This window comes from Anomaloglossus baeobatrachus, chromosome 9 (assembly GCF_048569485.1).
Source record: "Anomaloglossus baeobatrachus isolate aAnoBae1 chromosome 9, aAnoBae1.hap1, whole genome shotgun sequence".
Classification (NCBI taxonomy): Eukaryota; Metazoa; Chordata; class Amphibia; order Anura; family Aromobatidae; genus Anomaloglossus; species Anomaloglossus baeobatrachus.
The window spans coordinates 36,323,672-36,395,760 of record NC_134361.1 but is presented as its reverse complement, the minus strand read 5'-3'; the positions used below and the strand labels follow the sequence as shown (position 1 = coordinate 36,395,760).

Below are 72,089 nucleotides of genomic sequence, written 5' to 3'. Positions count from 1 at the left end.
GGGTAGGTGATAGACAGAGATGAGGGAGGAGATGTAGGGCGGTGCATAACTGTGAAGAGGACGGGTAGGTGATAGACAGAGATGAGGGAGGAGATGTAAGGTGGTGCAGAACTGTGGAGAGGATGGGTAGGTGATAGACAGAGATGAGGGAGAAGATGTAAGGTGGTGCAGAACTGTAGAGAGCTTTATGGGTGATAGAGATGAGGGTGGAGATGTAAGGCGGTGCAAAACTGTGGAGAGGATGGGTAGGTGATAGACAGATGAGGGAGGAGATGTAAGGCGGTGCAGAACTGTGGAGAGGACAGGTGGGATGATAGACAGAGATGAGGGTGGAGATGTAAGGCGGTGTATAACTGTGGAGAGGACGGGTAGGTGATAGACAGAGATGAGGGAGGAGATGTAAGGCGGTGCATAACTGTAGAGAGCTTTGTGGGTGATAGACAGAGATGAGGGAGAAGATGTAAGGCGGTGTATAACTGTGGAGAGGACGGGTAGGTGATAGACAGAGATGAGGGAGGAGATGTAAGGCGGTGCAGAACTGTGGAGAGGACAGGTGGGATGATAGACAGAGATGAGGGTGGAGATGTAAGGCGGTGTGGAAATGTGGAGAGCTTTGTGGGTGAGAAAGATAAGTTTACTGTATATTGGACTCTGTAGCGGATAGGCAACCAGTGTAATGACTGGCACAGAGCAGAGGCATCAGTGAAGCGGTTGGAGAGGAATATGATCTTGGCTGCAGCATTCAGGGTGGATTGGAGAGGGGACAGTTTAGTAACAGGGAGACCAATTAGTAAAGAATTACAGTAATCCAGACGAGAATGAATGAGAGTGACAGTAATGCCGGCGTCACACGGTACGATATATCGGGCAATATGTCGTCAGGGTCACGTCGTAAGTGACGCACATCCAGCATCGTTTGATATATCGTAGCGTGTGACAGCTACGAGCGATGGTGAACGAGCAAAAATACTCACCTTATCGTTGCTCGTTGACACGTTGCTCATTTTCAAAAAGTCGTTTCTTCTTCTCTGCGCCGCTTGTTCATCGTACCCGGGGCAGCACACATCGCTCCGTGTGACACCCCGGGAACGATGAACTCAGCTTACCTGCCTCCCACCGGCATTGTGGAAGGAAGGAGGTGGGCGGGATGTTTATGTCCCGCTCATCTCCGCCCCTCTGCTTCTGTTGGCCGGCCGCTGTGTGATGTCGCTGTGACGCCGAACGTCCCTCCCCCTTCAGGAACTGGATGTTCGACGCCCACAGTGAGGTCATCTGGGAGGTAAGTGCATGTGACAGGGGGATAACGACTTTGTGCGACACGGGCAACTAATTGCCCGTGACGCACAAACGACGGGGACGGGTACGATCGCTCGTGCAATCGCACAATAGATCGTACCATGTGATGCCGGCATTAGAGTTTTTGCAGAGTCAACGGTAAGAAAAGGTCGAATTCTAGAGATGATTTTGAGGCGGAATTGACAGGAACGAGCGAGTGAACGAATGTGGGGAGCAAAGGGAGATCAGAGTCAAATATAACCCCAAGGCAGCGGGCGTGCTGCTGGGGCGTAATGGTAGAACCACACACTGAAATGGTAATATTGGGTTTGGGAACGTTGGGAGAGGGAGGAAACAGGAGAAGTTCAGATTTTGACAGGTTCAGTTTTAGATAGAGGGAGGACATGATGTTAGAGATGGCGGACAGACAATCACTGGTATTTTGTAGTAATCCAGGGGTGATGTCAGGAGTTTACACTTGGGTGTCGTCAGCATAGAGATGGTACTGGAAACCTAATCTGCTCATGTTTTGTCCAATAGGGGCTGTGTATAGAGAGAAGAGGAGGGGACCCAAAACTGAGCCTTGAGGAACCCTGACCATAAGCGGAAGAGGAGAGGAACCATTGGAATCATTTGCATTTATTAATAACTACATCTCACTGTGTATAGGTGGCCCCTACACTTAGGACAGCAGTACGTATAAGTCTGCCAGTGTAAGGAAAGGATGGTCAGCCTTCGATCTTCGAATGGAAGAAAAACAGCAATCGGTTTCCGCATCCGTTCTCCATAGACTCCAACGTTGAAAAAAATTGGATCCAGCTGAAATCAGTTTTTTAAAAATGGACAAAAAGTTGTGTCTGCGCAAAAGATTGGGGCTGGGTCTGTTCTAAAGGCCCCGTCACACGCAGCGACGTATCTGACAATATATCGCCGGGGTCACGGATTCCGGGAAGCACATCTGGCATCGTTAGCGACGTCATTGCGTGTGACACCAACGAACGACCGTTAACGATGGAAAATACTCACCAAATCGTCCATCGTTGACACGTTGTTTATTTTCAAAAAATCATTGATTGTTGCAGGACGCAGGTTGTTCGTCGTTCCCGAGGCAGCACACATCGCTACGTGTGACACCCCGGGAACGACGAAGTACAGCTTACCTGCGGCCGCCGGCAATGAGGAAGGAAGGAGGTGGGCAGGATGTTACGACCGCTCATCTCCTCCCCTCCGCTTCTATTGGGCGGCCGCTTAGTGACGCCGCACGAACCACCCCCTTAGAAAGGAGGTGGTTCGCTGCCCACAGCGACGTCGCTAGGCAGGTAAGTCCGTGTGACGGCTCTGAACGATATTGTGCACCACGGGCAGCTATTTGCCCGTGACGCACAAAACGACAGGGGCGGGTACGCTCACAAGCGAAATCACTGCGTGTGACGGGGCCTTTACGGATGATTACTGGACATGTGTGGGAAGTGTGTGTATTGGGCATGTGTGATAGGGACGTGGGAGCAGGACCTCCACCTGGGGGAGGTGAGAAGACGGAGGGGTCATTGTGTATTTGGCTCATCCAGAGTAATGTACTTTATCAATTGTAGGACATTCTGTCTGGTCTGTTTCGGGGTCTCCGGAACCAGTATCCCCTTTACGCATCTAAACTCTTGAACAATGGCTATAACACAACAAGAAGTTTTCCTAAAGTTGACTTACCCAATCTCAAAGTTGCCATAAACTCGCGATGGCTTTTTTTCCCCCTAAACTTCAATCCGGCCATGACGTTTGCCATTGGGGAACATTCGGGAGGCACTTATTAATTGTTCGGCCAATCCCCATTAGCTGTTCGACAAAATATCACAATGAGAGGGGTTTGTGACCCATATTCTCTATACTCAAAAAAAACATTTGAGGCCACACTGTCACCCATACTGTACACAATTAAGAAAACTAAACGCACAACCCCCCCCCCCACCCCCCCCCCCCACCCGGCACCCCGGGGCGTCCCTCCAAGGTAGAATTAAATTTAATTATGCAGGATCCATTAATGTGGACAATGGGGAACACTGACCTTCTTATCATATCAATGCTTCTTATCTGTAGACACAAATAGTCAGCTAATTACCCCTTGAATTGGGAGCTGGGTGTTATCATTGCATTTAAATTAGTGTTTCTGGGTGCTGGGGTGGGGGAGGGGAATGCTGGTGGCTGAAATCTATAAGTTTTATTGTCTAATTCTGGGTATTTTACTTGTGCTCAAAACTGAATAAGACTGGCATGAGGGCAAATTGACCAAGATGGCACCCGGCCATGCCCACCCATGTGATGGCAAGCTGAGTGCACACCGTGTCTGTACTGAGGGTTTAGCATATATCACAGAGGTGGCGTATTCATGGTGATGTGTATTGGCATGCCGTATGTTAATTCTGCAGTATAGGGTTTATTTTTATAATGGGAACCTATGGGCAGTGTTGTGCGGCCGAATGCTGATGTAAGCTGACGCTGTGTGCACAGGGATCAATATGGATGTTACATGTCATCTGCATTAGGGTAGGTTCAGACGACCATAAAAGAAAAGGGGCCAGTCACATCCGCAAATTGGAAACCACTGACTCCCTGTGCCTTTACATTGCACACATTATTCTGGTCCATAAAACAGATCAAAATGGTGCAATCTGTGATTTTATGTCCAAGTGGATTTCCAGCATAGAAAATTGTCCTTGTTCATTGGCACAACGGCTCTAGTGGCACAGCGGCTCTACTGGCACAGCGGCTCTAGTGGCACAGCGGCTCTAGTGGCACAGCGGCTCTACTGGCACAGTGGCTCTAAAGACACAGCGGCTCTAGTGGCACAGCGACTCTAATAGCACAGCGGCTCTACTGGCACAATGGCTGTACTGGCACAGTGGCTCTAGTGGCACAGCGGCTCTAATAGCACAGCGGCTCTAGTGGCACAGCGGCTCTAATAGCACAGCGGCTCTAATAGCACAGCGGCTCTAGTGGCACAGCGGCTCTAATAGCACAGCGGCTCTAATAGCACAGCGGCTCTAGTGGCACAGCGACTCTAATCGCACAGCGGCTCTACTGGCACAATGGCTCTACTGGCACAGCGGCTCTAGTGGTACAATGGTTCTAGTGGCACAGCGGCTCTAGTGGTACAATGGCTCTAGTGGCACAGTGGCTCTAGTGGCACAGCGGCTCTAATAGCACAGCGGCTCTAGTGGCACAGGGGCTCTAATAGCACAGCGGCTCTAATAGCACAGCGGCTCTAGTGGCACAGCGGCTCTAATAGCACAGCGTCTCTACTGGCACAATGGCTCTACTGGCACAGCGGCTCTAGTGGTACAATGGCTCTAGTGGCACAGCGGCTCTAGTGGTACAATGGCTCTAGTGGCACAGCGGCTCTAATAGCACAGCGGCTCTAGTGGCACAATGGCTCTAATAGCACAGCGGCTCTACTGGCACAATGGCTCTACTGGCACAGCGGCTCTAGTGGTACAATGGCTCTAGTGGCACAGCGGCCCAAGTGCCACAATGGCTCTAATAGCACAGCGGCTCTAGTGGCACAATGGCTCTACTGGCACAATGACTCTACTGGCACAGCGGCTCTAGTGGCACAATGACTCTACTGGCACAGCGGCTCTAGTGGCACAATGGCTCTAATGGCACAATGACTCTACTGGCACAGCGGCTCTAGTGGCACAATGGCTCTACTGGCACAGCGGCTCTAGTGGTACAATGGCTCTAGTGGCACAGCGGCTCTAGTGGTACAATGGCTCTAGTGGCACAGCGGCTCTAGTGGTACAATGGCTCTAGTGGCACAGCGGCTCTAATAGCACAGCGGCTCTAGTGGCACAGCGGCTCTAATAGCACAGCGGCTCTAATAGCACAGCGGCTCTAGTGGCACAGCGGCTCTAATAGCACAGCGTCTCTACTGGCACAATGGCTCTACTGGCACAGCGGCTCTAGTGGTACAATGGCTCTAGTGGCACAGCGGCTCTAGTGGTACAATGGCTCTAGTGGCACAGCGGCTCTAATAGCACAGCGGCTCTAGTGGCACAATGGCTCTAATAGCACAGCGGCTCTACTGGCACAATGGCTCTACTGGCACAGCGGCTCTAGTGGTACAATGGCTCTAGTGGCACAGCGGCCCAAGTGCCACAATGGCTCTAATAGCACAGCGGCTCTAGTGGCACAATGGCTCTACTGGCACAATGACTCTACTGGCACAGCGGCTCTAGTGGCACAATGACTCTACTGGCACAGCGGCTCTAGTGGCACAATGGCTCTAATGGCACAATGACTCTACTGGCACAGCGGCTCTAGTGGCACAATGGCTCTACTGGCACAGCGGCTCTAGTGGTACAATGGCTCTAGTGGCACAGCGGCTCTAGTGGTACAATGGCTCTAGTGGCACAGTGGCTCTAGTGGCACAGCGGCTCTAATAGCACAGCGGCTCTAGTGGCACAGCGGCTCTAATAGCACAGCGGCTCTAGTGGCACAGCGGCTCTAATAGCACAGCGTCTCTACTGGCACAATGGCTCTACTGGCACAGCGGCTCTAGTGGTACAATGGCTCTAGTGGCACAGCGGCTCTAGTGGTACAATGGCTCTAGTGGCACAGCGGCTCTAATAGCACAGCGGCTCTAGTGGCACAATGGCTCTAATAGCACAGCGGCTCTACTGGCACAATGGCTCTACTGGCACAGCGGCTCTAGTGGTACAATGGCTCTAGTGGCACAGCGGCCCAAGTGCCACAATGGCTCTAATAGCACAGCGGCTCTAGTGGCACAATGGCTCTACTGGCACAGCGGCTCTAGTGGTACAATGGCTCTAGTGGCACAGCGGCTCTAGTGGTACAATGGCTCTAGTGGCACAGCGGCTCTAGTGGTACAATGGCTCTAGTGGCACAGCGGCTCTAGTGGTACAATGGCTCTAGTGGCACAGCGGCTCTAGTGGTACAATGGCTCTAAAGGCACAGCGGCTCTAGTGGCACAATGGCTCTACTAGCACAGCGGCTCTAGTGGCACAATGGCTCTAGTGGCACAATGACTCTACTGGCACAGCGGCTCTAGTGGCACAATGACTCTACTGGCACAGCGGCTCTAGTGGCACAATGGTTCTAATGGCACAATGACTCTACTGGCACAGCGGCTCTAGTGGCACAATGACTCTACTGGCACAGCGGCTCTAGTGGCACAATGGCTCTAGTGGCACAATGACTCTACTGGCACAGCGGCTCTAGTGGCACAATGGCTCTAATGGCACAGCGGCTCTAGTTGCACAGCAGCTCTAATCGCACAGCAGCTCTAATGGCTCTGCGGCTCTAATGGCACAGTGGCAATAGTGGCACACCAGGTGCAATGGCATAGTGGCGCCACTGGCACACTGGCTATAATGGCATATCGGCTATAATGGCATAGCGGCTCTAATGGTACAGTGGCTATAGTGGCACAGTGGCTGTAATGGCATAGCGGTAATAGTGGCATAGCAGCTATAGTGGCACAATAGCTCCAAAGGCACAGCAGCTCTAATGGCACAGGGGCTATAGTGAAACAGCAGCTATAATGGCACAGCGGCAACAGTGGCTCTAATGGCACACACAATATAAAGTCATCTGAATGAGCCCCTATACAGTGCATATAATCCACACTGCTAGAAGTATATTTGTCCCTGACCCCCTAATCTTCCAGCCCAATCACACCCCATGTGTCCTGAGCTCTATAATAATCCCTAATTTATTTTTTTGGGCTTTTTTTGGTGGGGGGTTTGCACCGTATGACAGTGGTGTTCAGACACTGGCATTGGTGCTTTTTTTTTTTTAACCAATAGCGCCACTCCTGATTAATGGCTATGTCTGGTATTACATCTCATGCCATTCACGTTAATGTAACGTAGGAAAAGGGGCAGTTTCTTCAAAACCTCCATTGTCTGTAGCAGTGCACGGAGGTCATCAGATGAAATTAGGTTATATCTAGTGTGAAAGGGACCATGACCTCTGATCGATTTCCTCCAGGGCTCAGGAGCAGACACCCTGGGACATTAAGGACCCCCTGTATGAGTAGTTATGCTTTGCAGCAGGGCCTGGGCGTAGCCTACATGTCTGTGCCCGTTGCCAGCACCGGCGGTGAGTGGTACCAGGACACCGGTGACACGGCTTCCTTATTATACTGGAACTGCAGGAAATCTCCTCTGGAATGATAATCGGCCCGAGGTCACACACAACCCTACAGGAATGGGTGACGCGCTCAGTTACTCAGGTTCTGTCTGGATTATTTGGAACCGGGAAAAGAGAGAGGTCAAGACCCCAATTCTGTCCACTTCAATGGGCGAAACATTCACGATCCATCTACCGTGAAATAACATGAACCAGCCCCTGATATCTGCCGTTCATGGGGAGTCTGGAGGGTGTCCAAATACAGAAGGGTCGTCTACGTCTCAACCCTAATTCCCATCTGTCCTGATTGTGCAGATCAGCCTGAAAAACAATCTGGGCTCATATAAAAACCTATCCCAAAAGTGGGCATTTCTGTTGCTCCTCGGGGGAGGAGTTAACTATGATTAATGGATCTAAACCAAACCCGCCCATGAGGAACGACATGCCCTCTTAGAGTGGATCCCACCACCACCTATGAGCCAGAACTGAGAGCTGCTCTGAACAGATGGAGCCCATTATATCAGGCTTTCATAATGGACACCCCATAAAATTAAATTTCCTCTGTACTGCCAAGAAAAATGGCCGTCTGGCCCGCAGCGCTCACTAATCAACAGCAGGACCTGGGGAGATCAACTCGTCACTCCCAACCACCCTATTCTTAAAGGGGCTATGTCTAATAAAACAACCCCTTTAAAAGGTAAATACATCCTATAAATGGTCATGTACCAGACAAATGAAGGGGTTCAGAGAGCGGACTCCAATAGTATACTGGCCATAGGGTGCCACTAAATTAATGAATCCCACTAAATTTTGTATATGAGTGTGAACTCGCACTAATATTTGCTTGCACTTGTACGCCCCCTAGTGGACTGGGGTGATATTACATCCCATTTATACCAGTCTATATCATGTGCTGTTCCTCTGTTATTCCTCTTGAAAATCCAGGGATACACTGGCAACTGGGTGTTAAAATTCATTTGGCCAGTGGGGATGGGGGTGTGGGGTCCTGACCCTGACCTATTCTGACAGTCATCATTGATTGGACAATGTCAGAGTGTGACTGGAAACCGCTTCAATTGGTAATTTATTCATAAATTTCCAGGAGGAATAACAGAGGAACGGAATAACACAGAGTTCTAACAAGAGGTGCTGCAGAATGATTATTTCATGGAGAATAAAAGTCGAGACGTCAAACGAGAAAACGGATCCTCTTTAATATCAGTCCTTGAAAATATTGTTAGTTTCTCCATCTGGATTTATTCCGGTTTATTTGCCATTATTATAATATAGTGCTACAATATGTTGCAGGTGTCCCATGCACTGGTTACAGCTTTTTCAGCAGATTGTCTTCAGCGCCATCATCAGTGGAAAAATAGAATGACAACAGTAAAAGGGGAATGTATAACGGTAAGGTCATAGCTCCCCCTGGTGGTAAATAGTTATATGACTACATTGTATTTTTCTTAGTTCTATTATTAAAAGGGAAGTTATTATCTAGAAATGATCTATTGTTTAATTTAGGCTTTTGTGTAACATGTTTTTTTTTTAAAGGTTTGCCCATTTCTTTATTTTTTTTATATCTTAATTGTTATTAAAAAAAAAAAAAAAACATACTGGCCACTGAGGCTATTTTAGACTATATACTTCACAAAAGGTGATGTCACAGCTCACCTCCTCCTCATTTTGTACAATGACTGATAACTCAATGTACAGCAGTTACCACAGGATCCATCATTCACAATAGGTGATATCACAGCTCACCTCCTCCTGTACAATGATTGGTTATACAGCTGATAACACAGGACCCACCATTCACAATAGATGATGTCCCAGCTCACCTCCTCCTCCTGTACAATGATTGATAACACCACTATATACAGTAGATAACACAGGATCCATCATTCACAATAGGTGATGTCACAGCTCACCTCCTCCTCCTGTACAATGATTGATAACACCACTATATACAGTAGATAACACAGGATCCACCATTCACAATAGATGATGTCCCAGCTCACCTCCTCCTCCTGTACAATGATTGATACGACCACTATATACAGTAGATAACACAGGATCCACCATTCACAATAGGTGATGTCCCAGCTCACCTCCTCCTCCTGTACAATGATTGATAACACCACTATATACAGTAGATAACACAGGATCCATCATTCACAATAGGTGATGTCACAGCTCACCTCCTCCTCCTGTACAATGATTGATAAGACCACTATATACAGTAGATAACACAGGATCCACCATTCACAATAGATGATGTCCCAGCTCACCTCCTCCTCCTGTACAATGATTGATACGACCACTATATACAGTAGATAACACAGGATCCACCATTCACAATAGGTGATGTCCCAGCTCACCTCCTCCTCCTGTACAATGACTGATAACACCTCTATATACAACTGATAACAAGGAGCCACCATTCACAATAGATGATGTCCCAGCTCACCTCCTCCTCCTGTACAATGATTGATAACACCACTATATACAGTAGATAACACAGGATCCACCATTCACAATAGGTGATGTCCCAGCTCACCTCCTCCTCCTGTACAATGATTGATACGACCACTATATACAGTAGATAACACAGGCTCCATCATTCACAATAAGTGATGTCCCAGCTCCCCCTCCCTTCATAATGGCCTTTTACTCTAGCTCCTATATAGAGGCATCTAATGAGCGTGTGCAGTCTGTTAATTGCTGGTAATATATGGGTAATATATTCCAAACCTACAGAAAGTGTTTAAACAAAGCCCCAGTGGACAGTGTGAAAATTGCAAGATTTCTATTTATTTTTTTGAATAGATTGTGATATGGAAAAATAAATTGCCAAAGATTTCTTTTATGAATTTCCCTTCTCAGTAACCAATTCTGCCTTGTTACAAGGGATTCCTAGAGGGGACCAGTCTATTAAAACATGGCTCATAATTTTGAAAGAGAACAAGAGCTAGTACTCTACATCTGACCCCTGCTCAGCTAGGACCCCCTGGTGTGGACAGGTAATTGAACTGGTACATGTGCTGCAAAAGACAAAAGGTTTTGGGGTCTGTATGTATCAAAAGCCGAAGAAGTGACAAATGTATCTGTGGCGCCCTGGACAAGCCAGGACGTCACAGGTACTGCAACAACACACCCCACACCCCGGCTAGGCACATCAAAGTCAGACAAAAATCCTTGTTGCCTCCCTCCAGGGGCTGATGTCCACACCAGGGGGTGGAGCCAGGTGGTTGGCCCCACCCACCGAGGAGTACACAGTCCTGGAGGCGGGAAAAGGAAGTCAGAGTAGTGGAGAGGAGTTGAAGAGTGAAGTGGTAGTGGAGCAGACTGACCGTGTCCGGGTGCGTGGCCCGGGCACATACAGCAAGGTTGGCAGACGGTGGTGACCGTCTGCAGGAGGGGCTGATTGACGTGAACCGTAGGGACCGGGGACGGGCGGTGGCCCACCGGTACCGGATCGGGGAGCGAAGAGAAGCCAGCACCATTCGGCAGGGCCTACGGACCCCGACCAGGCTTGGAGTCGCCGTAAAAGCGGTCAAATCCGTTAGCGAAGGGAACCTCCGGGGTTTCCCAGCAGTCAAGACCCGATTGAAGGCAACCGCTCAAACCGTGAAGGGAAATACAGTCACGGCCAAGGCTACAGTTCCCAGGGCCAGAGCCTGCAGGCAAAAGGGGCTCCCTCAGCATCCATCCAAACTGGGGAGCGGGTTACTGGTGGGAAGCCATCGGAACCGAGAACATAACACAGGTGCAGGGAAAGGCAGTCACCGCCAACCTACCGGGAGAAGAACCACCGCAGCAGTCTGTGGGACCCGTCCATCCAGCCGTTTGTTTTACCGGAGACTTTGCATTCATCATTGGCTGAGTGAGTACCACCGTGCCGTGCGGCACCGCGCTGCCCCCGCGACCCTGCACCTCACCAGGCCCTGTAACCCGCCTGCTATTCCTCCCTCACCGGGCCCCGGGACAACCAACCCCCCTACCCACGGAGGGGAAAAACAACATCTAAGCTGCTCCCTGTCATCGCTCCCGGGATCCCCGTCCAGAGCAGCGGTGGTGTCACAACCTCACCACAACCATGGGTGGCGTCACGGACAATAAGTCCCCAAAACCATTCCCCTTTTCACTCACTGGCGAGGAGCGCCGCTCGAGTCCCCGGATCCGGCCCACCGCTCGAGCCACCGAGCAGCAAGCAAAGCAGCAGCAGTGCCGGACCCGAGCGTGGTGAGCGCAGCGTCCCCTCCCCGCCCGCAACATATCACCTCCAATGCAACGTCAGCTTTGCCTGCCTTCGAAAAACTGCAACCAGTCACGCCGGAGTTGATGTTCAGTTATGAATATTGGGGTTGTTGTAGCAGACAGTTATAGAAGATATATTTTCAGTTGGCGAATGTAATGCACCTACTCCCATCCCTTTGAGGCTGGCCTATGAGCTCCAAATTAAAATTGGGCACATGGATGACAATATGTATATTTCCTATTTATGGAAAGGTTAAATCATGACAGGAAATATGCCATTAAAATCTTCCACCTGGGACCTCCAGGGGCAGAGACATTCTGAACGTTATCATTTTCTAAAGACCGTAGTCACATCCCATGACCAACCCAATCTGAGGTCACTAAGGGGAGGTATGAGAGAGTGACTGTTTAATAATTAAGAGATTCTGAGTTGAAGCCTTTGTCCAATGCTGAAAGTTCTAGGTCGCTATAGGATTGTTTTATGTTTTCGAAAAGGAGTTCTTCCCTCCACTAAGCTCCGAGCCATTTCCATGATACAGGTTTAGTACTTTTCTTTTAGCTTTTTATTTTGTACAGCTGTATATAATGTATTGTTTAGTCCCCTTTGTAACATCTTTTGTATGTTTTTATAAATATTGCCTACTTTTTGGATGAAATATATAAAATGTAATAGCTTCATTCCACTTGCTCTATAAACTGCATCCCAGAAGCCTCAGGAGGCCAAATGTTACCAGTAACGGGTGTTCAATCAGGCTGTATAAGTGAACGTTGGGGGCAGCATTGAGTTATTGTGGAGCTTGTCAGTGACGTGTGTGTGTGTGTGTGTGTGTGTGTGTGTGTGTGTGGGTGGACGTGTGTGTGTGTGTTGCATTCACTCTGAAAGCACCCAATAATCAGCTTAGTGGTGAGTCCAGCCTTCACCTCATCCATCAATTGTCAGTCAATTTGTGTATCGTGCTCACAATTGGAGGCAGCGGAGTGCTCGTTACAAATTAGTGGCAGCTCTTGGGCTATCCTCCTTGGCATGTGATGGCAGTGGTGGGAGATCTGCATGATCGTCTGTGCTATCCTCCTTGGCATTTGACGGCAGTGGTGGGAGATCTGCATGATCGTCTGTGCTATCCTCCTTGGCATTTGATGGCAGTGGTGGGAGATCTGCATGATCGTCTGTGCTATCCTCCTTGACATTTGATGGCAGTGGTGGGAGATCTGCATGATCCTCTGGGCTATCCTCCTTGACATTTGATGGCAGTGGTGGGAGATCTGCATGATCGTCTGTGCTATCCTCCTTGGCATTTGATGGCAGTGGTGGGAGCTCTGCATGATCGTCTGGGCTATCCTCCTTGGCATTTGATGGCAGTGGTGGGAGATCTGCATGATCGTCTGGGCTATCCTCCTTGACATTTGATGGCAGTGGTGGGAGATCTGCATGATCGTCTGTGCTATCCTCCTTGGCATTTGATGGCAGTGGTGGGAGATCTGCATGATCGTCTGTGCTATCCTCCTTGGCATTTGATGGCAGTGGTGGGAGATCTGCATGATAGTCTGTGCTATCCTCCTTGGCATTTGACGGCAGTGGTGGGAGATCTGCATGATCGTCTGTGCTATCCTCCTTGACATTTGATGGCAGTGGTGGGAGATCTGCATGATCGTCTGGGCCATCCTCCTTGGCATTTGATGGCAGTGGTGGGAGATCTACATGATCGTCTGTGCTATCCTCCTTGGCATTTGATGGCAGTGGTGGGAGATCTGCATGATCGTCTGTGCTATCCTCCTTGGCATTTGATGGCAGTGGTGGGAGATCTGCATGATCGTCTGTGCTATCCTCCTTGGCATTTGATGGCAGTGGTGGGAGATCTGCATGATCGTCTGTGCTATCCTCCTTGGCATTTGATGGCAGTGGTGGGAGATCTGCATGATCGTCTGTGCTATCCTCCTTGGCATTTGATGGCAGTGGTGGGAGATCTGCATGATCGTCTGGGCTATCCTCCTTGGCATTTGATGGCAGTGGTGGGAGCTCTGCATGATCGTCTGTGCTATCCTCCTTGACATTTGATGGCAGCGGTGGGATATCTGCGTGAGCTCCCAGGCTATCCTCCATGACACCCATGGCATTCCTCCTCTTTGGACTAATTTGGCAGCCTTCATATTATATGTTTACGAGTAACCTACCGTAATAGCATGACAATACAAGTGAGTCACTTTGCTACCCCCTGCGACTGCAGCCAAGGGATATTTCTGCAATTCATTTTATTTTTACATTCTGAAAAGTTACCAATTTTCCAAGACCTCTGCTTGCTTGTTATTCAATAGAAATATTTATTATTTATTCTCAATTTCACAGAGTCTTCAAGGGAAAGAACATGTAACAATTGCCATGAAGAAAAAACGATTGAGAGCATCGCAAAAGAAAAGATATGGGGGAGAAATGAAGAACAGCAAGTGACAAGGATGAGAAAACAATGAAAAAAAGGATATACAGGATTCCAGCAGTTGACTATGAGACCCTCACTGGAGAGAGCCACGTGTAGGAGCTGGAACGCAGGAGGTTAAAGTGGAAAATGCCTAAAACATTAAAGCGTTATAGATATTGTTAAATAGAATAGTTTTGAAATTTACTGTTTATTAAAAATTTCAACCATTCTTGAGATATTAAGATTTTTCTTCTGTTTACGGTTTGTTGCCTAGGAGACCGACCACTTCTGCAATCAACTTTGTAATTACTACAGTGATAGTAGTTGGGATAGCGGTAATTACAAACTCACCAAAATGATTCTAAGGGGCCCTTTGCTCACTACGACATCGCAAGCCGATGCTGCGATGCCACGCGATAGTCCCCACCCCCGTCGCGGCTGCAATATCATGGTGATTAATGTTCGCTACAGCAGCTTCACATGCACTCACCTGCCCTGCGACCCACCTCTTTCCTAAGGGGGCGGGTCGTGTGGCGTCACACAGCAGGCGGCCAATAGAAGCGGAGGGGCGGAGATGAGCGGGACGTAAACATCCCACCCACCTCTCTCCTTCCGCATTGCAGAGGGGACGCAGGTAGGAGATGTTCCTCGCTCCTGTGACTTCACACACAGCGATGTATGCTGCCGCAGGAACTAGGAACAACAGCGTACCGTCGCAGCAGCCAAAATAATGAAAATGACCAATACTACACCGATCATACAATACCGACGCTTTCACGCTCGGTAAGCGTAGTTAAAACGATTTACACACTACGATGTCGAGAGCGACGCCGGATGTGCGTCACTTTCGATTTGACCCCACCGACATCGCACCTGCGATGTCGTAGTGTTCAAAGGGCCCCTAAGTATTGTGCATATTGAGCCACAGATCCTGGACAACCATGGTGGTCTGTTACCTAGGCAACAAGCTGTATACATGAGCAAACCAAAAGAAGAGAACAGCAAAAGGCACACATGCATTTTCTATATAGGAAGCCAATATAAATAACAGATTATGTACAATGACGTATTCTTGTGCCATAAAGCCAGGACTAATCAGTGACTGTGGAAAAAGACTTATCGTGAGCAGACAAAAGGCCCCGTTACACGCAACGCCGCCGCTAACGAGATGATGTTGGAGGGTCACGGAAATTGTGACACACATCCAGCCTAGTTAGCGACGTCGTTGCATGTAACACGTACGAGCGACCACTAACAATCAAAAATACTCATCTTATCGTTGATACATCGTTCATTTCCCAAATATCGTTGCTGGACGCAGGTTGTTAGTCATTCCTGAGGCAGCACACATCGCTACGTGTGACACCCCAGGAACGGGGAACATCACCTTACCTGTGTCCTCCGGCAACAAGGTGGGTGTGACCTTCATGCGCCTGCTCTCCACTTCTATTGGACACCTGCTGTGTGACGCCGCACGAACCGCCCCCTTAGAAAAGAGGCGGCTCGCCGGCCACAGCGACATCACAGGAAAGGTAAGTCTGTGTGACGGGTTCTAGTGATATTGTGCGCCACGGGCAGCGATTAGCCCGTGACGCACAAACGACGGGGGCGATTGCTAGTGGTGTCGCTGCGTGTAAAGCAGCCTAAAGAAACACACAAATATAATTTATATATATATATATATATATATATATATATATATATATAAACACACAAACACACACACACACACACACGTGTAGGAGAATGTTAAGATAAAACAATATAAAAGTGCAATGCGCAAAACAAAGTGGAAGTAAGTCAAAGCTATCAATGATTTACATGAATAAAAGCATTATTTATTCACTTAATAATCAATTTAACATCTCATTCCACTTTGTGTTTTGCACTTTGGTTCTTTATATGGTTTTATCTTATTGTCATTCACACCCTGCACATCTGACTATATACTTCCCTTATTTATCATCGCCCTTGTACATATTGTCAGCAGTTGGTGTTCTTGTTTTGTCCATTTGTATATAATCCACACTTACCCGGTAATACCTTCTACTTTTGTAGAACATCACACACCTACCTCGCAGATTATCCCGCCTTTTGTTTGTGTGAGTTAACTTTTGTCTTTTACCTGTCTTTATTCCATTGCTAATAAAAGATTGTTTTTATACTTACCGTATTTTTCACTTTATAGGATGCACCAGATTATAAGACGCACCCCAAATTTAGAGAGATTGTTAGATATCTAACAAAAAGTAAAGAAAAATGGAGTCCATCTTATACTTCAATGTTCTCTTATCGGAGGTTGGCAGCAGTGGTGGTGAAGTTGCCGGTTCACAGGAGGCAGAGGTTGTGCTGGCAGGCGCGGTGGGTCAGTGGCAGCGGGGTCCGTGGAGGCAGGCGCGGTGGCGTCCATGGTGGCAGGCGGTGAGTCGTGCAGGGAGTGTCCGCAGTCCCAATGATTGAGCTCTCATCCAAAGGCTCCATCTGCGCATGCGCAGACTCCCAGCACGGCGTGTGCAGATGGAGCTCTCATCCAAGAGCTGCATCTGCGCACACGCCCACTCCCAGCGCCATCATTTGAAACTGGGTAACCTGCACTGCCGCCCGTCCCGCACACACAGAGTGGCAGCCAGCCCGCCCTGCGTGTAAGCGGCTGGGTACCTGTGCCTGCGTGTGGGTGGCAACCGGGTGCTTGTGTGTGGGCTGCCTCCCGCACACAGGCACCCAGCTACCACCCGTACGCAGCCACAGGCACCCGATCACTGCACAGACAGGAAGCCCAGGTAAAGCTACATTCGGCTTTTAAGGTGCACCCCCCCCTTCCCCATTTTCCTCCCAAATTTTTGGGAGGAAAAGTGTGTCTAATAATCTGAAAAATACGGTATTTCTCATTAAAAACTTCTTTGGTCGTTTAAGTTGTATACAAAAAAAAAAAAATTGTTACCATCAATGAAAAAAAAAACAAAAAAAAAAACCAAACCACCAAATACTGTCAGACAGTGTTAAAAACACTTTAGTAATTTACTAAATTATGAAGATGGGAATAAAGCTATAAAGTGAGATGTTAGACCGGATGATGCCAGTGTTCTTCCTTTGGTTGTCTAGATCTTCAAATTGTCTTAGAATCATAAGGGAAGAGTTTCATTTAAAAAAAAAAAAAAAAAAAAAAAAAAAAAAAAAAAAAAAAGGACTGCATCATCCATTATCAAAATAAGTACTCCAGCCTCATCAGGTCTAAGATCTATATAGTAACGTTAGTAACGTGTGCAGTTTATATTGTTAAATTTGTTAGTATAAAAAAATAAATCATATAGTATATGAATAAAGAAAGCTCTCCCCCCCCCCCGCCAAATTAGATCCCCTATGGTTTCAAAGCTACTGTCCATGCAAAGTACAACATCACTACAGAATGGCCCCGGTGTACGCAACTGCTAATGCCTTGTACCACACTATTCTCATGGCCATAATAAAACACTAGATCAAAAAGTAACAATGGCCTGTAACATCGTGCTGCCATGTGTAATGAAGTCCACGTGTGCTGGTCAGGCCCTGTGGTGATGTACCCAAAATTGTTCATTCCTGGAGACCACAATGGAGTGCGCTGTAATTAGACTGGACACGGGAAATACCAAGGCCAGGTATCCATCCACAGACAGCTGTTTCGGGGTATTGCCCCTCATCAGTGTGGAGTAGGATTCTGGCCAGGTCGGAGCAATGCCTAGTAGACCAGCAAGACAAAACAATCACTGATCTCAGGGAGACCAGCCAGAGAAAACATTTGATTTGCATACTTCCCAGGGGAAAATGCATCTAGGATTTCACTGTGTTGAGCGCCCTCGCTGGCTGCCAGCAGTGTTTTCTCTGGCTGGTCTCCCTGAGATCAGTGATTGTTTTGTCTCATTTATTTCTTAAATGACAGATCACAAGAAAAAAAAAAAAAATATAAAATTTCATGATGTAAGCAACATAATGCACTCAGTTTCCCTTTGATGTAAATTTTTAATGGTAAACATAAGTTTTGGGAAGGAGTTTTAAAAAAGGTAAAGAAAAAACAAAAACAAAAAAACAAAAAGCGAGAAGTGTATAAGTAAACACTGGAAGACCGTCATTGGATTCATCTTTGTATACTGCACGGATTTGTCAGGGAGCGGCCCCGCTCGAGGACGTTTTAGCTTTTCCCGTCATCAAGTGCTCGGCGAAGATGAAAGAAACAAGAGGTCATCACATCTGCAGAAAGAAAGAATCGGTTTATATGGACTAATGATGGACTCATTACAAGACACACACTAGAGCATTGGTGCTTGAAAGAAACCCAAAGTCAATGTTACTATGGTAAACATTAGTTTAAGGCCAAGTTCACACCCAAATAAAAAGACAATAATCAGATAAACGCCCCTTTATTTACATGTTCATGTCGGTCCAAATACTGTCCATTTTTTTCACAGGCAGTCAAATCGCATGAACATGGCCTAAGGCTCTGTACACATGTTGCAGATGTGTAGTTTGGTGCATACATCACAAAACTTGAAAGGTTTCCTGATGCCAAAGTGAATGAGAATCCTGAAGTCCCATGCACACGTTGAGTAAGGGGTACTTTGCACAATGCGACAACGCTAGCATCTGCTAGCACGGCGCGATAGTCCCCGCCCCCGTCGCGATAATTTGTGATAGCTGCCATAGCGCACATTGCTACGGCAGCTTCACACGCACTCACCTGCCCTGCGACATCGCTCTGCCCAGCGACCCGCCTCCTTCATAAGGGGGCGGGTTGTGCAGCGTCACAGCAGGCAGCCAATAGAAGCGGAGGGGTGGAGATGAGCAGGATGTAAACATCCCGCCCACCTCCTTCCTTCCGCATAGCCGCTGGAGGCAGGTAAGGAGATGTTCCTCGCTCCTGCGGCTTCACACACAGCAATGTGTGATGCGGCAGGAACAACATCGTATCTCCTATTGGTGCGACATTATGAAAATGACCGACGCTACACAGATCCCCGATTTGACGCTTTTGTGATAGTTTAAATCGGCACATCTAGGCTTTACACGTTGAGAGGTAGTTACCAGCGCTGGATGTGCGTCACTTTCGATTTGACCCAGACTATATCGCAGTAGCGATGTCGCAACGTGCAAAGTACCCCTTAGTCTCTTCTTGCAGATTTAAACCTGAAGCAGGTCACTTTCAGTATTTTGGCTGCAGATATCACCTATACAAACATATGGGAAAGACTTAATTACTGACTGGTAAAAGGGGTTTTCCAGAAACCATGACTGCACCACAAGGGGACTGTCCATCAAGGACAGAAAACCTACAGAATGAAAGGGCAAAGCCTCTCCCCTGAAACATTTGGGTTGTAGAGTGAGAATACTTCCATTATTCTATGCAAACTAAGCACCATCAGAACACCTTCCACACATGAATTGCACAGCACTCCAGTAGTGTACCTCATTAACAGTAACCGTGGGAAATATTAGTGTTGTCATAGGTTGGGAAAGGGGGGGGGGGGGGGGGGGGAACACACACACACACACACACACACACACACTTCCATTGCCTATGACAGCACAACAAGAGATTTACAGAGAAAAACCGCAATATTAGGAAGGGACCATGGCCTGTAGAACCCTTCTCCAAAAGGAGAAGTCAGGAGGGGAGGTCAAATCAAGCCTGTAGTGCTTATCAAATGTGGAAGGAGAGGGACATTGATTAGCCATATATATCCATCTCTGTTCAATAGACAGGTCCACTCTTTCCGCACAGGAGGCAGCTGGTGGTCTCGGTCGTTTTTTTGCCCCAGAGTAGGGTAGCCCAGTAGACTACCCAAGCCATCTAGCTAAAGTACTCTTTGAAACCTCGCCCTGAAGGGGGACAAATACCGACCAACTCTTCCTTCATGCTCTTGTGACAATATTCCAACATGCATTTCCTAACATATAAGGTGTGAAATTTCTCTTCCCCTTAGAATTCTTCCGATCTGCAAAAAGGAAGGGAGCAGGACCGCTTTCTATTCAATTTTGTAGCAACCCCTTGGAGGCTACCATAGCAAGTATTCCCCTTAAAATAACCCAGGTGTCCAGGAACTGAATAAAAGGAGGGTTGCCCGACAAGGCCCAAATGCCACTCACCCTACAGCTATCAAGGAATTTGACCGAGAGTCTACAGCAGTGTTTCCCAAACTCCAGTCCTCATTACCCCCAACAGGTCAAGTTTTCAGGATTTCCTTACTATTGAACAGGTGATGGAATCATCATCATCAAGGCATCACCTGTGCTATATTAAGGAAATCCTGAAAACATGACTTGTTGGGGCCATAAGGACTGGAGTTTGGGCAACACTGGTCTACAGGCTCAAAACAGGGCCCAAGTTAATGCTTCTAGCATGTTCTACCAAGTTTAAAGCCTAAGAGATTTTGGGAGCAGGGACTGGTTTTGATGAGGTCTTGCATGCTTTTATAAATCTTAGTACCCATCTAGTACCTGGTAGGTTAAAATTCTATAATGCACCCAAGACTGAGTTTGTTTTTTTTTTTCCACTGTAAGAGATTACAGTAGATAATCTCATGTATAGTCCCTTCTGGAGAAATACCAAGAGAGGTCCTACTGAGACACTCCTCAAGCCCAAGGCCCTGTGCGCACAGTTTTTACTGCAGAAACTTGAGAAGATGGTTGTAACCTCTTTGCAGACATTCCCCAGCAAAACATACTCATATATATCATATATCATTAAGAAAATTTTCTGCGGAATGAGAAAAAGAATGAGCATGTCACTTTTCTGCAGTTACCTGCGTTTTTGCCATAGATACAATTGTAAAAAAAAAAACAAAAAAAGCATCAAAAGTGGTAAACACATGAGTTATTGGTGCATTTTTTTTAATCGCAAGTGCACTAATCTTTCAGACTCTAGAAATTTGAGAAAAATCCTTTCTAGTGCGCACAGGGCCTAAAGGCGGCGTCACACGTTACGCTATATCGGGCGATATGTCGTCGGGGTCATGTCTTTAGTGACACATCTGGCATAGTTTCACTTATCTTAGGAGTGTGACAGTTACGAGCGACTGAACAAGCAAAAATACTCACCTTATTGTTGCTACTTTGCTCACTCATAAAATCGTTCCTCCTTCTACGCTCCGGTTGTTAATCGTTCCCGTGGCAGCACACATCGCTCCGTGTGACACCCCGGGAACGACAAACACAGCTTACCTGCGTCCCGCCGGCAATGCGGAAGGAAGGAGGTGGGCGGGATGTTACGTCCCGCTCATCTCCGCTTCTATTGGGCGGCCGCTGTGACGCCGAACGTCCCTCCCCCTTCAGGAAGAGGATGTTTGCCGCCCACAGCGAGGTAGTTAGGGAGGCAAGTACGTGTGACGGGGGTTTAACAACTATGCGCCACGGGCAACAAGTGGCCCATGACGCACAAACGACAGGGGGCAGGTGCGATCGCTCATGCAAATCGCACGATATATCGGTGCGTGTGATGCCGCCTTAACATGTCAGCTACACAGGTATTTCTTCCAGGTTCTACCATAGATGTTAGTTGTTACTGGTTTCCCTCTCTGGAGTTAGGTGGACGCCCACTTTGATACCTTTAAAGTTTCAAGCAGTCAAGTGAAGACCAGTGGTTTTGGGGGTGGCATACTAAACCTTGGAGGAGTATATCTGGGTTGTCGGACAGCACCCAGTGATTTGTGGCAGACATCAAATCTCATTCAAGAGCTACAGTTTTTTTGGGCCAGAAGGGAACTATCTAAATGACCACTGCCTGATCCACCCGCAGTACTGCCAGAATTAATGGTGGGAACACATAGGCCAGACTGAAGTCCCACCTGATATGAAAGGCATATATGGATGTTCCAGGGACCCAAAGAACAAGATTTGTTTTACAATCTGATTCAAAACAGATCTATGTCAAGGTGACCCCAAAAGTTGTACTATTTAGGGGAGACAGACACTTTTTGATTTTCTTCACATTTAGTTGATAGAAGTAGGAAGGAGAAGGTGGCAACTATTCTTCTACCTTCCTGATGGCTCAAAGACAATGGAATTCTTGATCTCCACCCTAATCACAGATCTAAATTCTGTAAACGCCCCGTCACACACCACGAGATCGCTAACAAGATCGTTGCTACGTTACAGTTTGTGACGCAGCAATGATCTCGCCAGCGATCTCGGTACGTGTGACACCTACGAGCGATCAGGCCCCTGCTGTGAGATCGCTAGTCGTTGCCAAATAGTCTGGACCATTTTCTTCCAAGGCAATGTCCTGCTGGGCAGGACGCATCACTGTTTAATGCCTACCAACGACCTCCAATACAGGTCACTCATCGTTACTGCGTCGTTGGTAAGGCCTGACATCTCACCAGCAACCTCCCAGCGATCCTTATCAGGTCACAGATTTTGGGATCGCTGTTAAGTCGTTAAATGTGACGGGGGCTTAAGGACTCTTCTGAATACAGACACCGCAATCTTTTCTGCCACGAGAGCCAGATCATTCTTCTCTACATCATTGATACACAATGAGGCCTTTCCTAACAGACAAGCAAACCAGAAAAACAACCCATCACCAGGGTGAACTTTATTGAAGATCACTCACCACTAAGGAGCAATGAAGAGTACCAGATTTGGAGGCAGAATTAAGTCACAGACGTGATCCCCTCTGGAGGGGGTGCTACGGCTCTGCTGGCTGGTCTTGCTTTTGTCTATGGCATTTGTTCCAAAACCATACTAGCAAACACCACTGATTTGTCTTTTCTGTTGCTCCCGCATGCCCAATCTGGAGAGTAGCACCGCTCTTCTTGCGGTGTAAAAATTGCATTGAAATGCAGGAGAAGCACAGACTGCCCCTCTCCCACTGCCTCCCCTCTGCATGTATCCTGGAGTGTTAAGGTTAACTTAACCAGAGGTCACTTGTTGCCTGCTGTCTGGCCTTATTGGTGTGGATCGAGTGCATGCGTGAAAAACAGACAGTCAGATACTCATCTTTCCTCGATCAGAGGTGGCCCAGAACTGCCAGATTTCTTCAAGAACATGCCTTTATATAATCTAGGAAAGGGGCATGCTCGGATGTGTTCATTGGTCAGTGGGTTGAACAATGTGTTAGTCCATGAGCTGATTGGTGGGTGTCATCGTAGGCAGGTCTATAATATCATTGACGGATCCTAGGGATATGGGGGAGGGAGGGGGGCGGGCGGCGGCAATGGGTCTGTCGTCATCTGGTGGATCCATGCTGATGGGAGGGTCTGTTGTCATCTGGTACACCCTCCCATCAGCATGGATCCACCAGATGACGACAGACCCTGCCATCAGCATGGATCCACCGGATGACGACAGACCCTCCCATCAGCATGGATCCACCGGATGACGACAGACCCTGCCATCAGCATGGATCCACCGGATGACAGACCCTCCCATCAGCATGGATCCATGCTGATGGAGGGTCTATGCTGTCATCCGGTAGATCCATGCTGATGGGAAGGTCTATGTTGTCGTTGGTGGCCATCTTGGTTATATCTGAAAACCTGGCTCACTGTAAGGGAAATTGACACATTTCCCATAATCCCCAGTCAAGAGGTTAAATATTTGATCTAATGGCTCTCCTTAACAGAAGTGTATCCTCACTTCCAGGGGCAGAATGCTTCCGACGCACCCAGCTCATGACCAGACCCCAGAACACAGCAGCCGACACAAATAGAAACACTGGCAACAGCCGCGTTCACACATCAGTTCAGGTGTTTCCGACCATTCCACCCCATCAGGCAAGACTGCGTAAGATTCTTTGGATCTTGAGTTCAAATGCACATCCACATGGTTTCCTGTCCTTCATGGGGGAACCTAATTGAGGTTGTGGAGGGGGTTCCACCCTTTTATTTTGTAGGTTTCCCCTCCTTGATGCATAGATCCCTTCTCTTGTGGTGCAGTCATGAGTGATAGGAAAGAATCTGCACCAAAAACATGCATTTTTGCCACCAAGAGATACAGAAATGCCTGCATCAAGTACTTTGTGTGCACATACCATTACCGTATATACTGGCGTATAAGACGACTTTTTACCCCCTTAAAATAATGGCTACAGTGGGGGGTCGTCTTATACACCGGATATACGGGGGGGGTGGTGTGTGTGTGTGTGTGTGTGTGTGTGTGTGTGTGTGTGTGTGTGTGTGTGTGTGTGTGTGTGTGTGTGTATACACTGCAGCGTCCAGGGGAGGCGGGGGCAGCAGCTCTGGAGCACAGGGGAACGCTGCGGCCTGCAGCCTTTGATCTCCTGCACCCGCTCATATAATATGCACAGCCGCTGTCCATCTCCAATGGTGCTGAAATCGCACGCAGTGAGGGGCTGGGGCAGCGGTGCATATTATATGAGCCTGCGTCCCAGTGTGATCGCACATGTCCCCCATGTGTTAGATTTGGCCCCCAGGCTGCTGCTCATTCTAAAATAAAAAAGCTTTACTTACCCCTGCAGCGTTTCTCCCTGTGTCCCTGCTTCCACTGTGATCAGGCAGGCAGAGAGCTCAGCCTGCTTTGCCGATCACATGACCGCACTGAGAACCAGGAAGTGGAAGAACAGAAGCACGGAGCCAGACAGGAGGGAGCTCAGCGCTGCAGGAGATAAGGAAAGAGGGTTTTATTTTACTTTGGGCAGCAGCCTAGGGGCCATATCTGACACAGGGGGACTTGTGCGATCTATAGGGGCCATGGGCAGCACTATGGGGGCGATATCTGACACAGGGGGACTTGTGCGATCTATATAGGGGCCATGGGCAGCACTATGGGGGCGATATCTGACACAGGGGGACTTGTGCGATCTATATAGGGGCCATGGGCAGCACTATGGGGGAGATTTCTAACACAGGGGGACTTGTGCCCATTATGGGCTCCGGTGAGCTGCTTCTAACCCCCCAGATGTATGCCCTGCCAATCCCCCCCCCCCCGCCGATGCCGCGGGTGCTGTACCCGCCGAGCCGCGGGTGCAGGCCCCACAGAGCAGCAGAGTTGTGTGTATTTGTCTGCATGTAGCAGAGTTGTATGTGTTTGTCTGCATGTAGCAGAGTTGTATGTGTTTGTCTGCATGTAGCAGAGTTGTATGTGTTTGTCTGCATGTAGCAGAGTTGTATGTGTTTGTCTGCATGTAGCAGAGTTGTATGTGTTTGTCTGCATGTAGCAGAGTTGTATGTGTTTGTCTGCATGTAGCAGAGTTGTATGTGTTTGTCTGCATGTAGCAGAGTTGTATGTGTTTGTCTGTATGTAGCAGAGTTGTATGTGTGTCTGCATGTAGCAGAGTTGTATGTGTTTGTCTGTATGTAGCAGAGTTGTATGTGTTTGTCTGTATGTAGCAGAGTTGTATGTGTTTGTCTGCATGTAGCAGAGTTGTATGTGTTTGTCTGTATGTAGCAGAGTTGTGTGTGTTTGTCTGTATGTAGCAGAGTTGTATGTGTTTGTCTGTATGTAGCAGAGTTGTATGTGTTTGTCTGTATGTAGCAGAGTTGTATGTGTTTGTCTGCATGTAGCAGAGTTGTATGTGTTTGTCTGCATGTAGCAGAGTTGTATGTGTGTCTGCATGTAGCAGAGTTGTATGTGTTTGTCTGTATGTAGCAGAGTTGTATGTGTTTGTCTGTATGTAGCAGAGTTGTATGTGTTTGTCTGCATGTAGCAGAGTTGTATGTGTTTGTCTGCATGTAGCAGAGTTGTATGTGTTTGTCTGCATGTAGCAGAGTTGTATGTGTTTGTCTGTATGTAGCAGAGTTGTATGTGTTTGTCTGTTTGTAGCAGAGTTGTGTGTGTCTGTTTGTAGCAGAGTTGTGTGTGTCTGTTTGTAGCAGAGTTGTGTGTGTTTGTCTGTTTGTAGCAGAGTTGTGTGTGTCTGTAGCAGAGTGTAGTACCATTGTTTCAGTCCAGTTGTGGCTTTATACAGCAGGGAGGAGCATTCCTTGCTGTACTAAGTGAACATTGGAGCGATTGATCTGTCAATGGCCCTTTAAAAACATATTGTACGGCTCTCGCGGAATTAAAATTAACATGTTGCAATCAAAGCAGACTTTTTTTCATTTGGGAGCGGGGTAGTCTTATACAGTGAGTATATCCCAAATTCTATATTTTTAGGGCAGAAGTTGGGGGTCGTCTTATACGCCCAGTCGTCTTATACGCCGGCATATACGGTACTGTCGAGAAGTGTTAAGACTGCAGATTTAATACAATTACAGCTCCCAGTATCATCACTCACCTTTACTATACACTCGGTAAACTTTTGCATTCCCATTATCATCATCCCTTCAAAACCGACTCAATGGCAGCCACGATCTTCTGCAGGTTAGTGCTGTCCACGTAACCGTCCCCATTCTAACAGATGCAAGGGTTAATAGTGTACTTGAAAACTACAGGTGTACATATACTATGCAAAAGTTTAGGCAGGTGGAAACACTACAGAGTAAAAAAGTGCTTTCAGAAATAGAAACATTAATATTCTAAATTTTTTCATAACTTTAAAGCAAAAACCATGAATGAAGAGGAACCCAAACCAAAATGTAGTGCCCAGAAAAAAAAAAAATAAATAAACTATACACACAGACCAAAGGTTTGGACACACCGTCTCATCTCTAGAACGAATTAAGAGGAGACGCAGCAGGCCTTCATGGTAAAATAGCTGCTAGGAAACCACTGCTAAGGACAGGCAACAAGCAGAAGAGACTTGTGTTCTTTAGCCCAAACAAGGAATGGACATTAGACCAGTGGAAATCTGTGCTTTGGTCTGAGGAGTCCAAATTTGAGATCTTTGGATTCATCCACCGTGTCTTTGTAGAAAAGGTGAATGGATGGACTCTACATGGCTGGTTCCCACCGTGAAGCATGGTGGAGGAGGTGTGATGGTGTGGGGGGCTTTGCTGGTGACACTGTTGGGGATTTATTCAAAATTGAAGGCATACAGAACCAGCATGGCTACCACAGCATCTTGCAGCGGCGTGCTATTCCATCCGGTTTGCGTTTAGTTGGACCATCATTTGTATTTTAACAGGACAATGACCCCAAACACACCTCCAGGCTGTGTAAGGGCTATTTGACTAAGGAGAGTGATGGAATGCTACGCCAGATGACCTGGCCTCCACAGTCACCAGACCTGAACCCAATCGAAATGGTTTGGGGTGAGCTGGACCGCAGAGTGAAGGCAAAAGGGCCAACAAGTGCGAAGCATCTCTGGGAACTCCTTCAAGACTGTTGGAAAACCATTTCCGGTGACGACCTCTTGAAGCTCATGAAGAGAATGCCAAGAGTGTGCAAAGCAGTAATCAAAGCAAAAGGTGGCTACTTTGAAGAACCTAGAATAAAACCTTACAATATAAGACATTTTCAGTTGTTTCACGCTTTGTGAAGCATTTCATTCCACGTTTGAAAATTGTAGATTTACATTGAAGGCATCAAAACTATGAATTAAGAGTCCTGAAAATAAATAAAACTCATAGATTGAGAAGGTGTCCAAACTTGGTCTGTACTGCAAAATATATGTTTATTTTCAAATTCTCTAGTTACACATGGACAAAGTTGGGGTATTTTGTAAGAGTACCCAATTATACTAAACATTAAACCTATGTAGGGTGACACAGACATTAAGGCCAGAGTCACACGTGTAAAAGGCTCGCATCGCATCACCCTGCACGGCCTGCTGCCCTCTGGACAGTAGTGTCTGTTGCATGGAAATACATGCAGCTAACCCGTTCCTGTCAGGAGAATGTGCGGCCGTGTCAGGTGATGAGAATCTCTCGAAAGTGTGACTTTGGCCTATCTGAAACAAGTTGGGTGGGAGGCTTAAATTTTGCTATAAAAATGTCACATCCCGGCAAGACTGAACGCAGCAGCAACACAAGGTAGTTATACTGCATCAGCGAGGAGTCTCCCAGGCAAATTTCAGAGTGAGCTGTTCAAGCCATTTTGAAAAAGCACCAAGAAAATGGGCAACTGAGGACTGTAGACAGTGGTCAGACAAGGAATCATTGTGAAGCAGATGAAAGACACCATGCTTACTTATCTATGAAAATAGAAGATGTCCAGCAGTGCCATCAGCACCAAGACCCAGCTACACCTACTGGTCAGATGTGGCAACCAAAACATAGAATATTTGGCTGCAACAATAGGTAGTTCGTTGAAGGGCTGGAGAGAAGCACAAGAATGTGGTGTCTGCAGGAACAGTGAAGCGCAGGAGGGTCCTGCAAGCTGTGGATTTGGTGAGGAGTAATGGCTTCCTAAATGCTGAGAAAGTCAAGGAGATCCTTATCGTGCAACATCAGGGAGACATCTGATTACCTCCAAATTTATTTTACCGCCACACAACCAAAAACATCCAGCCGATATCCTAAAGATCAATTCTTAGTGTAAAGAAGTCTTGGACGTGATGATCTGGCCTTCTCAGAGCCCTGACCTCACCTCATCCTGTGTCTAGGATTACAGGAAGAGAGAAAGATCTGCACAAGATCTGGGGTTGGGTCTCCCAGATGTTTGGAACAACCTCCTTGCTGAGTTCCCACCCCTTCAAGAAAAACAACAAACAAGTGTCTACAAAAACAGATGAAGGCAAAACGATGGGTCACAAAATACTAATGGGATTCAGTTTTTTTATCCAGACATTCATTTTATTATGATAATATTGAACATTAGTGATGAGAGCACCGATCATGGCAGTGCTCGCTCAAGCAGTTAATGTTCTGATGGGCACGACTTGAGTACTCTAGTATAATGGGTCAATGGGGAACTAGAGTATTTTTCCGGAGACTTGATTAATAGCTAGTTGGAAAAATGCTCTAGTCCCCCATTGACCCATTATACTAGGGTACGCGTGACGAGCAGTTGGACGTGACTCAACCGTGATAGTGTTGACTCATAACTAACATCTCCATTTGTAAAAGCATTCTTACTTTGCAGAGCCCCGCCACCGACTTAAGACTTTTGCACAGGAGAAAAGTTATACACAATGAGAAGATATGTAATGACCTAGCTGTCATTGGAAGGATTCTTTTCATCTGTAGTTTCATGTTATGCCAATAAGTCCGTCTAGATAACACGGCAGAAGATCCATAAAACACAACTGGTTACTCAGGTTTTATAACCTTTGACCATAAATAGCTTAGAGAATACAAAGGTTACTAAACATCATCATCAGCGCAAGAACAACAGTGATACAAGTCTCCTGCCTCAGTTTTCCCTGCCAGTCTCTAAAACAGGAGTTATCTATCAGACAAGACAAAGGCAGAAAATAAGGAGAGGACAGGAGAGCTTTTATCCAAATCGGCTCCACTGCTTTGCACTGACGAGGGGCAAACACCCTGAAACATGTGCCTGCATTTGGCGCTGGAGTTAAAAGTCCTCTTCTGTGCAGGTCTTCGGAAACAGAACGCCAATCCTTTTTTAATTTTCCTCCCTTTTTATCCACAGCTTGTTATCTCTGACCTCTGAGACTACAGATACTGTCTACCCTTTGACCAACCACTCCTCTGCTATCTCTAACAAAGAAGGGAGGGAGTGCCAGAAGGCCTACATGGCCTTTAAGCATATCTAAAGGTCAACATTACTCAACTAGTCTTGCTAAAAATGGAAGCGGCACTGTATATGTGGACCCTCAATGTTCAGAGACCCTAGTAAGTAACAAGAGCCATTTACAGTAGATAAGTGACCAGTAATGATTCCTCAGGGGTGGGACTATTTTTTTTTTTTTTTTTAAATGATGCCAATTCTATATGGAGTTCAGGCTGTCAGTGGCAGCCACTCTTTGGATCAGTTACCTTCTTTGAATGGATGAGCTGCCCATTAACGGACACTTCAAACCACCCAGTGGCTGTCGGGGTACCTTCTCCATCCTGTAAAGAAAGTTAGACACATGAGCATGATGATCAGCCATTCAGCATACACAGCCATAAAAATGGAGAACTTACAATTTTCAGCAGGCCAGGAAACTTTTTTTCTAGATCCTTCTGCAACTGCTGAAACTAAAAATTACAAAAAATGTAAAGGGGTAAAGGGGGGGGGGGGAAGAAATAAAAAAAAAAAAGCCACAAAAAACTAAATTTATAGAGTCAGTAGCAAAGAAATATTAAAAGTAATCCTCTATCCATATAGCAACATGTTTCACAATGGGACTAAACAGAAGAGTCAGGGACCAACCACCTTCTACTGATTAGATACTGCATGTCATCACAACAGGCTGTAAAGCAAGATCTTGTCTCAGTGTGTAGTGTATGACATCTAGTGGCCAATATAAAGAAAAACACCAGACATAGTAATCAACAGGCAACTATATTAAAGGGGAAGAGAAAAAAAAAAAAAAAAAAAAAAGGCAAATTAAAGAAAAATAAAATTTAAAAGGAAGAAGCGTAATTAATCCAGGCGAGACAAATAGCTTAACAACGATGACCAGAGACACAATGACCCTCAAGACACGTGGTCCTTATTTTGTAAACAATGAAGCCTTACCTTGGGGCGGTACCCTCAGGCGCCACTAGAAATGGAGAAAAGTAAAATATTAGTGCATTTCTTTTCAATGAGAGCCAGGAGGAGGCTCAAGACTTGAGAGTTGCGGCTCCATGAAACACAGGAGCTATCGGAAGGTCAGAAATCCTCCAAGACTGAGCAGAGGATAAAAAAGGTGAAAACGCTGGAGGGCGTACAAATTTAAAAAAAAAAAAAAACCAACACACACACACACACACACACACACAACTTTGGACATACTGGTAAAATCATAGTTAGGCTATGTGCGCACAGTGCGTTTTTCGCAGCGTTTTTGCGTGTTTTTCGGGTGCGTTTTTGGCCTCAAAACTGCATGACTTTGCTTCCCCAGCAAAGTATGAGTTTTCAATTTTGCTGTCCGCACACAACTGTTTTTTTAAGCTGCGTTTTTGAGCTTGAAAAAAAAAAAAAAAAAAATGGACATGTCAATTCTTTCCTGCGTTTTTCTGCGTTTTCCCCCCATGCAATCCATTGGAAAAACGCAGCAAAACGCAGAGATCAAAAACGCACCAAATCGCGGTAAAAACGCATGCGTTTTGACGCGTTTTTAGCGGCCAAAAACGCAGCGTCAAAAAGACGCAGTGTGCGAACCTAGCCTTAGTGTCCCTCCCATTTGACGCAGGCGCATCTTTTCCTGCACGTCGGCTGATCTGATCAGCCGACGTGTCTAACAGCAGCGGGTCACACACACAAAATTTTGGATTTACAGAGTTCAGAAAGTCAAAATAAAGATTAATCCTATGGGTAAACAGCATAACAAAAAAATGAAATAAAAAATTGCAGGGTTTTTTTGGCCTCCTAAAAATTACAATAACATGCAATAGATCAAAACATCGCATCTACCCGAAAACAGTATTTGTAAACACTAGTACAGGACATGCAAATATAAAATAGTCAAATCAATTAGAGGAGAGTGCTCCTAAAGTTTCCCAGTTCGGACCAGTAGCACAGCTGCACCACTGGTCTGAACTGGGTGCTCTCACGTGATCAGGCAGAATCAGCTTGACCTCTGCAGCAACAGAAGAGTAAAGGGGCCCCCCACACCCCAGCCGGCCGCAGCGCCCACAAGGCCCCCCCACACCCCAGCCGGCCGCAGCGCCCACAAGGCCCCCCCCCACACCCCAGCGCCTACAAGGCCCCCCCCACACCCCAGCGCCTACAAGGCCCCCCCCACACCCCAGCGCCTACAAGGCCCCCCCCACACCCCAGCGCCTACAAGGCCCCCCCCCACACCCCAGCGCCTACAAGGCCCCCCCCACACCCCAGCCGGCCGCAGCGCCTACAAGGCCCCCCCCACACCCCAGCCGGCCGCAGCGCCTACAAGGCCCCCCCCACACCCCAGCGCCTACAAGGCCCCCCCACACCCCAGCGCCTACAAGGCCCCCCCACACCCCAGCGCCTACAAGGCCCCCCCACCCACACCCCAGCGCCTACAAGGCCCCCCCCACACCCCAGCGCCTACAAGGCCCCCCACCCACACCCCAGCGCCTACAAGGCCCCCCACCCACACCCCAGCGCCTACAAGGCCCCCCACCCACACCCCAGCGCCTACAAGGCCCCCCCCCACACCCCAGCGCCTACAAGGCCCCCCCCACACCCCAGCCGGCCGCAGCGCCTACAAGGCCCCCCCCCACACCCCAGCCGGCCGCAGCGCCTACAAGGCCCCCCCCACACCCCAGCCGGCCGCAGCGCCTACAAGGCCCCCCCCACACCCCAGCGCCTACAAGGCCCCCCCCCACACCCCAGCCGGCCGCAGCGCCTACAAGGCCCCCCCCACACCCCAGCCGGCCGCAGCGCCTACAAGGCCCCCCCCACACCCCAGCGCCTACAAGGCCCCCCCCACACCCCAGCGCCTACAAGGCCCCCCCCACACCCCAGCGCCTACAAGGCCCCCCCCCACACCCCAGCGCCTACAAGGCCCCCCCACACCCCAGCCGGCCGCAGCGCCTACAAGGCCCCCCACACCCCAGCGCCTACAAGGCCCCTACACCCCAGCCGGCCGCAGCGCCTACAAGGCCCCTACACCCCAGCCGGCCGCAGGGGCGCCACTCACAAGCCCATACGTATACAACCCGCCAGTACACTTTTTGACAAGCTCACTGGCCACTGTAGAGATGACAATGAGCTATAAAATTAAAAGAGCAGAAAGGATTCTTAACCAAACTGCATAATGCTGTTCCTCTATTACTCCTACTAGGAAATTATGAATATATTGACCAGAGGGTTACCAGTTGGGGACAAATCCCTAAACAAGGGGTCCCCAACCTGTAACTCATGGGCCCATTATGCATGGCTCGTAGCCATCTACCAACTTGCTGTATAAGCACCTGGTCTAAGATCTCCAGACAGTGAGATGTGAGTAGCTGCACATCATAGAAGAGCAGATCAGGCTAGGATCCACTGGATCTTGGTATACTACCGAAGTGTGATCTCTGGAGAAGCCTTGGCTGTCATTATACCAATGATGGGGGCTTTGGGTGTCACTACTCTGAGGGGAGGAGAAGGGGGATGACGTGGCTCTACTTATCCAATCAGCATCAACTGTGTACAGACATGCACCAATGAGGAGGAGAGCTGTCAGCCTGCTGGTACATTTCCAGGAGGAACAACAGAGGAACCACAACAAGCTAGGGAAAATCTCTGCATTATTTATTGGAGAAGACATTTTTCAGACATAACAGGGAGAGGCAGAAACATAGGAACACCAGAGCAAGAGGAGTGTAATAAGCGGATGTCAGAAACAAAGGGTTGTATCTCAGCAGAAGAGCATAATATATATATATATATATACACACACTGCAGCCGCCCCCATATGGGGCTCCCATCCCCCCACACACAGTCCCTGCAGCCGCCCCCTCTCCCCCAGGCCCGTGCTCACCAGTACACCACATAGACCTCGGGCATCTGTGTTCTGGGCATGGTCACGGCTCCTGTTTGTGCGGCTGTCACAGACGGTCACCTCGACTTCAGGCGCCGCTACACCGCTTATAAACACCTGCCGGCCACGCCCACAATGTGAGTCACCGTCCAGACTGCACCACACAACAGAAGGGGGGGGACTAGGACTGTACCATTCCACAATCGTGCTAACAACACCTCACAGACAAAAAATGTAGGCAGTTTAATAAAGCAATGTTTTATATTAATGGAGTAAATTCTACAGTAACGTGCCTCATTGTCACTGATAATAAATACTACGATGAATGCTCTGATGAATGGATCGTTCCAGTATAACCCCCAGAATTGAGAATGAAACATTCCGAGAGCGCCGGCGCCTGGGGCAGAGCACTGTGCGGTGTCTGCGGATGCCTGTGGATGAGGGAGTTCCATAGAAATTGTCAGGCCCTGGCAGCTTTTTATGGTTATGGTGATTGAATCTAAAAACGTTATGGAGCGTTTATTAAAATATCTACTGCTTCTTACAGTCAAATCAATAGTTATTAGTTGTGGGGAGGGGGTCGAATACTTATACCATAGCCACACCTCCCAACTTTTAAAGAAGGGAAAGAGGGACAAAGTTTGCGGCGCGCGTTGCCGCGGCAATTTTTAGGTCAAGCCCCCTAACAACACCCATTTTACAAACGGCCACACCCATATCAACTCCGCATCTACACCCATCCAGCAAACTGAAACTGCAGAAGCTGTGCGTGATCGCTCTGAGCCGCCACAGATCAGCAATGTGCAGAACAGGCAGGGAGTTAACTACAGGGTGTGCAGGCGGCTAGGACCCAGGAGGAGAGCTGAACAGGGTGTGCAGGCAGCTAGGACCCAGGAGGAGAGCTGAACAGGGTGTGCAGGCAGCTAGGACCCAGGAGGAGAGCTGAACAGGGTGTGCAGGCGGCTAGGACCCAGGAGGAGAGCTGAACAGGGTGTGCAGGCGGCTAGGACCCAGGAGGAGAGCTGAACAGGGTGTGCAGGCGGCTAGGACCCAGGAGGAGAGCTGAACAGGGTGTGCAGGCAGCTAGGACCCAGGAGGAGAGCTGAACAGGGTGTGCAGGCAGCTAGGACCCAGGAGGAGAGCTGAACAGGGTGTGCAGGCAGCTAGGACCCAGGAGGAGAGCTGAACAGGGTGTGCAGGCGGCTAGGACCCAGGAGGAGAGCTGAACAGGGTGTGCAGGCAGCTAGGACCCAGGAGGAGGGCTGAACAGGGTGTGCAGGCAGGTAGGACCCAGGAGGAGAGCTGAACAGGGTGTGCAGGCAGCTAGGACCCAGGAGGAGAGCTGAACAGGGTGTGCAGGCAGCTAGGACCCAGGAGGAGGGCTGAACAGGGTGTGCAGGCAGGTAGGACCCAGGAGGAGAGCTGAACAGGGTGTGCAGGCAGCTAGGACCCAGGAGGAGGGCTGAACAGGGTGTGCAGGCAGGTAGGACCCAGGAGGAGAGCTGAACAGGGTGTGCAGGCAGCTAGGACCCAGGAGGAGAGCTGAACAGGGTGTGCAGGCAGCTAGGACCCAGGAGGAGAGCTGAACAGGGTGTGCAGGCAGCTAGGACCCAGGAGGAGGGCTGAACAGGGTGTGCAGGCAGCTAGGACCCAGGAGGAGAGCTGAACAGGGTGTGCAGGCAGCTAGGACCCAGGAGGAGGGCTGAACAGGGTGTGCAGGCAGCTAGGACCCAGGAGGAGAGCTGAACAGGGTGTGCAGGCAGCTAGGACCCAGGAGGAGGGCTGAACAGGGTGTGCAGGCAGCTAGGACCCAGGAGGAGAGCTGAACAGGGTGTGCAGGCAGCTAGGACCCAGGAGGAGGGCTGAACAGGGTGTGCAGGCAGCTAGGACCCAGGAGGAGGGCTGAACAGGGTGTGCAGGCAGCTAGGACCCAGGAGAAGAGCTGAACAGGGTGTGCAGGCAGCTAGGACCCAGGAGGAGGGCTGAACAGGGTGTGCAGGCAGCTAGGACCCAGGAGGAAAGCTGAACAGGGTGTGCAGGCAGCTAGGACCCAGGAGGAGAGCTGAACAGGGTGTGCAGGCAGCTAGGACCCAGGAGGAGGGCTGAACAGGGTGTGCAGGCGGCTAGGACCCAGGAGGAGGGCTGAACAGGGTGTGCAGGCGGCTAGGACCCAGGAGGAGGGCTGAACAGGGTGTGCAGGCGGCTAGGACCCAGGAGGAGGGCTGAACAGGGTGTGCAAGCAGCTAGGACCCAGGAGGAGAGCTGAACAGGGTGTGCAAGCAGCTAGGACCCAGGAGGAGAGCTGAACAGGGTGTGCAAGCAGCTAGGACCCAGGAGGAGAGCTGAACAGGGTGTGCAGGCTGCTAGGACCCAGGAGGAGAGCTGAACAGGGTGTGCAGGCAGCTAGGACCCAGGAGGAGGGCTGAACAGGGTGTGCAGGCAGCTAGGACCCAGGAGGAGAGCTGAACAGGGTGTGCAGGCAGCTAGGACCCAGGAGGAGAGCTGAACAGGGTGTGCAGGCAGCTAGGACCCAGGAGGAGAGCTGAACAGGGTGTGCAGGCAGCTAGGACCCAGGAGGAGAGCTGAACAGGGTGTGCAGGCAGCTAGGACCCAGGAGGAGAGCTGAACAGGGTGTGCAGGCAGCTAGGACCCAGGAGGAGAGCTGAACAGGGTGTGCAAGCAGCTAGGACCCAGGAGGAGAGCTGAACAGGGTGTGCAGGCAGCTAGGACCCAGGAGGAGAGCTGAACAGGGTGTGCAGGCAGCTAGGACCCAGGAGGAGAGCTGAACAGGGTGTGCAGGCAGCTAGGACCCAGGAGGAGAGCTGAACAGGGTGTGTAGGCAGCTAGGACCCAGGAGAAGAGTTGAAAAGGGTGTGCAGGCAGCTAGGACCCAGGAGGAGAGCTGAACAGGGTGTGCAGGCAGCTAGGACCCAGGAGGAGAGCTGAACAGGGTGTGCAGGCAGCTAGGACCCAGGAGGAGGGCTGAACAGGGTGTGCAGGCAGCTAGGACCCAGGAGGAGAGCTGAACAGGGTGTGCAGGCAGCTAGGACCCAGGAGGAGAGCTGAACAGGGTGTGCAGGCAGCTAGGACCCAGGAGGAGAGCTGAACAGGGTGTGCAAGCAGCTAGGACCCAGGAGGAGAGCTGAACAGGGTGTGCAGGCAGCTAGGACCCAGGAGGAGAGCTGAACAGGGTGTGCAGGCAGCTAGGACCCAGGAGGAGGGCTGAACAGGGTGTGCAGGCAGCTAGGACCCAGGAGGAGAGCTGAACAGGGTGTGTAGACAGCTAGGACCCAGGAGAAGAGTTGAAAAGGGTGTGCAGGCAGCTAGGACCCAGGAGGAGAGCTGAACAGGGTGTGCAGGCAGCTAGGACCCAGGAGGAGAGCTGAACAGGGTGTGTAGACAGCTAGGACCCAGGAGGAGAGCTGAACAGGGTGTGCAGGCAGCTAGGACCCAGAAGGAGAGCTGAACAGGGTGTGCAGGCAGCTAGGACCCAGGAGGAGAGCTGAACAGGGTGTGTAGACAGCTAGGACCCAGGAGAAGAGTTGAAAAGGGTGTGCAGGCAGCTAGGACCCAGGAGGAGAGCTGAACAGGGTGTGCAGGCAGCTAGGACCCAGGAGGAGGGCTGAACAGGGTGTGCAGGCAGCTAGGACCCAGGAGTAGGGCTGAACAGGGTGTGCAGCTAAGGGTATGTTCACACATCAGGTTTTTGCTGTGCGGCACAATCCGGCGCCTTGCGGGAAAAACGCATCTGGGTTTTTTTAGCCGCCGGGTGTGGTTTTTCCTCATAGACTTTTATTAGCGCCGGATTGTGCCGCATGTACTTGCGTTTGATGCGGCAAAAATCGTCACTCCGGCGGCCGCACAGAACGCAGAGAGGAACGTTTTTTGCCAGCGGCAAAAAAATGCCTAGCGCCGGGTGCGGCATGGTGCATAATGAAAGTCTATGCGAGCCGGATACGGTGTCATGCTTCAAATGCCGGACGCATGTACCGTATCCGGTTTTTACTTCTGAGCATGCCCAGAAGTGATATAAATTCATTGCTTGTCAGAAAATCAATCAATCACTCACTCTCTCTCAAACTCTCTCACTCACTGACTGACTCACTGACTCATTCACTCACTCTCACCCACTCACCGATCCCCGGCGCAGGGCTGCACGGCTGTCACACTGCTCCGACGGCTTCTCCTGATTTGAAAATGCCGGCCGCTCATTATTCAATCTGGTATTCCCTGCTTTCCCCGCCCACCGGCGCCTATGATTAGTTGCAGGCAGACACGCCCCCACGCTGAGTGACAGCTGTCTCACTGCAACCAATCACAGCCGCCGGTGGGCGGGTCTATATTGTGCAGTAAAATAAATAAATAATTACAAGAAAAACGGCGTGCGGTTCCCCCCCAATATTGATACCAGCCAAGATAAAGCCACACGGCTGAAGGCTGGTATTCTCAGGATGGAGAGCTCTACATTATGGGGAGCCCCCCAGCCTAAAAATATCAGCCAGCAGCCGCCCGGAATTGCCGCATCCATTAGATGCGACAGTCCCGGCACTCTACCCGGCTCTTCCCGAATTGCCCTGGTGCTGTGGAAATCGGGGTAATAAGGGGTTAATCATGGCAGGCGTCTATGAGACACCCCCAATGATTAACCTGTAAGTGAAAGTAAATAAACACATACACCCAAAAAAATCCTTTATTTGGAATAAAAGACAAAAAAAACCCCTCTTTCACCATTTTATTAAAATCAGCAAATACCCCTCCAGGTCCGACGTAATCCACAGAGGTCCCGCGACGCTCTCAGCTCTGCTATATGAAGCTGACAGGAACGTCAGTAGAACACCGCCTCTCTCTATCAGCTCCACGCAGCAACTGAAGGGAGTCGCGCTGTCAGCGGTGACGTCACTGAGGTAATGCCGGGTTGTGTGCGGTGAAGATGCATGCAGGGTAGTGCCGGCGTGTGCGGTGATAATGCGTGCGGTAGTGCAGGGGTGTGTGATGATGATGTGTGTGAGGTAGTGCCTGCCTGTGCGGTGATGATGCGTGCTGGGTAGTGCAGGGGTGTGCGGTGATGGTGGGATTTCTGTCTCTCTCTCAGCATAACAAAAAAAAAAAACGGATCCGTCGCATCAGTTTTTTCACAATCTGAGACGGATCCGTTGCATCAGGCACAAACCAGATTGTGCCTGATTGGAAAAAACTGATGTGTGAACTTCGCCTAAGGCTGCTTTCACACATCCGGTTTTTGCCATGCGGCACAATACGGCGCTCTGCAGGAAAAACGCAACCAGGTTTTTTTGCCGCCGGTTGCAGTTTTTCCTGCATAGACTTACATTAGTGCCGTATTGTGCCGCATGGGCTTGCGTTCCGTCTGGTTTTTGCTGCATGCGGCAGATTTAGCCGATGCGGCGGCTGGATGGAACGGTGCCTGGCATGTTTTTTTGTCCAGCAAAAAAAAAACGCATCGCACCGCATCCGGCGCGATTTGCAATGCATGCTTATGGACGCCGCATGCGGTTTTTTCCACTGCGCATGCTCAGTAGCCTGCTGCAAGCGGCAAAAACCGGACGGGCCGCATGTAAAAAACTTATGCAAAGGATGCGGTTTTGTCAACGCATCCGTTGCATAGGTTTTAGAGCCGGATTGGCCGCCTCTGCAAAACCGGAGGTGTGAACTTAGCCTAAAATGCAGCAGCTCTGCCAGGCAGGAGATCATGTGGTCGGTAGCTGATAGAAGCATTGGCAATGCTTCTATCAGTGCATATTACCGGCCAGTGCTGTCTGTGCACCTGCAGGAGAGGACACAAGTGGTAAGTACACACTGTCTTCTCCCAAATGTCCTGATCTACCGTGTGCCTGCAGCACTGAGAGGCAAACACTGCACACACGATAGATTAGAGAAACAGCTGGAGGTGCACAGGCTCCGGACCAGAGGGGAGAAGGGGGGGAGGGAGGGGAGGGAATCAGCGCTGGGGACATTCATTACCTTAGCAGCAGCAGGAGCAGCACAGAGACTAGCGCACTCTGCTCTGTAATGCTCAAGACACGTGTTAGGATGGTAGGAGGGAAAAGCAGCGAGGCGGGAAGAGAGTGGGTGGGCGGAGCCACGGGATACGGACCTCCCGCCCGTGGCAACGGGACAAACTCTGCAAAGCGTGATAGTCCCGCTGTATCCGGGACGGTTGGGAGGTATGCTTATACACCGGGGGGTGAGGGGTCAGATGTTATACACTGAGGATGAGGGGCCGGATGTTACACACTGGGGTTGAGGGGCTGGATGTTATACAGTTAGGTCCAGAAATATTTGGACAGTGACACAAGTTTTGTTATTTTAGCTGTTTACAAAAACATGTTCAGAAATACAATTATATATATAATATGGGCTGAAAGTGCACACTCCCAGCTGCAATATGAGAGTTTTCACATCCAAATCGGAGAAAGGGTTTAGGAATCATAGCTCTGTAATGCATAGCCTCCTCTTTTTCAAGGGACCAAAAGTAATTGGACAAGGGACTCTAAGGGCTGCAATTAACTCTGAAGGCGTCTCCCTCGTTAACCTGTAATCAATGAAGTAGTTAAAAGGTCTGGGGTTGATTACAGGTGTGTGGTTTTGCATTTGGAAGCTGTTGCTGTGACCAGACAACATGCGGTCTAAGGAACTCTCAATTGAGGTGAAGCAGAACATCCTGGGGCTTAAAAAAAAAAAAATCCATCAGAGAGATAGCAGACATGCTTGGAGTAGCAAAATCAACAGTCGGGTACATTCTGAAAAAAAGGAATTGACTGGTGAGCTTGGGAACTCAAAAAGGCCTGGGCGTCCACGGATGACAACAGTGGTGGATGATCGCCGCATACTTTCTTTGGTGAAGAAGAACCCGTTCACAACATCAACTGAAGTCCAGAACACTCTCAGTGAAGTAGGTGTATCTGTCTCTAAGTCAACAGTAAAGAGAAGACTCCATGAAAGTAAATACAAAGGGTTCACATCTAGATGCAAACCATTCATCAATTCCAAAAATAGACAGGCCAGAGTTAAATTTGCTGAAAAACACCTCATGAAGCCAGCTCAGTTCTGGAAAAGTATTCTATGGACAGATGAGACAAAGATCAACCTGTACCAGAATGATGGGAAGAAAAAAGTTTGGAGAAGAAAGGGAACGGCACATGATCCAAGGCACACCACATCCTCTGTAAAACATGGTGGAGGCAACGTGATGGCATGGGCATGCATGGCTTTCAATGGCACTGGGTCACTTGTGTTTATTGATGACATAACAGCAGACAAGAGTAGCCGGATGAATTCTGAAGTGTACCGGGATATACTTTCAGCCCAGATTCAGCCAAATGCCGCAAAGTTGATCGGACGGCGCTTCATAGTACAGATGGACAATGACCCCGAGCATACAGCCAAAGCTACCCAGGAGTTCATGAGTGCAAAAAAGTGGAACATTCTGCAATGGCCAAGTCAATCACCAGATCTTAACCCAATTGAGCATGCATTTCACTTGCTCAAATTCAGACTTAAGACGGAAAGACCCACAAACAAGCAAGACCTGAAGGCTGCGGCTGTAAAGGCCTGGCAAAGCATTAAGAAGGAGTAAACCCAGCGTTTGGTGATGTCCATGGGTTCCAGACTTAAGGCAGTGATTGCCTCCAAAGGATTCGCAACAAAATATTGAAAATAAAAAAAATTTTTTTGGGTTTGGTTTATTTGTCCAATTACTTTTGACCTCCTAAAATGTGGAGTGTTTGTAAAGAAATGTGTACAATTCCTACAATTTCTATCAGATATTTTTGTTCAAACCTTCAAATTAAACATTACAATCTGCACTTGAATTCTGTTGTAGAGGTTTCATTTCAAATCCAATGTGGTGGCATGCAGAGCCCAACTCGCGAAAATTGTGTCACTGTCCAAATATTTCTGGACCTAACTGTACATCAGGGGTGAGGGGCCGATGTTAAACACTGAGGGGTCGGATATTATACATCAGGGGTGATGGGTCGGATGTTATACACCGGGGGTGAGGGGTCGGATGTTATACACCGGGGGTGAGGGTCGGATGTTATACACTGAGGGGTGAGGGGTCGGATGTTATACACCGGGGAGTGAGGGGTCGGATGTTATACACTGAGGGGTGAGGGGCCGATGTTAAACACTGAAGGGTCGGATGTTATACATCAGGGGTGAGGGGCCGGATGTTATACACTGAGGGGTGAGGGGTTGGATGTTATACACTGGGGGTGAGGGGACGGATGTTATACACTGGGGGTGAGGGGCCGGATGTTATACACTGGGGGTGAGGGGCCGGATGTTATACACTGAGGGGTGAGGGGCCGGATGTTATACACTGGGGGTGAGGGGCTGGATGTTATACACCGGGGAGTGAGGGGCCGGATGTTATACACCGGGGAGTGAGGGGCCGGATGTTATACACTGGGGGGTGAGGGGCCGGATGTTATACACTGGGGGTGAGGGGCCGGATGTTATACACCGGGGAGTGATGGGCCGGATGTTATACACCGGGGAGTGAGGGGCCGGATGTTATACACTGGGGGGTGAGGGGCCGGATGTTATACACTGAGGGGTGAGGGGCCAGATGTTATACACCGGGGAGTGAGGGGCCAGATGTTATACACCGGGGACGAGGGGCTGGATGTTATACACCGGGGACGAGGGGCTGGATGTTATACACTGAGAGGTGAGGGGCCGGATGTTATACACTGAGAGGTGAGGGGCTGGATGTTATACACTGAGAGGTGAGGGGCCGGATGTTATACATCGGGGGGTGAGGGGCCGGATGTTATACAATGGGGGTGAGGGGCCGGATGTTATACATCGGGGGGTGAGGGGCCGAGATGTTATACACCAGGGGTGAGGGGCTGGATGTTATACACTGAGGGTGAGGGGCCGGATGTTATACATCGGGAGTGAGGGGCCAGATGTTATATTGTGTCGCCCAGGGATATGGGGTACTCGGTCACGGGCGGTGTATATCTGGGGAATGTCACTTTGGTGGCAGTTGCCCGGTCCCGTGCGCTGGGTGCTTTTTGAAAAGGAGAATATTTACAGGGGATTAGAATAATGTTCACACGTGACGCCACTTGCGGGTTGCGGCTATGTAGATGGAGTCGCCACTGCAGAATGTCCACTACTGGGGCTGGTGTTAGTGGCAGCCTGGATGTTAGGCCCTCTGCAAGCAGGGCCGGGCCCCAGAGGGTAGGTGATGTGATGGGTGTCGGAAGAAGGTAGGCCACACAAGGGTTTCAGTGCAACTTTTTCTTTACTCACTTTCTGTTGGTAACTGGTCACCCGAGGACGGCTGGTTTCACATTCAGGTCCCCTTAGTCCCAGTGCCGGTTTAGTAACCTGGTGGCCTCTTCCCCTGCACCTGTCTTTTGGTTGGTGGGTCCCAATGGCGTAGAGCAGCTGGGGGTCCCCTCTTGGTGGTTTTTCAGCTGCAGTCCGTATGAGAGTAGCGTGAACACTGTGGGGTTGGAGTCTCTGGTCATGTCCCCGGTTCTCCTTTTGCTACTGAGTTTCGAACTTTAAGGTCAGTGAGGTCCTTGATGGTCCCCTCACTGTGCAGGTGTTATCAGGCCTGTCTGGAGCTTCTGCCTGACCTAGGGCCCTGTACCCCGTTGGTACGTAGGACCGGGAGTACTCCACCGGCAACTAACCACCTGGGCCCTCAGGTTACTGTCCTCTCCGGTCAGCACGTCTGCTCCAGTTCACAGTCACTTACTGTCTCCTCACTCTCCTCTGTCTGACTGTCCACTGTCTGCCCCTCCCACCTGGTCAACTAGTGGACTGGATCGGCTTCACCTCTAGGCGGCCATCAATTGGTCCAACCCTAGCCTGGTACCATTCTATGGGGGAATGTTGGGGAAAAATGGGGTTACCTGGAGTGTTTGTGTGTTACCAGCACTGGTTTTCTGGGTCCCTAGGGGATAGGCCCTGCATCCTGGTAAGTGATGCAGTACCTTGTACCTCCCTGATGGCTTCAGGGGTGCTACATATACATGGGGGGTGAGGGGCCGGATGTTATACACTGGGGGAGAGGGGCCGCATGTTATACACCGGGGAGTGAGGCTGGATGTTATACACTGGGGGGGGGGTGAGGGGCCGGATGTTATATATCCCCTGGCAAAAATTATGGAATCACCTGGCTCTGAGGATGTTCCTTCAGTTGTTTACTTTTGGTAAAGAAAAGCAAATTACAGACATGGCACAAAAGTAAAGTAATTTCAAATGGCAACTTTATGGCTTTAAGAAACACTAAAAAAAAATCATGAAAACATAATGTGCTAGCCAGTAACGGTTACTTTTGACGACCAAACAGGGGGAAAAATTATAGAATCACTCAATTATGAGGAAAAAAATTATGGAATCACCCTGTAAATTTTCATTCCCCAAAATAACACCTCCATCATAAGATCTGCTCGTTAGTCTGCATCTAAAAAGGAGTGATCACACCTTGGAGAGCTGTTGCACCAAGTGGACCGACATGAATCATGGTTCAAAAAGGGAGATGTCAATTGAAACAAAGGAGAGGATTATCAAACTCTTAAAAGAGGGTAAATCATCACGCAATGTTGCAAAAGATGTTGGTTGTTCACAGTCAGCTGTGTCTAAAATCTGGACCAAATACAAACAACATGGGAAGGTTGTTAAAGGCAAACATACTGATAGACCAAAAAAGACATCAAAGCGTCAAGACAGGAAACTTAAAGTAATATGTCTCCAAAACAGGAAATGCACAACAAAACAAATGAGGAACGAATAGGAGGAAACTGGAGTCAATGTCTGTGATCAAACTGTGAGAAACCGCCTAAAGGAAATGGCATTTATATACAGAAAAGCTAAACAATAAAAAGAGAACATGTACATTTCCAGTCATTGATGATATGGGGCTGCATGTCAGGTAAAGGCACTGGGGAGATGGCTGTCATTACATCTTCAATAAATGCCCAAGTTTACATTGAAATTTTGGACACTTTTCTTATCCCATCAATTGAAAGGATGTTTGGGGATGATGAAATCATTTATCAAGATGATAATGCTTCATGCCATGGAGCAAAGACTGTGAAAACATTCCTTGAAAGAAGACACATAAGATAGTGACATGGCCTGCAAATAGTCCGGATCTCAATGCAATGGAAAATCTTTGGTGGAAGTTGAAGAAAATGGTCCATGACAAGGCTCCAACCTGCAATGCTGATCTTGCAACAGCCATCAGTGAAAGTTGGTGCCAGATTGATGAAGAGAACTGTTTGTCACTCATTAAGTCCATGCCTCAGAGACTGCAAGCTGTTATAAAAGCCAGAGGTGGTGCAACAAAATACTAGTGATGTATTGGAGTGTTCTTTTGTTTGTTTGTTTTTCATGATTCCATATTTTTTTCTCATAATTGTGTGATTCCATAATTTTTCCCCACGTTTGGTCTTGAAAAGTGACCGTTACTGGCTGCACATTATGTGTTCATGATTTTTTTAGTGTTTCTTAAAGTTAGAAAGTTGTCATTTGAAATTACTTTAGTTTTGTGCCGTGTCTGTGATCTGCTTTTTTTTATACAAAAGTAAACAACTGAATGAACATCTGTGGCGCCCCTGACCTGGTCAGGCACCACTGAGTACTGCACCCATGCTGGGGACAGTACAATACAGGTAATCCAGAAGGCTGACAGGGGTGTGGTACACAGGCGTATAGTGATCAGGTCTCACACATGTACCCATGAGAGGACCCCTGGGGATCCCAGGAGGGGGAAAAGCCTTGACCTTCACTGGAATAGTGGAGGGGGCCAAAAGCCTCCATCTCCTCTCAAGGGGTGTGGTAAGAGAGTCTGGTTGCTAGGTGGCGTAGGCAAGAACAGGAGAGGAGGGGCAGTGAGTCAGTTAGAGCAGAACTCCATAGGGCTCAGTGAGGAGCAGACCTGTGGGGCTGTTGCTGTCTAACAGCGCCCGCGCAGTGGCTACTGACGGGGGAGAACGGTCAACTAGGAGTGCTACCCGAAATCCATCTTCAGCTAGAGAGAGAGAGCAACGGAGTGGGAAGTAAGGAGACTGCTAGAGAGCACCAGGCCCAAACGGGCGGCAGATCCCGAAGCGGAGATAGATTCAGCTTTCTTTTGCTAAACCTGCCGGTGTGGGGCTCTCAAAGCCCACGCCACAACACCACAAAAAGCCGCAGCCACGTAGCCACAGTTAGGGCCCATAGCTCACAGGAGGCAAGAAGCTGGAGTGATCTGGCCCAGGCAACAAGCACACGGCAAACGAAGGGGAGTGAGGCTTCAGCAACTTCCCTGGGTGACCCCCATAGGGACTCAAAGTCGGGGTCACCCCAAACCACCAAGGGCTAAGGAAGGCGAGTTAGTAGTCACCCTCACAAGTCAGCCTGAAGGACACCTGGTTCCCGCCTGGTTCATCCCAGCTACGCCCGGGTTACTCACCCTGCCACCTGAAGTGAGTAAAAACCCTGAAAGACATTCTGCCTGTGTGGAGTTATTCTGCGCCTTGTGGTACTACGCACCTACATCGGGCCCTGGGGCTTGCCTCACTCTCAGGAGGCTATTCCAACTAACTGCACATACCATCAGCCCCAGGCGACCCTCAACCTGCAGTGGCGGTCCCTACTGGCCGCAATACTGAGAGTGGCGTCACGACAAGAAGAAGATCTCCTACCTGTGACCAGATCCAGCTGCGTGGAGTCCCTGAAGGTAATGCACCGACACAACACCTGTGGGGCTTCACATCTGGCGTCACGAACAGGATCAGGACTAGACCTGTTCAGACAGGTGACCATGTGCCTGGGCGGTCCGCTTGAAAAATTGGAAGCGCCGCCATATTGCCACCATGAAAAGCGCGCTGAAAAACAACAGCAGCCCGCGCTGGAAGAAGTTACCGCCCACGAAGAGGTGTGGCTACCCAGAGATCCCCTGCAGAGTTCTGACCTCGCTTGTGAAGAGAGCGGAAGCGTCCAGAGACGTCGGGACAGAAAGGGAGCCAGAAGCCTGCTGCTGGGAGAGGAGCTGCTGAAAGAGGCAGAGCGGAAACTGAACAGCTTGCTATTAGAGGCAACGGCGAGTCCACAGCTGGAGAGTCGTGCAGAAGAGGGCGCAGAAGAAATGGCGTCTGACCGCAGAAATCCAGAACCGGGCTCCGCTGCCTGGTGGTATCGGGAGCTGGCCCAGTTCTGCGACCGACTGGAGACCCGGGTCGTGGAGCAGATCCGAGAAGAACGTATGGAACTTCTGGAGATGGCTGCCGCGGTTCAGGCCTATGAGAGGGGAACCGCACGACGAGTGCCAGACCGGACGGCGACGACTCAGACCCCGATGCTGCCACCGATGGGTGAGTCCAGTATTACCCCTGCCGGCCCGGATGCCCCGACCCCTGCTGCCACGCCCGCGGTCCCTGAAGAGGCGCCCGGCGCGGCGACGCTGAGCCAGGCCGCAGCCACGCCAGGTGCGGCCCGCCAAGCCCAGGCCGCCGCAGCGATGCCCTGCTCGGCCCGCCAAGACCCGGCCGCCGCAGCGATGCCCTGCTCGGCCCGCCAAGCCCCGGCCGCCGCAGCGATGCCCTGCTCGGCCCGCCAAGCCCCGGTCGCCGCAGCGATGCCCTGCTCGGCCCACCAAGACCCGGTCCCTGCAGCGACGCCCAGCCCAGCCTGCACAGATCCCATCGCAGCTGCGACGCCGATCCAGGCCGCCGCCATACAGGGCGCGGCCCGCCAAGACCAGGCCGCCGCCATACAGGGCGCGGCCCGCCAAGACCAGGCCGCCGCCATGCCGGGCGCGGCCCGCCAAGACCAGGCCGCCGCCATACAGGGCGCGGCCCGCAAAGAGATTGCATCACCATTTACCCCGGCCTGCAAGGCCAGAGCAGACACCGCTCCCCAGTCCAAAGAGGTCCCTGCTAGGAAGTCCCTGATAGGAGCGGACCCCGAATACTGGAAGCTGAAGGCTGACCTAGAGGCCCAGTTCCCACAAGAGATGGTGGATCGGTATCTGCTCCCTCCGCACACCCCCAAGAGGATTCCGGCAACCCCTGCAGCAACCACGCCAAAGAGTCCCCCGCCTGGGCCTGCTGAAGAAAGCCCATCCCCAGCACTGCCACCAAAGGAGTGCCAAGAAGAACTAAGGGGGAGAGGAGGCCAGGAAGCTGAGGAGCTGACTCCGGAGCCACCGGCAGTGGAGCAATACTCAGAGCCGGAGATGTTACCCTATTCCCGTTGGGATGAGGAGGACTTGACACCGTCTGCTGATGAAGACCAGCCCAGAAACCTCACCTGGGGCCCTGCAGGCATTGAGGTAACAGCCCAGCAGAACCCAGCCCGCAAGACCAGGCGTCGCAACAGAACAACGCTGTCCCCTGCACCACAGTCTCCAGAGCAGAGAGAAGTCACAGCCAGAGACCTACAGGAGAAAAGGTTCCTGAGAAGAGCCAAAGCCCAGGTCAGAGGACCCCTTTGCAGAGGAGTAGTGGAGGATTTCAATTTGAAAAGTGGATATGGATTCATTGTTGCACCTGGTATCAAAGAAGGTATCTTCGTCAATAGAAGAGATGTGAGAGCTCATCTGCCCAGAGGACACCCTGGCAGAAACTTAAAAATGGGAGACTCCGTACAGTTTACCCTGCATCAAGGCGAAAGAGGCTGGTATGCGCTAGATGTAGTACCATGTCCCAAAGAAGAAGAAAGGAAAGACAGCGATAAAGAAAGAAAAGACAAAGGACCTACTGATGAGACAACTACAGATGAAGAAAAAGGTCAAGGAAGCAACAGGTGCCGCAGCCCTACAGGCCCAAGCCCTGGTGAAGAGGAGTCTGCATAAGTTCAAGTAAAGTACAGCAAGTTTTGACCAGTTTGGAAAGTTTGTTTTGCAACGTTTTAAAAGTTCAAGTATGTGCCCACATAAACTGATGTGAGAAATAAACCTTAAGGCTATGAACTGGCTATAGCCACAAACTCTCGCAGTGTAAATAGTTACACCAGAGGGCACCACCACCACCAGAGTCAGCCTGTTTAGGGGCTTGGCTCGTCTGCAACCAGGAGGAGCCCGTCCGTATATAGGGCCTTGGCTCGCCTGCGACCAGAGAGCATGCCTGTTTATGGGGCCTGGCTCTCCACCACAAAGAGGGTACCTGGTCAGCACCAACTGTGGAGGCCACCTCTGCATCCTGCCAGAAGAGGCTGAAGGCGCGGATCCACCAGGCCAGGTATACCCTGAAGACCACCAGCCCATGAAAGCCGCCTCTACATCCTGCCAGAAGTGGCTGAAGTCGCGGCCAACGTGAGAGGGTTTTGGGTGGGTTAACGGACTTGTGGGTGGAGGGTGGTGATGTATGGTACCTGGTGCTTTTAAAAATGTTTTACATGTTTTAATGTTTTATGCATTTTAAAATGTTGTCTTGCAGCCCGAGGACGTGCTGGTGATAACTAAGGGGGAATGTGGCGCCCCTGACCTGGTCAGGCACCACTGAGTACTGCACCCATGCTGGGGACAGTACAATACAGGTAATCCAGAAGGCTGACAGGGGTGTGGTACACAGGCGCATAGTAATCAGCTCTCACACATGTACCCATGAGAGGACCCCTGGGGATCCCAGGAGGGGGAAAAGCCTTGACCTTCACTGGAATAGTGGAGGGGGCCAAAAGCCTCCATCTCCTCTCAAGGGGTGTGGTAAGAGAGTCTGGTTGCTAGGTGGCGTAGGCAAGAACAGGAGAGGAGGGGCAGTGAGTCAGTTAGAGCAGAACTCCATAGGGCTCAGTGAGGAGCAGACCTGTGGGGCTGTTGCTGTCTAACAGCGCCCGCGCAGTGGCTACTGACGGGGGAGAACGGTCAACTAGGAGTGCTACCCGAAATCCATCTTCAGCTAGAGAGAGAGAGCAACGGAGTGGGAAGTAAGGAGACTGCTAGAGAGCACCAGGCCCAAACGGGCGGCAGATCCCGAAGCGGAGATAGATTCAGCTTTCTTTTGCTAAACCTGCCGGTGTGGGGCTCTCAAAGCCCACACCACAACACCACAAAAAGCCGCAGCCACGTAGCCACAGTTAGGGCCCATAGCTCACAGGAGGCAAGAAGCTGGAGTGATCTGGCCCAGGCAACAAGCACACGGCAAACGAAGGGGAGTGAGGCTTCAGCAACTTCCCTGGGTGACCCCCATAGGGACTCAAAGTCGGGGTCACCCCAAACCACCAAGGGCTAAGGAAGGCGAGTTAGTAGTCACCCTCACAAGTCAGCCTGAAGGACACCTGGTTCCCGCCTGGTTCATCCCAGCTACGCCCGGGTTACTCACCCTGCCACCTGAAGTGAGTAAAAACCCTGAAAGACATTCTGCCTGTGTGGAGTTATTCTGCGCCTTGTGGTACTACGCACCTACATCGGGCCCTGGGGCTTGCCTCACTCTCAGGAGGCTATTCCAACTAACTGCACATACCATCAGCCCCAGGCGACCCTCAACCTGCAGTGGCGGTCCCTACTGGCCGCAATACTGAGAGTGGCGTCACGACAAGAAGAAGATCTCCTACCTGTGACCAGATCCAGCTGCGTGGAGTCCCTGAAGGTAATGCACCGACACAACACCTGTGGGGCTTCACACATCCTCAGAGCCAGGGGACGCCAGAATTTTTGCCAGGGGTTGTACTTCCAGCCAGTCAGAAATTACGGGCTGAAGATGGTGCTTGCGGTGCCAAAAAAGCATGAAAACACCAGACAGGGAGTATAATGAGGGCTTAGATTTATTATTATTATTATTTATTATTATAGCGCCATTTATTCCATGGCGCTTTACAAGTGAAAGAGGGTATACGTACAACAATCATTAACAATACAAAACAGACTGGTATAGGTGGAGAGAGGACCCTGCCCGCGAGGGCTCACAGTCTACAGGGAATGGGTGATGGTACAATAGGTGAGGACAGAGCTGGTTGCGCAGTGGTCTACTGGACTGAGGGTTAATGTAGGTTGTAGGCTTGTTGGAAGAGATGGGTCTTCAGGTTCCTCTTGAAGATTTCCAAGGTAGGGGAGAGTCTGATATGCTGAGGTAGAGCATTCCAGAGCATGGGGGAGGCACGGGAGAAATCTTATACGCGATTGTGGGAAGAGGAAATAACAGAGGAGTAGAGAAGGAGATCTTGTGAGGATTTGAGGCTGCGTGCGGGTAGGTACCGGGAGACAAGCTCACAGATGTAAGGAGGAGACAGGTTGTGGATGGCTTTGTATGTCATGGTTAATGTTTTGAACTGGAGTCGGGTGATGGGAAGCCAGTGAAGGGATTGGCAGAGTGGCGAGGCTGGGGAGTAGCGAGGGGAGAGGTGGATTAAGCGGGCCGCAGAGTTTAGGATAGATTGGAGGGGTGCAAGAGTGATGGAAGGGAGGCCAGAGAGTAGGAGGTTGCAGTAGTCGAGGCGGGAAATGATGAGGGCATGCACTAATGTTTTTGCTGATTCTTGGTTAAGGAAAGCATGGATCCGGGAGATATTTTTGAGTTGTAGTCTGCATGAGATGAAGAGGGCTTGGATGTGTGGCTTGAAGGATAGAGCAGAGTCAAGATTTAAAGCGACACTCCACTGCTGAAAAATAATAAACAATGTTGGAAAAAAATTGGTCCTTATAAAAGGAATATGACAAACGTTTACATTTTTATTTCGTTTTTACTTTTATTGTTTAGTCCCCATTAGGGGCTTAACCCCTGCAATTTTTTGATCCCTTGTTCACTATATTGCAAACATACACTATTGCATTATATAGTGTAAAGGAAAGTGGCGTTGAATGGTGTTATTAAGTGATTAACTTACGTTTTTTCCCAGACTGGGCAACGTCTTTAAAGAAGGAGCAGATGACTCGCCGGTTGTCAGTGCTATTATTGGAGATGTTATGGATGAAGGCACACACGCTGATAAGCGCTCCGCACTGCTTATACGGTGACTTCACTCCATAAAGAAGAGGAGTCACTTTCTACACAAACCGTGAAAAATGAAATCCGTCTTGCAAACGTTAAGGTCTCATCTTGAGTTTTTTTGGAGATAAATTTGGGATCAGGAAGCTTTTATCTTGTGTACATCTTAAAGTATGATTCCAGGCACGAACTGAGTCAGCTGCTTTGATCGCCTCCGTTGGACCCAAAAATCCTTGTTGTTGCACTCTGATAAGCAAAAAAATGTGGCATACATATAAAAGAACAAGCATGCAAGTGTGGTAATGCAATCTGATTAGGGTGTCCGCCTTAAAAAAAATATTGGCTGGATAAATTACTTTTCATAACTGTTTATCTCTGGTTCTCCGGGGATGCATACAGAGGCAAAGTTAGGAAGGGGGCAATGGGGCATTTAGGTACAGCGTGAGGAGGCAAGTCCATTACCGAGACGCTTCCATTTCAGCCATAAACCCATTAATTTCCTTGAACCACAACCCTCTTTCCCATTCCCGCCTCTCCACTAACTTGTCCTCACTTGCCTAAAAGAAAAAAACTTCACAGGTTTCTTAACCGGTTTAAGACAGGCTCTGCGGGGCCTAATGCGGGCGTCACACGAGACGATATATCGTGCGATATGTCGGCGGAGTCACGTCGTAAGTGACGCACATCCGGCATTGTTTGACATATCGTAGCGTGTGACAGCTATGAGCGACGGTGATCGAGCAAAAATACTCACCTTATCGTTGCTCGTTGACACGTCGCTCATTTTCAAAAAGTCGTTTCTTCTTCTCTGCGCCGGTTGTTCATCGTACCCGGGGCAGCACACATCGCTCCGTGTGACACCGGGGTAACGATGAACACAGCTTACCTGCGGCCGCCGGCTATGCGGAAGGAAGGAGGTGGGCGGGATGTTAAGTCCCGCTCATCTCCGCCCCTCCGCTTCTATTGGTCGGCCGCTGTGTGACGTCGCTGTGACGCCGATCATCCCTCCCCCTTCAGGATGTGGATGTTCGCCGCCCACAGCGACGTCGCTCAACAGGTAAGTGCGTGTGACGGGGTTTAACGACTTTGTGCACCACGGCCAACTAATTGCCCGTGACACACAAACGATGGGGGCGTGTACAATCGCTCATGCGATCGCACGATAGATCGTCTCGTGTGACGCCCGCATAAGGAGTTGGCTAACTCTTCCAAGAACCCAAGAGTGCTCCCCTTAATCCAAGACCTCCCAAGCCGTTTCCAGGAAAGTTACCAAGTAAGGCCTGTTTCACACGTCAGTGAAAAACACAGACGTTTTAAAAACGCCTATGTCCCTCCGGGTTGTCCATGTGCAATCCGTGCTCCATGATTGCACATGGCGATAAACTCACCAGCCCCCGTTCCTGCTGTCTGTGGTGCTGAAGTCTCTGGCTCTGCTGCATCCGGCCACCGCTGTCTGTCATCTCTGCAGCTACTTCCGGGTCGGCTGTGGCTGCATAACTGAATATGCACGACAGTAATGAGCTGGCCAGGAAGAAGCAGAGAGCAGCTGCCGAACACAGCGTCGCTGGAGAAGGTGAGTTGAAAATGTTTTTTATTTTCAATGTTCGTGTTTTTCTGGTACGTGTTTCACAGATTACACCATAGTGTGGTCCACGGGACATCAGTGATGCCAGAAAAAAACAGACGTCTCCATGCGGAAATCACGGACACGCGTGTACGCCACTCGGAGACACAGTTAGTGAAAAATCACTGATGTGTTAGCACACCCATTGATTATAATGGGTCTGCGTATGTCAGTGATTCTGGTACGTATAAAAACTGTCACATACGTACCAGAATCACTGACCTCTGAAACAGGCCTAAAGCTGATGAAAGGATTTATACCAACATCGTTAGTAATTGTAATACTATTGTATGTACTGAGGATTTCGATTGCGTTAGGGCAATGACAACCAGAGACGAGTTCTTGGTGCAAAGATGTTTATAATATGTAACCAACAAGATGTACATAAACGGAACAAAACACAGTAGAACATAAAACACAGGAAATACCTTCCAGGATCGGAGCGAAGGGGAATTCCCGGGGCCACGCACCGGACTCCCCCAGGGAGACCACCAAGAGCGAACCCCTATACAGGGGCTGTCTGGCAATCACCCCAGAAGGCCTAAATGCGCAGCAGCCGGGACACAAAGGGCAATAGGTATAGTCCAAAAATGTCCGTACGAGATGAGAGTCCAGAGTGGTTACGAACCGGAAGGAACCGGGCAGAAGTGCTGAACAAAGACGGCAAACGGAGTCCAGGCACAGCTTGATGAGACCAGGTGAAGTCCAGAGTCGGTGTCGGTTGTTTTTCAGGAGGATCCAAATGTCAATCAGGAACCAAGAGCAGCAAAGCAGGAGCACACAGCAAGCAGTATACTCAGGCACTGGACTAAGCTTAGGGGCGGCTTTTAAACAGATGGACAGGAAGTAGGGCAACAGAACAGCAAACTCCATGTTAACAAAGGGCAAGCTCTTTCAAAAGAGTACTGGAAATCCCGGAACTCTGACAGTAATTTTAAGGTATTTAAAGGGTAATTCCAGCTTCCCTAAATTACTGCAGGGTTCAGGGCCAACATCCTCACTGGTCTCATCCTTTTATTAATGTCCCCATAGAAGCTGCATGGTTTATATCTCTACCATCTTAATGGAGAACCTCAATCTGCCTGTTCCCTCTAGCCCTGGGTATTCTGGTTACAAGTAAGGCTGCTTTCACACTACGTTTTTTTAGCATGCGTCATGAAAGTTTTTTTGCTGCAAAAGTGGATCCTGTTTTTGCAAAGAAAAACGCATGCAAACACGTGTTATTTTGCAGGATCCTGTCACTTTACGTTTATAGGCGAGCATTGGAGTCATGTGATCGGGAGTGAGGGGAACTGAACGTGAAAGACTGGGAGCAGACATCTGACATCTGCGGAGGCTCGTAACCAAGGTAAACATCGGGTAACTTGCTTGGATACCCGATATTTACCTTAGTTACGAGCGTCTGCAGCTGCTAGGAGCAGGGCTGCCTGCTCCCTGCACATGTAACCAAGGTAAACATCGGGTAACTTGCTTGAATACCCGATATTTACCTTGGTTACAAGCGTCTGCAGCTGCTAGGAGCAGGGATGCCTGCTCCCTGCACATGTAACCAAGGTAAACATCGGGTAACTAAGCCCGCGGTTACCCGATATTTACCTTGGTTACAAGAGTCCTTCGCTCTCAGGCGGGGGAGAGAGGAGAGAGAGGGAGAGGGAGAGAGAGACTGATCATGCGAGGCTGGTTTCTGGGCATGCTCAGTAGAGCAAGCAGGATCCTGTCTATCAGCATGCCAGCGGTCACATGCGTTTGCATGCTGTTTAGTCAGGATACAGCAATTTGCAGTATTTGGACGCAGCTCAAAAATGCTACAAGCGTTTTTGAAAAGAGTTAAAAAACTGCAAGTCGCTGGATCCTCACTATAACGCACGCAAACGCATGTGAACGCATGTTGACGCGAATGTTTCTATAAGATTACATTCCATAGTAAGGTCTATTTTAAGTTGATATGTTTTATCTGCTTTATTTTCTTAACAGACTATGTCACATTCTTGTGAAAGTGTTCTTTTGATACAGCATTTTCTGAATGAACCGAATATTTAGATAAGTTTCAACATCATTATTATTACTCTCTTGCATGTGTTATATGCAATATCTTGTTCCCTATGCCTTTAAATTCAATAAAAATTATTTACGGAAATAAAAAAAAAAACTTTCATGACGCATGTTAAAAAAACGTAGTGTGAAAGCAGCCTAAGCTGAGCAGCAGCACTCAATGTCAGGCAGCAGCTGCAAAAGCAAACGAGATTTTAGGGTGTATAAAAAGAGAGATTAGATCCCGTGATCACAACGTATTCTTACCCCACATCTGGAATATGGGATCAAATTTTGGGCTCCATATTTTAAAAAGGATATTGAGAAGTGAGAGTCAGTTCAAAGACTAGATTACTACAAGGAATGGAAACCCTCTCATATGATAAGTTGAAAAATGTAGGTTTGTTTGGCTTAGAAAAAAAGACGTCTCAGTGGAGATCTCATTTATATATGTAGAAATACATGTGTGATCAATATAAAGGACGGGCACATGACTTATTCCTTCCAAGGACAATACTAAGGGCCAGGGGGCACTCACTGCGAGTGGAAGAAAAACGATTCCGGCAGCTAAATAGGAAAGGATTCTTTACAGTTAGAGCAGTCAGACTGTGGAATGCCGGCCACAAGAGGTAGTAATGGCAGATACTATAACAGCTTCTAAAAAAGGGCTGGATGATTTCCTCACTACACACAACATTGTCTATTATAAATGATTTCGTGATGAAATGTATAATTGGTGGAGGAAGGGTGAGCTAGATGGACCTAGGTCTTTTTCTGACCTATGTACGGTAACTTTATCTTCTAGGTGCAGACTGATTTGTATTGTGTCATGGCAATTATCAGATAACAGCAAGTTTACAAGGCTAAAGGCTAATAAGAATTTTATTTTCACTCTTTAAAAAAATTACCTAATTTTCTACCATTTTTCCTCCAAAACAACTTTTCTGAATGACCGATTTGCGAGGTGCTAGGTGTCACACCTCCACGGATCAGAAATTGATGACCTATGGATAGGCCATCAATATTAAAGTAGTAGGCAACCTCTTACAGGACCACTCCGTAGCCCCTCTAGCTTAGTAAGGACCCTCCTCCCCCACATGGCTCAGGATTTGTTCACACATTGCATATTTTGGTATTTACTCGTTCTCATGAAGGATGGTACGGACGCCGGGCCATGGGGGCTCTGCACTCCTTTGCCAGAGAGAATCAGTTTTTGTGTAGGTCTTTGAGGGGGTGACACAGTTTTTCAGGTTGTGGTCCATCTCCCCCCAGCCGGTCCCTGTCATAGACAAACAGTTGACACTGTAGTTCTGTTGGCAAACCAACTGTGAACAGTTTATTTTCCTGTTCACCGTTATGACAGACATGGCCTAACTTCTACAGTTCTGTTGCTGTTTTCTCTGAGGTATTGTCTCTCTCGGCCTATCCTCGCTATCTTGTAACTAATCCGCAAGCTGCCAGCAACTGTGTCTTCGTTCCACCGCTCATTTTCACACTGCTGTCCGCTTCTGTGCCCGATGGCTGTCTAGTCGGAAAACTTGCCTGGGCCCGTCGGGGTGAGATGTAGGCTCCGGACCTTTAGGAGGTTACCTCAGGAATCTCTGACCGACCCTTACTCCATGCTGCTTTTTTAGTCCACAAACCCGTCTGCAGAACTAAATCCCAACAAGACCTGTCTCGCTAACCAACTCATTGGCCATCTGTCACTCCTCTTCCTATCTTGCCTAATAGCTAATATCATGCTGTTCCTACACAACCGCAAGGTGGCGCAACTCTATGTCCTCTTAGCCAGAATGCTTCGGTCCTCACCATCACTTTAAACTTAGCCAGGAAAAAAACCTTCCAAAATTGCTGATTCTTATAATAATAATAATATTTATTCCTTTATATAGCGCTATTAATTCCACAGCGCTTTACATACATTGGCAACACTGTCCCCATTGGGGCTCACAATCTAGAGTCCCTAACTATATGTCATTCGAGTGTGGGAGGAAACCCACACAAACACAGGGAGAGCATACAAACTCCTTGCAGATGTTGTCCTTGGGGGGATTTGAACCCAGGACCCCAGCACTGCAAGACTGCAGTGCTAACCACTGAGCCACCATGCTGCCCAGAAGGACCTTCCAAATTTCCTGGCTCTAGCGAGAAGACAGGTCTCCACATTTTCTTTTTTTTGGAGGGTGGCTTTGAGACATTTGTGGAAGTGATAGTGTAGTGCCCCACGGGGCAGGCGGTTAGCCTACTCGTTGCCGGGCCGTTTCGGGTCGGGTCAGGCGTTGTCACGGGGTGGCCTTGCCCGGTTTCGTTGCCCCGAGGCGTACATTTAAATGGTGGGGAAGTGGGGTATTGGGAAAAGTGTTTGTTGTGACGCCACCTGTGGTAAATAGTGAGTAGCCGCCGCTGCCGGGTTCCTCGCCAGGGCAGATGTTATGGCAGCCGGGATGGTGTCGCTCTCCACAGGCGAAGCGGGCCCCGGGTGGATGATGAGGGTTGTAATGGCTGTTGGCGCCTAAGGGCTGGGCGGCGACGCCGGTAAGGATGAGCCAACACAGTCTCTGTGGGTTCAGGGTGTAGTTTACTCATAACTTCAGCTGCCAGCCCGGTCACACTGGTCACTGCCGTAATGGGCTCAGGTCAATCACAGATCCGGTCAGTGGTCACCATCGGCGTTGTGAAAGGGGAAGGAGAGAGAGAGTCCTATTTCTAGGGTGTGACCCTCAGCAGTTACGTACCCTGGCTGAGCTCCCGCTCCAAGCCTCAGGGCCCAGTAAAGTCCAAGTGTTCCGGAAATGTCTTGCCAGAACCATGGTCCTGACGGGTCTGTGTTTGCTGTGAGTGTATTGCGCCTATTTCTACCCCAAGTGGAACCCCCCCCTCCCCCCAGGTGGCTGGCTTCAGTGACCGCAAGTCCCATGACCGTTATGACTACCCCTTTGCCTATCCTTGGCCAACCCACCCTATGTGAAGGCTCCTAAGCTGTATGTAGTGTGGAATGTGGAACACCGGTGATTAACCCCCCTTACCTGAGATAGATACCACACCTTAATGGAGGTGCAGTACCCTGTGGCAACCAGAGCCTCAGGGGTGCCACAATAGCATTTACCCCTAAACCCTTCTTTAAAAGTGCATGTCTACAGTAGTGTTTCACTGACTGACTATAACAGCTCAGTGTTGAGTTGACCTCCTCTTTTTAAAATACCTAAAATAACTCGGTCTTATAGTATCATGTGGCTGCTGGGTTCATTGTCCTGGCTTCCCAGAATAAAGCATTGCATGCAATACTGATATCCATTACTTAGGCGTCCACCATGGCGATTCAGTCCATAAAGAGGTGAATGATCACATGTCAGAGCGAGACGTAATCTGTAGTATTGCTTCGTTACGGATTAGGTCACTGGTGTCCAGGACCAACTCGAAGAACTGTTGTAATCCTTTTTGGGTTCTCCTAATGTTTCCTTGACTTTTATTTACATTTAGATAAAAAGGAGGGTGAGGTGCAATTACATACAGAGGGGCTTTGTTATTTTGAAGAATCTTTTGGATTCCTTCTAAATTTGACCTAGATGTGCTCCATTCACGTGGAGTCGTTGGTGGAAATAGTCAGCAGAGAGTCCTTGTGTAAAAATATTATATAGGCCCCTGTTCTGACGTATAGTGCATGTTTTATTGCTGTGTTGTAGTGGATTACAATCAAGACATAATTGTGAGTGACGGGAATCATTAGTAGAAGAAAGGGTGATTTCTGAACACGCACATTAAATTACCCTATTAACCAACTCTGTCTCTGTTACAGGTGACAGACAGTCCTGTGGTGTCTGCCAATAGAAGGTCACAGCATTTGGCTGTGCAAAACGCTCCCTGACTTTCAATTATTTCTACTGTTAGTATTCAATGTATTATGTATCTCCTTTGTTGGGTTTTCATCTTTTTCCCTTTAGGACCTTGCGGATCTCTCCTTCTGTCCAGCTGCTAATCATCTGTATTTCCTCCTCAGGTTTAAATACTCTCTTTTTCTCTGGACTTGTGCTGGTGATATTCAGTTCCTTCACAAGCTCTGGATGCAAGCAGGTGGCTTGCACTCATTTGTCGGATCGTTGCTGCTCTTTGCTGAACTTCTTATCTGGAGATAAGTTGTTCATGCATTTTCCCTATATGCGTGCTCTCTTGTGTCTTCTTTAGTGTTAGTGGGGTTGGCGAAGAGCTCATCCCACCCATTCTCTATCTCGGGCCCAGCTCTAGGTTCATCCTAGAGTCAGGTATCCGGCTCAGCGCATAGGTGCAGAACCTATCTAGGGCGGTGAGGGATTCCAGAGGTCAGTGGTAGGTTTGGTCAGGGGTCACCATCTCCCCCTTCGCTACACGCTGGGTTTCCCTTTTGCTATTCGCTTGGTACTCCCCCATACGTAGTGTGAGAGTCTCAGACGAAAGTATATATTTCATCCATGTCCTGTCTGTGTGCATAATGGATATCAACAGGACCCCAAGTTGGCCTATGTTCTACTTTTCACACGGACCTTGCCAGCTCCTGCACCATGGAGTCTTGTCGGTTTCCTAATCTATTGATGATCAACTTTTTGAGCAGAACCAACCACAGCCTCCCAAACACTGATCAGGCTGGTGCCTGTTTTCCTTCTTCATAAATCACCTGTTTTGGAAGGGCTCACAAGCAGCAGCGTAACAATAGCAGTCACAGGGATTGCGACCAGGCCCGGGGTTGCGGGGGCCGCCGGCCCCAGCCCCTACTTCAGCTGGATGTGCGTCCGAAGCAGCACATCCAGTTGAAGTGCATCGCGGTGCAGAGACCCATCAGGTCTCCAGGAAGGAGCCCAGGATGGGGTATATTAGAAGAGGATGGGGGACATTACTACATAGGGTGTATAAAAAGAGAGATTAGATCCCGTGATCCCAACGTATTGTTACCCCTCTATAAATCACTTGTAAGGCCACATCTGGAATATGGGATCCAGTTTTGGGCTCCACACTTTAAAATCGACATTCAGAAGTTAGAGTCAGTTCAAAGGCGGCAACTAGACTACTACAAGGAATGGAGGCCGCCCGTATGATGACAGGTTGAAAAAGTGAATTTGTTTAGCCTAGAAAAAAGACATCTCGGAGGAGATCTCATTTATATGTATAAATACATGTGTGGTCAATATAAAGGACTGGCACATGACTTATTTCTTCCAAAGACAATACTAAGGACCAGGGGGCACTCACTGCGAGTGGAAGAAAAGCGATTCCGACAGCTAAATAGGAAAGGGTTCTTTACAGTTAGAGCAGTCAGACTGTGGAATGCCGACCACAAGAGGTAGTAATGATCGGCGATATAACAGTTTTTTAAAAAAAAGGGCTGGATGATTTCCTCAGTACCCAACAATGTCGGTTATAAATGATTTAGCGACCAAATGTATACCGTATGTTTTGTTTTATAAGACGATCCGGATTATAAGACGCACCCCAAATTTAGAGGAAAAAAAGGTAAAAAAAAGGGGGTCCGTCTTATATTCTGGTGGTGTCTTACCGGAGGGGGGGTGGCAGCAAGTGGTGAAGTGGGGTTACCGGAGGCAGGAGCGGTGCTGGAGTAGGATGATGCTGCAGGCGCTGCAGTGGGGGCTTCAAGGAAATGGCGCTCGGAGTCAGTGTGTGAGCAGGCTCAATCATAACCGAGATCTCATCTGCACATGCGTCACCTCCAGGCGCCATTTTCCTTAAGTCCGCTGCTGGGAGATCAATGGGCTGGAAGCGGAGCGTGCACAGATGAGATCTTGAGCCGAGAGCTCCATCTGCTCACACAGCGACTCCGGCACTATTATTTCAAGCCTGCACCGCCGACAGAGCATCTGGGACACCCGCCGCAACGCCCTGCTCCACAACAGCCTGCACAGCCCCCACCACAACCAGCACAGCGCCTACCGCAGCCAGCACACCCGCCACTGCATCCAGCATAGCCCCCACCGCAGCCAGCACTGATGCCAGCACAGCCTCCACCGCAGCTAGCACAGCCCCCACTGCAGCCAGCACAGCCCCCAGTGCAGCCAGCACAGCTCCCACCGCAGCCAGCACTGCTGCCAGCACAGCTCCCACTGCAGCCAACACAACCCCCGCCGCAGTCAGCACTGCCGCCAGTACAGCCCCCACTGCCGCCAGCACAGCTCCCACCGCAGCTAGCACAGCCCCCAGTGCAGCCAGCACAGCTCCCACCGCAGCCAGCACTGCTGCCAGCACAGCTCCCACTGCAGCCAACACAGCCCCCGCCGCAGTCAGCACTGCCGCCAGTACAGCCCCCACTGCCGCCAGCACAGCTCCCACCGCAGTCAGCACTGCCGCCAGTACAGCCCCCACTGCTGCCAACACAGCCCCCACCGCAGCTAGCACAGCCCCCAGTGCTGCCAGCACAGCCCCCACCGCAGCTAGCACAGCCCCCACTGCAGCCAGCACAGCCCCTGCCGCAGTCAGCACTGCCGCCGGTACAGCCCCCACTGCAGCCAGCACAGCTCCCACCGCAGTCAGCACAGCCCCCGCCGGAGTCAGCACTGCCGCCAGTACAGCCCCCACTGCCGCCAACACAGCCCCCGCCGCAGTCAGCACTGCCGCCAGTACAGCCCCCACTGCAGCCAGCACAGCTCCCACCGCAGTCAGCACAGCACCCATCGCAGCCAGCACTGCCGCCAGCACAGCCCCCACCGCAGCTAGCACAGCCCCCAGTGCTGCCAGCACAGCCCCCACCGCAGCTAGCACAGCCCCCACTGCAGCCAGCACAGCTCCCACCGCAGTCAGCACTGCCGCCAGTACAGCCCCCACTGCCGCCAGCACAGCTCCCACCGCAGTCAGCACTGCCGCCAGTACAGCCCCCACCGCAGCTAGCACAGCCCTCACTGCAGCCAGCACAGCCCCTGCCGCAGTCAGCACTGCCGCCGGTACAGCCCCCACTGCAGCCAGCACAGCTCCCACCGCAGTCAGCACAGCCCCCGCCGCAGTCAGCACTGCCGCCAGTACAGCCCCCACTGCCGCCAACACAGCCCCCGCCGCAGTCAGCACTGCCGCCAGTACAGCCCCCACTGCATCCAGCACAGCTCCCACCACAGTCAGCACAGCACCCATCGCAGCCAGCACTGCCGCCAGCACAGCCCCCACCGCAGCTAGCACAGCCCCCAGTGCTGCCAGCACAGCCCCCACCGCAGCTAGCACAGCCCCCACTGCAGCCAGCACAGTGCCCATTCTCAATCTCCTGGTAAGCTATATTCGGATTTTAAGACGCACCCCTCATTTTCCTCCCAAATTTTTGGGAGGAAAAGTGTGTCTTATAATCCAAAAAATATGGTAATCGGTAGAGGAAGGGTGAACTAGATGGACCTAGGTCTTTTTTTTCAACCTATGTAACTATGTAACATGACAAGAATCCACATAACTAATCATATGATAAATTTGTCAAACTTATGTTTGAGATAGCTAAGATGATTGTCCATAAAATTAAGGTCGGCTCATGCATAAAGCTGTAGTGGATGGTGAGATATGGAGCCTGAAAATCAAAAGTTCAAAACATTGTTACCCTTTTGCTTGTCAGTGTTTTTGGCTTGAATGAAAACTTAGGTTCATATATCACGATCCCTGACAAATCAGCTCCAGAAATGAACTTGTTAAAGAATTCATATCTCGTTCTCATCGCTTTTACAGTCATTTTAGGTCTTGTTTCCTTGAATTCATGGCTATGAATAATTCTTGCAAACTCCCCGGCATTTCGCTTAATTTTACACTATATGATTGTCAGACAATAATAGAAGCTCTTATATGGAGAATTTCTAGGGCAGAAGAGCAAAAACATAAAACAGACCCGTGGAACTGATGAGTTTAATATGTGCAGGCTCGCCATGACAAGGCCGTCAATACATTATACAGCCATTACTGATTCCCATTACCTAAGGGTTCATGCCAATTCTCACCACATCCTCACATGTTACAACTGAGCAAATACACAAATATCACTCAGTCTAGCGGTTCACTTTGAAAGGAGAATCATTTTCTAGTATTTGAATGCAGAAATTTCTGCACCATTTCTGCATCTGCAAAAATGTGCGTTTTGCCATGTTTTCAATGCGTTTTTCTAGCGTTTTTGCACCCTGTGGAGCTTATTGGACATCTATTTATGATTTAATGAAAAACAAAATGACATCAGGTCCCCCCTATTTTTGAGGGCCAGCCAAAGTAAAGTGTAGCGTCCCTGAGACCATCAGGGTGCTACAAGGTTCTGCATCCCCACCAGGATGCAGGGCCTACCCCCTTAGGGACCCAGAACCCCAGTTCGGGTAACACCAAAAACCCAGGTAATCCCAGTTTCCCCCAACAATTCCTCATACAATGGTACCTAGCTAGGGTGGGACCATGGATGGCCGCCTAGAGGTGGAGCCACTACAGTCCACTAGTTGACCAGGTGGGAGGGGCAGACTGTGGAGAGTGGTCAGGAACACAGGAAGTCAGTAGTCAGTCTAGTCTAACTAAGAAAGAGTTCAGAGTTGACAGCAGAGGTGTAAAGGTGGAAGTGAAGTGACTCCCTGACTCGAGTTGACGGTGACCTGGTTCACGGGAGAGGTAGTTGCTGATGGAGTACTCCCGGAACTACGCACCGACGGGGTACAGGACCCTAGGACAGGAAAGAGCTTCAAGCCGACCTGTTAACATCTGTACAGCGAGGGGACCATCAAGGTTCTTGCTGACCCTAAAGAATCCGAAGACTCAGTAGCAAAGAGAGAGCCGGGGACAGGACCAGAGACTTCAACCCTACAGGGTTCACGCTACCATCAGGCGGACAGAGGTGGACAAACCACAAACCGGGGACCCCCAGTGTTCCATACCATGGGGACCCATTGACCAGAGACAGGTGCAGGGGAAGAAGGTACCAGAGAACCCTCGGGCAACCAGTTAACACCCGAAAAGTGAGTAAACCAGTTGCACTGAATACCTGTCTGGACTCCTTCTTCCGACGTCTACTGCAGCATACACCTGCTGGAGTAATACCCTACTTGCGGAGGACCCAAGTCATCAGAGCTGCACATTCCATCAGCCCCAGCAAAACCTGCAGCGACGCCTCCCTACATATAGCCGCAACATCGCAAGTGGCGTCACAAATAACTTTATTCACAAATTCCCTGTAAATAAACCCCATTACAAAAAGGGCCCAGGGCACAGAACCGGGAACGTCCACCACGTGACACTCCCAATAGAGACACTGCCCAGAACCGAGTACCCCATATCTATGGGTGCTACAAGAGCAGACAGCTGGGGGCTGATATTATCAGGCTAGGAAGACCCATAGTTATTGGGCCCTCTCTCTGATGCTCTCTGTCACTCTCTCTATTTGTCTCTGGTGTGCTCTCTATCGCTCTCTTTGATGCGCTCTATCACTATGTTGCTCACTCTGTTGCTCTCTTGCTCTCTCTATTACTCTCCGTCTCTCTTGCTATTGCTCTCTCTGATGCCCTGTCACTCTAGTACTTTCTCTGTCGCTCTCACTGTCGCGCTCTCTATTGCTCTCTCTGTTGCTCTCTTACTTTCTCTGTCGCCCTCACTGTCGCTCTCTCTGTTGCTCACTCTTTCTGTCGCTCTCTCTGAATCTCAGTCACTCTCTTCCTCTCTCTATTACTTTCTCTGTCGCTCTCTCTATTACTCTCTGTTGCTGTCTGTTGCTCTGTCGCTCTCTCTATTGCTCTCTCTGTTATCCTCTCTGTCACCCTGTCTGTGATTCTCTCTGTTGCTATCTCACTCTGTCTCTCGCTATTGCTGTCTGTCACTCTCTCTATTGCTCTCTCTGTCGTTCGCTCTGATTCACTCTATTGCTCTCTCAGTCTTTCTTTCTGTCACTCTCTCTTGCTCTCATTATTTCTCTTACTGTTGCCCTCTGTCTGTCACTCTCGCTCTTTATTGCTCTCTACCACTCTGTCGCTCAGTGTTGCTCTCTATATTTCTCTCTCTGACGCTCTCTGTTGCTCTCTGTCGTTCTGTCACTCTCTTTATTACACTCTACCCCTCTCATTGTCGCCTGCTCTCTGTCATTCTCTTTTCTCTATTACGCTCTCTGTCGCTCACTCTTTCTATTGCTCTCTCACTCTCTCTATTACTCTCTGTCGCCCTATCTGTCACTCTTTCTATAACTCTGTCGTTCTCTCTATTGCTCTATCACTCTCTGTTGCTATGTGTCTCTGTCACTCTTTTGCTCTCTATTGCTCTCTGTTGTTCTGTCTGTCACTCTCTATCACTCTCTTTGTCGCTCACTTTCTGTCACTCTCACTGAGGCTCCCTATGTCACTCTTTTGCTCTCGCTATTGCTCTCTCTATTACTTTTTCTATTGCTCTCTCTGTCGCCCTCTCTATGGCACTCTCTGTCACTCTCTCTATTGCGCTCTCTGTCGCCCTCTCTATTGCTCTGTCTATTTCTATTATCCAGAGGTATAGATAGCTAGGGTCAAAAAAAGATCTGGAGCCCAACCCATATTTTGCTCTTCCCCTCCCCCAGTAAGAACTTGGAAATACCTGAGATAACACAGTGGATAACTCCTTGTACAGATAATGTAGGAGATGTCCCCTGCAGTCCTATGTAACAGCACACATAACACAGTGATACCTCTCTGAGTACAGATAATGTAGGAGATGTCTCCTGCAGTCCTGTGTAACACCACACAACACAGTGATAGCTCTCTGAGTACAGATAATGTAGTAGATGTCACCTGCAGTTCTCCAGTCCCAGCACATTCACCTCTGCTCCATTCGAGAGAGCATTCTGCAGAGCCCTGTGCCGGATTCCAATGTCCCGGTGATCCCCAGCGATCAGTCATTTATCCCTTATCCATAGGGGATCAATAGAATATAGGTTACTATCTCAGGAACAAGTCTTTAAAGGGGTTGTCTGGTCATATGAAATAGATGACTGCTTAGTGAGGGTCCAAAATCCAGCACCCCACTGATCATCTGTCACTTGCTCTCTTATATTAGAGCTGGTCTACTGTACGTGCTGTGGCTGAGCGGTGGGCTTAGGCTGCTTTCACACCTCCGGTTTCTGCAATGCGGCACACTCCGGCACTTTGCAGGAAAATCGCAACCGTTTTTTTTTTGCTGCCGGTTGCGTTTTTTCTGCATAGACTTTAATTAGTGCCGCATGGCCTTGCGTTCCGTCCGGTTTTTGCCGCATGCGGCAGATTTAGCCGATGCGGTGGCCGGATGGAACGTTGCCTGGCACGTTTTTTCGTGCGGCAAAAAAAAAACCGCATCGCGCCGCATTCGGCCGATGCGGCGCATTTTTCAATGCATGCCTATGGCGGCCGGATGCGGCGCGATGCGGCAATAACCGCATCCGGCCGCCGCATGCGGTTTTTGCCACTGCGCATGCTCAGTAGCATGCCGCAAGCGGCAAAAACCGGACTGGCCGCAAAGGAAAAACTTATGCAAAGGATGCGGTGTGTTCACCGCATCCGTTGCATAGCTTGCACAGCCGGATTGAGCCGCAGAGCTCAAGCCGGATGTGTGAAAGCAGCCTTAACGTGTGCTGCCGGACCCCATTAATCACATAATGGGGACCTATATATATATATATATGAAGATAATTCATCAATATCATATCACTAAACAACCACTTTAAGGCTATGTGCACACATTCAGTATTTGCAGCCAAAAAAATCTGCTGCAAACACTGAAAAATTGGCAGGAAAAATTCTTCATGACATACTTGTTGGTGTTTTTACATGCGTTTTTATAGCGTTTTTCACCCAAAGAATTGATGTGCTGCAGATTTGAAACTGCAAGAAAAAAATAAGCAACACGTGCATGAGATAGCAGAAATCTCAATCACTTTACTGCTACGGTAAAATGTTGCCTTTTTTTCCACCACAAAAATATGCAGAAAATACAGTGAAAATGCAATGTGTGCACATACTCAAAATAAGGAGCAATTTTAACCAAAGAGGAGTCTATTGTTATATGCGATGCTACAAAAGCTGTGTGTTACTTTATACTGATGGGCTATCCTTGGAACTGATGTTCACAAATGAAAAAGGGTGAATCTGCAGTTCCCCACTGAGCCCACTATACAGCTGATAGAGTTTTATGCTGATGGAGTTTTGTGCTGATGGAGCTTTGTGTAGATTGACATTTGTGCTGATAGAGCTTAGTGCTGATGGAGCTTAGTGCTGATGGAGCTTTGTAGTTCTGTTGTGCAACTGATCACTTCTGTCCACTTCCAGCACTGAGAGCAGCTGATTGGCGATGATGCTAAGGCGGGCTTTGCACGTTGCGACATCGCAAGCCGATGCTGCGATGTCGCACGCGATAGTCCCCTCCCCCGTCGCAGGTACGATATATTGTGATAGCTGGCGTAGCGAAAATTATCGCTACGCCAGCTTCACATGCACTCACCTGCCCTGCGACCGTCGCTCTGGCCGGCGACCCGCCTCCTTGTTAAGGGGGCGGGTCGTGCGGCGTCACACGGCAGGCGGCCAATCGGAGCGGAGGGGCGGAGATGAGTGGGATGTAAACATCCCGCCCACCTCCTTCCTTCCGCATATCCTACGGAAGCCGCGGTGACGCCGGTAGGAGATGTTCCTCGCTCCTGCGACTTCACACACAGCGATGTGTGCTGCCGCAGGAGCGAGGAACAACATCGGACCGTCGCGTCAGCGTAATTATGGATTACGCCGACGCTGCACCGATGATACGATTACGACGCTTTTGCACTCGTTAATCGTATAATCTAGGCTTTACACACTACGATGTCGCATGCGATGCCGGAAGTACGTCGTTTTCAATTTGACCCCACCGACATCGCACCTGCGATGTCGTAGTGTGCAAAGCCCGCCTAAGTGTCGCATCCACACCAATCTGATATTCTTGACCTATCCTAAGGATATGCTACTGATACTGAGCCCACTATACAGCTGATGGAGCTTTATATTGATGGACCTTTGTGCTGATGGAGCTTTATGTTGATAGACCTTTGTGCTGATGGAGTTTTATGCTGATGGAGCTTTGTGCTGATGGAACTTTGTGCTGATGGAACTTTGTGATGATGGAGCTTTGTGTTGATGGATCTTTGTGTTGATGGAGCTTACTACTGATGGAGCTTAGTACTGATCTAGCTTTGTAATTCTGTTGTGCAACTGATCACTGCTGTCTGCTGCCAGCACTGAGAGCAGCTGATTGCCGGTGGTGCTGAGTGTTGCATCCGCACCAATCTGATATTCTTGACCTTTCCTAAGGATATGCTGTGCTGCCCCTGCAGCGGTCGAACCGCTCGGATCCAGGGGTGCTGATTACTCGTGGCTCGAGGGTCTCTAGACCCGGGGGCTAGGGGCCACACTCAAATGAAGAAGGGGGTATTTACAGAGGAGGAATATATAGTTTGTGACGCCACCCGTGGTGTACGGTAATTGGGGGTACCGCCGCTGTCGTTGGAAGCAGCCGGGGTGATGGAGTGGGGCAGCTAGATATTGTCACCCTTCACGGGTAGGGGAAGGACCCGGGACTCTGGATGGTCGAACGGGTGCCGTACAGGGGAAGCGCAGGCTCACTGGCTGCAGGGGTTAATCAGGTACTCACTCAGCAGTAAAGCAGACGCTTACAACAGGGTAAACTAAGGGGTACTTTGCACGTTGCGACATCGCTACTGCGATATCGTCGGGGTCAAATCGAAAGTGACGCACATCCGGCGCCGGTAACAACGTCGCAACATGTAAAGCCTAGGAGAGAAGATGAACGAGCGTGAAACAGTCAAAAATTGCTGATCTGTGTCAAGTCGTTCATTTTCATAATGTCGGTGCGTCCGCAGGTACGATGTTGTTTGTCATTCCTGCAGCTCCACACATCGCTTTGCGCGAAGCCGCAGGACCAACAAACATCTCCTTACCTGCGCCCACCATCCACCGGCAATGCGGAAGGGAGAAGGTGGGCGGGATGTTTACGTCCCGCTCATCTCCACCCCTCCGCTTCTATTGGCCGCCTGCCGTGTGACGTCGCTGTGACGCCGCACAACCCACCCCCTTAGGAAGGAGGCAGGTCGCCGGCCAGAGCGACGTCGCAGGGCAGGTAAGTGCGTGTGAAGCTGCCATAGCGATAATGTTCGCTACGGCAGCTATCACAAGATATCGCATGTGCGACGGGGCGGGTACTATCGCGCTCTGCATCGCTATCATCGGCTAGCGATGTCGCAGCGTGCAAAGTACCCCAGACCACCGTCTGTGATAAGTCTGCTTCTCCCCTGGGAGCTACAATTCCCAGCTTCCTCAGAGCTCCTCACAGCTCGAGGGCTACCACTCAACTCTCTTGACACCTGCCACCTCCCTGCCTGACCCCTAGGTGGGCGTCCCTATTCCAGCTTAAGCAGCCCACTGGTGTGCCTGACAGGTGTGGTGCAAGGTGTATCTAGGATTTGTGAATGCTAGTAAAGGCAGTACTGCAGGTTAGGTTCCCAGAACCATGGGGGGTTGAGCCCTGCACGGGGAGAGAAAGATTGTGCAGAATCCTGTGACGACCTGAGTAGTCCAGGAGCGTCACATTCCCCCTTAGTTAAACATAGCTTGTCCCCGAGCTACAGGACATCCAGAGGTTTATTTTTGGTTAACTAGAAAAGAGAAAAAGATAACAGTTTTATTAACAATTCCTCATCCCTCACAAGGGAGGCATATTACTTAAATGTTACATTTAAACTCTTAGGGGCACTTTGCACACTACAACATTGCAGGTGCGATGTCGGTGGGGTCAAATTGAAAGTGACGCACATCCAGCGTCGCAGGCGATATCATAGTGTGTAAATCCTTTATCCTTTAAGCCGCAGGAGTGAAGAACATCTCCTACCTGCGTCCTGCGGCTCACGCCGGCTATGCGGAAGGACGGAGGTGGGCGGGATGTTTACGTCCCGCTCATCTACGCTACTCCGCTTCTATTGGCCGCCTGCCGTGTGACGTCGCTATGGCGCCGCAGAACCCGCCCCCTTAATAAGGAGGCGGTTTGACGGCCAGAGCGACGTTGCAGGGCAGGCGAGTGCATGTGAAGCTGCCGTATCGATAATGTTCGCTACGGCAGCTATCACCATGATATCGCAGCTGTGACGGGGGCGGGGACTATCGCGCACGGCATTGCAGCATCGGCTTGCGATGTCGTAGTGTGCAAAGTGCCCCCTAGAGTTCATTTTTATTGGTAGAACCCTGGGAACGCTACCAGTTGTAGCGGTAGTCGGTGCTCAGCCTACTGTACTGCAGCACCCTCCTTCTACAGTCCATTCCCAATGTCCCTCTCCCTTCAACCCGCCACCCAAACAACCTGAAGCCTGCTGCTTCCTACTCGGTTCCAGGACAGGGTTGAAGTCCTGGAGGCATAAAAGACGACTCTAGTAGGCGCACAGGGCGCAACTATATACAAAGAGCACAAGTCCATGCTTGCCGCTGCCATGGTCCATATTTAACTTTTTTGAAAATCAGGTGACTTTCCCGGATAATCACAAGTTCACTTTTAGAACTTTACTCATCATTCAGGAAAATAACAAACTAAGAAAAATAATAAAAGAAAACACAGAAGTAATATTTGATAGCTGGGTTCCGCTACCATTAATACTTGTAATCTGCGGCGGAGGCTGGCATGATCTTCTCATCAATCATGACAAGCCTTTTCATATCTAGGGCATACCAGCTCCGCTCTCCACATTGCCGGGTGTAAGAAACCACCTCTCCCGGTTCCAGCCCGGGTGCCCCCTCGGGAGATGCTCCTCTACATCTCTTCGGGACACAAACTCCTCATCCGTGAGGCCCGCTTCCATGATGAACCCCCACCCTTTATCAGGGTCAAAGCGCCTCACATGGCCCCGGTGCCGCGGCCCTCTGACTTGGAAGGTAGCTTTTCTCAAGTGCTCTTTTTCTCTTTGGGTGCGGGCAGCAATCTCCCGTCGTCGCTGATCTCGGGTCGTCACTTCCAGATGCAATTTCTGAAGTTGACGTTCTCTTTCACAATAAGGGGCGTCAGCGTTCGGCCTCGCATGCCTCACTGGCATCTCTCATAGGTGGACTCCCGTGGCCCCAGCAGCCGCTGGGATGCCACGCGCCGGTGGAGCTGGCAGCTCCACAGGCTCCGTCTCCGCCATAATGGATAAAGAAAGCGACTGCTCCGCAGCCGGGTGTGCAGAGTGCGGGTGCTCCGTATCGGGGTCCGGGTCCGGTAATGCAGCCGGGACTGGTCGGGCCGATGCTGGGATAACCGCTGACGTGGCCTGGTCGGATGGTAGATTCAGGGGCTCTGCAATCTGCAATTCACAAACTGGGACTGGAGGTTCCGCTGTCGGTGTTGGGGTTGGCAGCTCGGCGTCCGCCGAGGACGAGGGTGACGGTGGCGAAGTGCTTGCAGTGGGCGGGGGTAGACCGGACCCCGCAGCCGTATAGGCCGGGTCAACCGGGGCTGGGTAGCTGCTTACCCGCTCCTCGCGTGGGACTTCAATCTCACGGACTCACACCTCCATTGCCAGGCTCCTCATCTCTTCCCTCCAATGATCCAGAATAAAGAGGAACTGCGTCCGCATCCTCCTGCAGAGTTGCTCAATCCAGGCTGCGGTCCCAGGAGCAGCGTACTCTGGTGACCAGTCTCGTGCTGCTGCCATCTTGCCTCTGCGGTGCCCAGGAACGTTATCGCAAAGTCCTGGCGTCCATTCTTCACTTCTGCTGCTACATCCTGTAACGTCCCCTCAGTTTTCGCCAGCCACTCACTTTTGCACTGGGGCACTCTGGGAACTTCTGGTTCCGGCCACACTCTCAGGACGAAGGGCAGGGCTTCATCTTCGCGCGCTTTTGATCTGAAAGATGGCGGCAAATGGAGGGAACAGGATTTTAACACTGCAGCTTCGCTTTTCAAGGCGCATGTCACCCATGTTAGTGAGCCCACTCCGTATCCTGTTCGTGACGCCAAGAATTTGAGGTATGTCGCCCCTGCAGCGATCGAACCGCTCGGATCCGGGGGTTGTGATTACTCGTGGCACGAGGGTCTCCGGACCCGGGGGCTAGGGGGCCACACTCAAATGAAGAAGGGGGTATTTACAAGGGACAGATATAGTTTGTGACGCCACCCGTGTGCGGTAATTGGGA

The 72,089-nt window shown here is 49.8% G+C and overlaps 1 protein-coding gene and 1 long non-coding RNA gene across 4 annotated transcripts in view; one reads left to right on the top strand and one right to left on the bottom strand.

Moving 5' to 3' along the window:
• LOC142250392 (uncharacterized) overlaps positions 1-14,254 on the top strand; it is a 148,717-nt gene extending 134,463 nt beyond the window's left edge. For 2 of the 3 annotated variants that reach the window (XR_012725181.1, XR_012725184.1), the window contains one exon: positions 1,816-1,957. This is a non-coding gene — a long non-coding RNA (uncharacterized LOC142250392). Of the gene's footprint in view, positions 1-1,815; positions 1,958-8,727; positions 8,827-14,020 lie in introns of those variants that run through there. The other variant, XR_012725182.1, reaches the window with a different exon arrangement.
• A 3,812-nt stretch (positions 14,255-18,066) lies between these two features.
• Positions 18,067-33,574, bottom strand: SELENOW (selenoprotein W). Its single transcript, XM_075322549.1, has 6 exons — positions 33,442-33,574; positions 30,528-30,552; positions 29,990-30,043; positions 29,840-29,914; positions 26,296-26,411; positions 18,067-18,314 (listed from the first exon to the last, which is right to left on the bottom strand). Exons 1-5 carry the CDS (start codon positions 33,480-33,482, stop codon positions 26,337-26,339), a joined length of 270 nt encoding a protein of 89 aa, XP_075178664.1. The 5' UTR covers positions 33,483-33,574; the 3' UTR covers positions 18,067-18,314; positions 26,296-26,336.
• Between the last annotated feature and the right edge of the window lie 38,515 nt (positions 33,575-72,089).